At 35.2% G+C, this 65079-nt stretch overlaps 3 protein-coding genes and 1 long non-coding RNA gene across 13 annotated transcripts; all 4 read left to right on the top strand.

Moving 5' to 3' along the window:
* The first annotated feature begins 9913 nt into the window (after positions 1-9913).
* Positions 9914-10808, top strand: LOC128263738 (uncharacterized). Its single transcript, XR_008268507.1, has 3 exons — positions 9914-10182; positions 10390-10498; positions 10598-10808. It is a non-coding gene; the product is annotated as an uncharacterized LOC128263738 (long non-coding RNA).
* Positions 10809-12768: 1960 nt separating this feature from the next.
* Positions 12769-25540, top strand: LOC128263766 (forkhead box protein J1-B). Of its 7 annotated transcripts, none has more exons than XM_052998943.1 (5): positions 12769-12874; positions 23821-24230; positions 24306-24489; positions 24556-25125; positions 25189-25540. In XM_052998943.1, exons 2-5 carry the CDS (start codon positions 23833-23835, stop codon positions 25453-25455), a joined length of 1419 nt encoding a protein of 472 aa, XP_052854903.1. In that variant the 5' UTR covers positions 12769-12874; positions 23821-23832; the 3' UTR covers positions 25456-25540. The 7 variants fall into 7 exon arrangements, with proteins under 7 accessions (XP_052854903.1, XP_052854901.1, XP_052854898.1 ...); XM_052998941.1 differs by having other exon boundaries at positions 12829-12944; XM_052998938.1 differs by lacking the exon at positions 12769-12874 and adding an exon at positions 18821-18910.
* A 9257-nt stretch (positions 25541-34797) lies between these two features.
* On the top strand, positions 34798-51279 carry LOC128263767 (uncharacterized). 4 transcript variants are annotated; one of them, XM_052998946.1, is made up of 4 exons: positions 34798-34936; positions 35185-35370; positions 43093-43146; positions 43569-51279. In XM_052998946.1, the coding sequence occupies exons 2-4, from the start codon at positions 35196-35198 to the stop codon at positions 50297-50299; spliced, it is 6960 nt and encodes a 2319-aa protein (XP_052854906.1). In that variant the 5' UTR covers positions 34798-34936; positions 35185-35195; the 3' UTR covers positions 50300-51279. The 4 variants fall into 4 exon arrangements, with proteins under 4 accessions (XP_052854906.1, XP_052854907.1, XP_052854909.1 ...); XM_052998947.1 differs by having other exon boundaries at positions 34917-34958; positions 35187-35370; XM_052998949.1 differs by having other exon boundaries at positions 34924-34929.
* An 878-nt stretch (positions 51280-52157) lies between these two features.
* LOC128263768 (uncharacterized) lies at positions 52158-60295 on the top strand. Its single transcript, XM_052998950.1, has 10 exons — positions 52158-52237; positions 52384-52489; positions 52557-56412; positions 56469-56704; positions 56785-56914; positions 56975-57489; positions 57546-58033; positions 59773-59842; positions 59900-59977; positions 60050-60295. Exons 2-10 carry the CDS (start codon positions 52406-52408, stop codon positions 60083-60085), a joined length of 5493 nt encoding a protein of 1830 aa, XP_052854910.1. The 5' UTR covers positions 52158-52237; positions 52384-52405; the 3' UTR covers positions 60086-60295.
* Positions 60296-65079: the final 4784 nt, after the last annotated feature.

Raw genomic sequence — 65079 nt, 5'->3', positions numbered from 1 at the left:
CGAACAACAAGAGCTCCAGCTGGTGTTGTGGATATTTGTCGGTGAATAGAGCGCAAAGAATTCAAAATTTTGGAGAATAAAGGCAATAGGCAAGCTCAGCCTTTGTTGTTGCGAGCACAAACCCAGTAGATGAGGAAGAGGATTGCAGAAATGCCCCGCAACGGTGATGACGCCAGTGGCGCCTATTCCTCGGGTTTGCTGAATCTGCTGACTTTTACTGCTTCTGGCTAAAATTCATCGCAAAAAACACAGATTGATAGTATTGCTCAGGCACTCCCAGCTTAAAATTGATTAGCTTCAATGCTGATATATCTGCAACTTTTTTAATTAAAGGTTTGAAAATTATACGGTCAGTTTTTACGCACAACTTATTAGCAACAAATTCGCACAACGCCTCTGGTTTGGTGCTTACTGCAAATTTGCCAATATGCAGAAAATTGTTACTTGGTAGAACTTCGAATTGTTCACGACCTGTTCCTGTGATTATTTTTGTGATTCCGTTTGGGGGCAGCTGCTGGAGCGGTGGATACCAGAACAGCTTGCTTAGCATGATAGGATGCAGCCTGGTTCGCTTGATGGGAAGTAGATGGAGTTGGTGCTGCAGGTTTCACCAATTTTCTGCGCTGACTGACATTATTACTGCCACTAGCAGGAACGGGAAAAGCGTTATATAACTTTGAATTTAAATCCATTTATAGATTTCTTAGTTCCCGAATCTCATCCATTAGTTCTCCGATTTAAGAGTGAGAATCGTTACTCACAACACAACCGTCGCATTGCCAGGGAAGGTTCTGCATATTATTTAGTAATTTAATTGCTTCTTCGGGCAAATCAAAACAGGCTGTGTGAAATATGCGGCGACAGACCGACGAACAACGGACCGCCTCTAAGCTACGTAGCTGCGTAGCAGTAACCTCGGAATTGCATTCGGTGCAAAGAGACATAGTGAAAAAACAACCGATCACAATCACAAGAGCTGACTGATGACTAATCCCCGATAAAAAAATATTATCCTAACGCTACAAGTACAGACATATATTTTATTCAATAGTCATAATGGTTTCAAATATTTAGACAATTAAACTAAAAAAAAAAAAGAAGCAAACCCCGTCAAGTCGCTATATACCCGTGCAGCTATTGTAAAATTAAATATTCTTTTAACCAACTCTTTTTCGCTATGATGATTTTCCGATAAACTTTTCGGTCGTTCTTCTGGCAGCATTATAATATTACTGTCCAATTGTAATAAATTAAAGCCGTGAATCTGAAATAGTAAACCATTAGTATATATCGAACAATCTTGTTTCTATTGGAGCTGTATGATATAGTTGTCCGATTTTAATAAAACTAAAAGTTTCATTTATAATTTGATACAGAAGTTGGCAACGCAGTGAAAGAGACATTTCCGAACCTATAAAGTATAAATATATCATTGATTATCATTACTAGGAGAGTCGATCTAGCCATGTCCGTCTGTCCGTCCGTTTGTTTCTACGCAAACTAGCCTCTCAGTTTTAAAGCTACATTTGAACGTTGATGCACTAAAACAGTAAAAACATACATGCATACAAATATGCTTGAATTTTTCCCAAAAGTTGTATTTCTATTGCAGAAAGTATATAAATCAGAACGAGCCGGATCGGACGACAATATTATATATCTCCCATAGGAACAATCGAAAAAAAAATGAAAATAATTATATCTTTGCTCTTTTATTATTTATTTTGTTAGTTCTTCGATATATAATTAGAACTAGTATACTGTTTTAAAAATTCGGTTTGATTTTGATCAAAATCGGACGACTTTATCATATAGCTCCCGTTGGAATATTAAAAAAAAATATATATATTAAATTCTCAACTTTTTTTAATTTTTCTGGGCATTGAATTTACGTTTTTAATTTTACTAAAATCAGATATCGATATCATATGGCTGTCATAGGAACGATCGATGTTTAATGTTTTTAAATATGTACGCACGCATATAGTTTAAAATTTAGATGTTTAAAAAAATATTTAATTTTCTCAATGGCTACAAGGGTATATAAGCTTCCTGGACATGGCTGAATCGACTCTCTTAGTGATGCTGATCAAGAACACATACTGTATAACGACCCTGACACGCCGTGCCCAGGGTTTGAGACAGAAATTTATTTCCTCCTTAGATCGATTTACTTCCCTTTCCCCAAAGAATAACACAATTCGAACGCTACAGAGTATGGTTATATTTAGTAGTACGGCTAGTTAGGGCTACGTTTGTAATTACAATTATATCGGCGCAATGGGAGGGCCGAGTGTGGTACTGCTTGCTGGTTTGACGTCGACGCTGCTGAAGGGCCGAATGTAGGACTGCTTGCAGAGTGATACCGACGCTGAGTATTGCACTGCGGGATTGGCGCTACGGAAGGGCCAAATCTTGTACTGCTGAATAGCCGAATGTTGCACTGCTTGGGGCGTGGCACTGGTGCTGCGGAATGGCCGAGTGTTGAATTGCTTGATTCGTCGTGCTGCTACCCACTCCAGCTTTTTTTCTTCTGTGAGCGCAGTTAATCGCATGATTTACCGGAAATCTAGCGCATATTCCTTCGCCGGCTCGTTCTCGCCCTGGTGCCTATGTGTAATGCTTTCCACAGCTTTCTCCTAATGATCCGTTGGCCTGTAATACTCTAGGAATTCTTTTCGAAAGGTGCTCGATGACGTCATCGGTTTTGGGTGGGTCCACCAGTCCAAGGCACAGCCTCTGAGAAGTATTACCATTGCTTCTGCTGTATGATCGAGATCTATACCGTATGCCTCTGCCATTCCTCTGTTCTACTTATGAACTTTGCCGAGCTCCCAGTGCCGTCGTATTCTTCTCCTCAACTTCGTATTACTCCTATTGTGGCCACTTTATTTCCTTCTGTCCTTTTGGGCTTGGGTACTGGTATTTCTTCGACAATCTCCGTTGGGTTCGGCACTTACACGTATTTATGGTCTTTCTCGATGTGTTCCTCTGTGTCGGTTGCCAAACTAATGCCTCTCTTGCGTGTTTCTGAGATAGTTCTAAAAGGCGTTTTCTAAATCTGCCATTTGTCTTCGTATGTCCTCGCACAGTGTTTCTGGCTTGACCTCGAATTCTATTAGGTAGGCTTCCAGTTAGGTTTTAATATATATCGGCGCTATGGGAGGGCCGAGTGTGGTACTGTTTGCTGGGTTGACGTCGACGCCGCTGAAGGGCCGAGTGTAGGACTGCTTGTAGAGGCATACCGACGCTGCGGACGGGCCGAGTATATCACTGCTGGCTGAGTTTTGCACTGCTTCGTGTGCGGGATTGGCGCTACGGAAGGTCCGAATCTTGTTCTGATGGGTATCCGAATGCTTCACTGCTTCATGCGTGGCACTGACGCTGCGGAAGGGCCGAGTGTTTCACAGCTTGATTCCTCATGCTTACGCTACGGGAGGGCCGATTGCGCACTGCTTGGTGTCGGCGATGTGGATTGCGCACTGCTTGCTATAGGCCATCGTTAGTTTCGACCTGCCGTCTATTCCGTGTCGTTTTCGGGTCGGGAGCCGGAAACCTGACTTCTGGAAGGAACTCACTGAGATGGGCCGAAAATACGCAACCCGCACCGCGCGGTGCGCCTATGGCTACGGAAAGCCGAGCGGATAATCACTACTGTCAATCTTCCCGCCTCAACTCCAAGAAGGAAACTCCAGCGTTTATTTTCTTTATGCCTTTATGGCTTAGGGTCAGCAAGCAGTCGGAATTAAGAGAGAGAAAAGTGATCTGACACCCGGGCTATAAACTCTCGTAACTATCGCGTACTTTACAACGTTTGTCGGAATATCGAAAGCTCTCTTCCATTACAATCATTTATAGAGTCGGAAATCACTTGCTTGTAAATTTCAGACTTCTTCTAATACTCTCTGCAAGGGTATAAAAACCAGGTGGACTTCTGTACAGCAAGCTTTACAATATAAAGGCGGAGACGCGCATCCTCAGCAGCCTCACGGAGCGCTTGGTCGAAATCGACCAAGCAACGGGAACAGCTGTCTGAGCGGGTTAATAACTTACACCGGGAGAGTGCGGACATGCGCGCAACGAAGGAGAGAGTGGGTAGCGTAGAGGCAAAACTTGTCGCACAAAACGACAAATAATTTGTCTGACCTCCGTATGCATGGCGTGCCATACAGGGAGGGAGAAAAGCTTGGAACACTGTAAAAGCAGCTCTGATTTTCTTTGCATATCACTTTTTTAAAATTCGTTAATTTTAAGCTTTTTGACTCTGTTTTTAATGAGTTTTGTCCTGCTCTGTAAAGGTGAAAAACTTTGTCTACAAAGAGAGGATCATTGCGGATTAACGTCAGCTCCTCACCGTGCTTAGTGCGCTCTTCGGAGATGCGCTTTCATCATGTTCCGTCTCTCCTTCACATCAACAACATAATCAGCTTAAGCTGTGCGCTATGTGCTTGGCTTCAATATCGGCGCGCTCTCATCTTGTCTCGCCGGTCTCTTGATGCAGCAACAGCAGCATCGGCTTGAGATTTCGTTTTCACAGTTGGACATCCTACAATAGTTTTCTTGGCACATTCGCTTGATTTTGGGCTTTCTCACAATATTGGTATGGAAACGGCACCCTCTCTCAGGGTTGTGAAAGCCGTTTGGGACATCAACAGCTGTTGTCGCCAGTCTTATCACCAAATTGATCGGATTCAACTGCTTATAGTATTCTCTTAGAAGCAGCGCTCTCTTCTGACTTAACAGCTTTATTCATTGTGAGAACTCTTCATTTTCTTCAGATACTTTGAGCATTGATCAACAGCCTGTACGTATCCGCATAATAATATCTATGACCTGATGACGACACCAGCAAAGCATTTTTTCGCCTATTTATGCTGCCTGGCCGAACATGGATTTCACGCTCTTTGATGACCAAACTTGAGTAAACAATGCATTTATTTTCAAAATATTTTCATGGAAACATGATGTCACAAGGACCGGGATGCTGTTTAAACACAATGTTCTAGAGGTGGCGGCGCTCTCATAGCTGTGCGGCGTAGTCTGCGTTGCGCTTCTATTCGTCTCCTAAATGAGGACTCTCTCCTTGATCAAATTTGCGTAACTCTCTCTGGGCCTGCAGAGTCGATATTCCTGGTGGTATCCAAGCAGAAGTTTCAAGCTATACAAGGCTCATGTGAACAATATTGCCCATATCTATCAGGATCTAGATGATAATCAGTACATTTGCATTCTGGGCGACTTCAACCTTTCTTTGCTTTTGTGAGCTTATGATGCAGATGACTCGGCTATGGTTCCCAGTAATTTACTTTTGCCTCCTGAAATTATATTTATTGATGATCTTCTAAGCATTGGATGAGTCAAGGCTAATCATGTATTTAATAGTTTAAACAAACTTTAAGACCTTATTTTTATTAACCCCGACTTAAACGTTAATTTAATTGTTGTAACCTGTCATATTTTTTCACCATGTAACTTAATTTCAATTCGGAATGATATTTCTAATTTTAAATGAAATGAGATCCTTTCGCATGCTAGTGTGGATATTTCCTATGAACATTTTTTGACTTCTCTCTCTACTGTTATCAAAAGGTATGCTTAAAATATAGCTTCTTGTTTTTGTAGACTTCCCTAATACACGCACGGACTAAAGAAATACAAAAATCTTAGAAACAAGTTTTATAAGCGTTATGCTGAAAGCGGAGATTCTGAAGAGTTTGATCGGTTCAAGCGAAATAAGCGCGTATTCGAATTCTTGAATAAATTTTTATACAGTCAATGCATTGCAGATGTGGAAAGAAAACTGATTACTAACCCAAAATCATTTTGGCATTTTGTAAATTCTAAATGAACAATATCGCATATTCCTTCCTATAGTTTGCTTGAAAATAAATCAGCCTCCTCTGACTTGGGGGTGGCTAATTTATTCGGAAAGTGTTTTTCATCCAACTTTGAGCCATTATATTCTTGGAATGATGAATTAATACTGCAATTCATTGCCTCAGTGCTAAGTATAGGGAATTTTTGATTCTGACTGTCATACCGCTGCTATGATCTTTAATGACTCGGAGGAAAACGGATAGTACGAAAGATCATACGTCAATAACTCACGCTAAATGAATACATTTCAGGTTAAAATTCGACGAAGCTGTTCATACCAAGAAATCTTGGTCAGTCTTGAAAACCCTTGGAATATGGAGAAAACCCATCCCCCATCAATCACACATTGATGCTGACACTGTGATAATAGGTTTAGCTTTATGTGTGTTACTCAATGTGATGTCCTTGACGCAATATTAAAAGTTAATTCTAACGCCACAAGCTTTGACGATATCAATCCAAAATTTGTAAAAATTCTAATCCCTCAGATATTACCACTTATAACACATATATTTAACTCTGCAATTACATTTTCAACCTTCATTGAACTATGGAAAATTACGAAAGGGAATTACCTAAGGGAATGAATGAATATAGGCCTACAGCAATTCTTCCATATCTCTCTAAAGTCTTTGAGCAAATATTGACATCCCAGATAAAACAATTCATCCAGCAAAACAATTTAATGTACAATTTACAATTTGGTTTTCGCCCCTTCAGAAGCTACACAACAGCCCTACTCTCTTAGCATTTGTTGATTTAGCAAAGCGTTCGATACTGTTAACTCTGCAGTAAATTGACGAACTTATTTAATTTTTCCGAGACCTTTGATAAACTTATATCGTCCTACCTAAGTAATCGTCATTAATGTGTAGTGTTAGCGTCTATTTCGTCTTCGTTTTTACGGACTACGCGCAAGGATCTGTTTTGGACCAATCTTGTTTTTAATGTATATAAATGATCTTCCGACTGTAGTGTCCCATTGTACAGTCCACATGTATGCTAACGATGTGCAATTATACGTTAGTAGTTCTGTATGCCGTATTAATGACTGTGACGCTTGTTACTCTAACCATCAAAGCATTAGTCAGTGCGCAAGTGCTAATGGTCTAGCCTAAAATCTAAATGTATGTTAATAACAAGAGGAAAATTAAAACAGAGAATTTACAACCTGTTCGAATTGAACACACGACCTTCCGTATGTCGACAACGCAACTAACCTGGGCTTTACATTGAACAATACCCTAACCTGGAACGACCACATAAACAGAGCAGTAGGGAAAAGTACGGACTTTTAAGACAACTCAATGTTAGCCAGCAGTATCTTCCTGTTGAAATAAGAAAATTAGTCGCAAAGACCTATCTGACTCCATCTCTACTGCATGGCATAGAAGTTTTTGGTAGTTGTGATGCTACTAGCTTTAGACAAATGAATGTAACATCGCACGATATGTATTTAAGCTGAGAACCCGTAACCATGTTTCTGAATACGCAAATAAAATGTATAACTTGTATTTTAGATCTATAATAAAGCGCAGAACTCTGACAATGTTCCAGAAAATTATCCACACTAGGGAACCGTCTTACCTGTTTTCTGAGTTAAGCTTTAGTGCATCTTAAAGAACAAATTATCTTATTGGAAACCAAATCAAGTTGTCCAGTTCAGCAAATCACTTTTTTGTTAATTCTGCTCGTCTCTGGAATCCTAGCCTAACCGCACACTTTACCACAAATTCTATCTAACTTAACTCATTTTAACACAAGTTTAAATCTATGTTAATTTAATATTAAAAGAAATTGTAATTTAGAATAAGAATATTGTAACTCCGTATCATAACACCACGTTACTAGCACATTAAACTAAGAGTATAATTACTAGAAGTGCTAAGATGCAAAATAAATAAATAAATTGCGACGGCCTTTCTCCTTTCATTTTGACAAAGACGTTCTCTGCGGCCCACTTAAAGTCATTTTCAATAAATCTCTCTCCAGTGGGGCGTTTATTCAAAGATGGTTACTCCGATTTTCAAGTCTGGTGTACAAAAGTTAATTTCTAATTATAGGCCAAGAGCAAAGCTCAGCAACTTCCCCAAATGTTTGAAAGAATTGTGGCAACCAGCATGGACTTCCCAGTCGGAAGTTAGAGAACGCATTCCAATAAAAAAAGCTTCTTTCATGCATGCTTTGCAAGCGAAAAAGAATGTAAGAAGCTATAAAGTAGCATTTTTTATGCATTCTAAAGAGTTTTTGTGAAATCGTCCCTTCCACTACAATGCATAAAAAAGCCTTCTTTTGCAATGTAAAAAAAAAACTGAAACCCGAACGATGCCGATCGTCCAATATTTTTGAGATCGCGTTTTTCACCGAAAACCTCGCTTACGAAAGAACGCAAAAAGAAGACTTGTTTCGGAATGGACAAACAAATGGGAAACCAATTTAATCTATATTTCTTAATGAACAGCAGCGGCGTAAATATATTCACTTTTTATCTTTAAAAACAATATCTGAATGCTTTGTTATGTTTGGGGTATATGACTTGTTAAAGTTTTCCTAAAATTAATTCTGTAAAAAATATTAATATTTAATTTTATTAATAATAATATTTAATATATTTTATATTGTATTAGAAAATTATTAATTTGAATCAGTTTTTTATATATTTTAATTTTAGGTAATAATATATACACGATTACATGATTTTTTTTCAAAGCGTGATTTTGTTTTAAATTATTATATTACATTGCCGGCGCTATAGTTTCCTCCGCCACTGTATTCGCAAGGAGTAACCGAACAAAACGGTACTCTAAAAAGCAAACGACAAGGAAAATGCAAGAATGCGCGCGGTCTTTTTCGTTTCTTTTGCATTTCTCGCCACTTGCATTTTGATTTTCATTTAAACAAGAAAGGAAGCAAACTTCGGCTAGCCGAAGTTTATATACCCTTGCAGTCATAACAATTATTCGGTATATTTATATGGCACAAAATTATTATGACAGCCATAGTATTACAATTTTAATTTAAACCGATATTCTGAAATATTAAACCATTACTAAATGTCGAAGAACTAAAAAAAAAATTAAAAAACAGCAAAGTTATAAGTTTTTTTTATTTTTTCCGATTGTTCCTATGGGAGCTATATGATATAGTCGTCCGATTTTGATGAAATTTAAACCGATATTCTGAAATATTAAACCATTACTAAATGCCGAAGAACTAAACAAAAAATTAAAAAACAGCAAAGTTATAATTTTTTTCATTTATTTTTCCGATTGTTCCTATGGGAGCTATATACTATAGTCGTCCGATTTTGATAAAATTTAAACCATAATTCTGAAATATTAAACCATTACTAAATGTCGAAGAACTAAAAAAAAAATTAAAAAACAGCAAAGTTATAATTTTTTTTCATTTATTTTTCCGATTGTTCCTATGGGAGCTATATGCTATAGTCGTCCGATCCGGCTCGTTCCGACTTATATACTACCTGCAATAGAAAGACAACTTTTGGGAAAGTTTCATGCAGATAGCTTTAAAACTGAGAGACTAGTTTGCATATAAACGGACGGACAGACGGACAGACGGACAGACGGACAGACGGACAGACGGACATGGCTAGATCAACTCGCCTAGTGATGCTGATCAAGAATATATATACTTTATAGGGTCGGAGATGTCTCCTTCACTGCGTTGCAAACTTCTGACTGAAATTATAATACCCTCTGCAAGGGTATAAAAAGCTGGTGCCTCTGTGATTTGTGAAATTAATATATTCTTTGCGGTTTTAATTTTCAAGTAAGTACATATGTTGATATAAACAAACTAAATAGGAGTTCCAATACTGTTAATAAAATAACATGAACCAAACAATGGATTAATTAAAACAATAAGTGATGAGTACCTGTGCCAAAAAAAATATTAAATTTATAAACACCTATTAGTCTTAAAAACAGTGTACGGTCAAAACAAATGTAAACAAATTGTTCCTAAAACTGTGTGCTTCTGTTAATCAAACAAATAAAAAGAATTATTTTTTTGAGCGTACACTGCAATAAGACTTGAGTTTTAATTTAATTAATGCGTTTTAAATATTATTTTCGTTTAATTCCAGAAAAACTATTTCAAAACAAAAGGTAATTTATATATATTTCATAAATTTAAATTTTTTGTTTTGTGAACTCGTTTCGTTTATTTGTGTGCTCTCTTTTTTCTCTCTTCCTTTTACTTCTACCTAGTGTGGACTTACATCTACATACAAGTAGTGTTTTTTAGGGTGGACCTAAGAACACAAATTATGTGAACAAAAATGTAAGAAAAATAAACATAAATTTAAATAATTAGACATTACATAATTAAAAAATTTAATAATTTAATTGAAAAAAGATATTTTACAAAATAAACACATATGATACCTATGAATCTCCTTGAAAAATTATTAGAATGGTACCATAATAATAATGTTACTAGAGATCAACTTGATGTGTTTTTAAAAATTTTTGAATTCGGAAAATCTAGATCTTCAGTAGGATATTAAGTCCAAGTTTGATAATGGAGCTTAATTATGGCGGGACTAGGGACAGGGAAGGTTTTGCGTCCTACATTCATTTAAATGAAACATTATTCGGTAAGTGTTTTACAAACTTACAATCGTATTTTAATAAAATTACATATTTCCTTATCATTATTATATTTTATATTATATTTTCCATTATTATATTTTCAGAGTCACAAAGAAGAGACGGTTACCGCTTCACAGACCATTTTAAAGACCTTCGACTGACCTTCACTAGGGCCAAAAATTAAACTTATAAGGGTAAAAGTATGGCCAAAAAGATGAGAGAGGACGAAAACGGCCAGGAGTAATACAATAAGTTTTAAAGCATGTTTATATTAAAAAAAATTAAATAAATAAAAATTGGAATTGACAAAAGAAACGGTTCCCAATAGCTTTTTTGGGAACGATAATATTTGCATTCTTGGGTAAGACTATTAAAAGGCATGTTTTGGAATCATTCTAAATGTGTTCTTGTGGAAGGAATCAATATTAATTCTGTAGATGTGTTACACAATGCTTGCTTTGGAAGCTATCCAGGAAGGTTCCCGAGGAACGTTTCTTAGTTCATTCTAACAGTGCGCTGTAGAATGCTTCCTTCGTAAAGTACAAATGGAAGGGAAACCCGAGCGTTTCCGAAGTTGAAACTACCTTCCAATGGAACGCATTAAGACTCGTTCTTAGATCGGTTCTAAAAGAAGGCTTGCTTTTTGTCCCGTCTCGAACAAAAAGGAAAGGGAGCTTTCAGGGATCTGGAATGCGTTTTTCGCATGCAAAGGAAGCGTAAAAGAACGCATCCTGGAAGCGTGTTTTTTCCGACTGGGTTGTGACAGGACGGTCGACTTCCGCAAATCTAGCTATGTTTATTAGCTTTTGCATTAGTGCGTTTTTAAATCACAATCAATTTGATAGTGTATACACAGATTTGTGCCAAAGCGTTTGATAAAGTCTATTAAAAAGCTCTGTTGGCTAAACTTCAATCCTTAACTGGATCAGATCCTATTTAAAAGATAGGATGTATAGAGTGGAAAACATTTTTTTTTTGTCTAACTCGTATGTTGCAACGTCTGGCATCCCTCAAGGGAGTGCACTTGGCCCGTTGCTCTTCATTATATGTATTGACAATATAAGCCACTGCATTAAAAATTCCGAATTTTTGTTATTTGCTGATAATCTCACATTAAATATTCAATGGCCTCAAGAACTGAATCCCTTGATTTAGGAGTAAGATTTGATTCCAAATTTCTCTTTGTCGATCACAGACCCATATACTAAGCTTAGTTTATTTTCGTCTTTTGTTAGATTAAAATTTAAATATGCCTATATTCGCCTTATTGACCGTGCGAAATTATTCTCTTAATTTCCACGATCCTGCTCCTTCCTATTCAGCCAAATGCCGTCTTCTACATCTTTCTTCGCTTCATGATCGCAAAAAACTGTCCGCACTTAACTTTATCCTTTATCTGCTCGGGGGCAGAATAGACTGTCCAACATTGCTTAGTACAATTAATAGATCTGTCCCAGGTAGGTCTCTAAGGGCAACGGAGCCATTTCACATAACGCTATGTAGATCTAATTATGGTTTTAATGAGCCTATGCGTAGAGCATTAAGTTTATACAATAGCCTACCACCTCACATACGCCTGGATCCGAGCTCCCCTAGAGACTCCGTTAGGCTTTTTTCAATTTTTTAAGTAGCCAGTTAAAGATTCTTTTGTTGGCGAAATAAATAAATAAAAAAGATTACGGTCCTTAGGAGTATAGGGGCTTATCGGAGAGAGACCAAAAACCAAATAAATTTAAAATTTGTCGGCATTGATTCAGAAGCTCTTATCTATGTTAATGAACAGCTGATACGAGATAATTATCTCATCTCACGTGCGCTGCAATGGGTAAAATGGGAATGAAAGTATACACAGTATGAGAGTATGGAGGAGCTTTTAAACTTAAGCCCAAATTGATATGATCTCACTAGTGCTTATCACATTTTCCCCACCCCTGAAAAGACGGTTCTGCGGCACTTGAGAGTTTTCGCTCTTAAATGCAGCTCTTGGCTTTCTTTATTAGATATTAGTTCAGTTAAATTTATCTCATATTTTAGTTATTTTTTGTATTTTTGTTTTATAAATCCTTTTCTGTTACTAAGTTTGCGTACCTAAACTGTCATCTTTTCATCAATACAGAATGATAATTGAGGTTCCACCGCTTTTAGCGTTGTACAAATCTTAGAAAATTAAAAAAAAAAGCATGAAAGTAGCACATATAAATAACAGAGACCATTGAAGAAAATTGATGAATTTAGGTGTATGTTTAAACAGACTAAAGTTGACGTTAAATGTGTTTCTGAGGTCATTACTGATATGAATGACTTGCTGGCAGCTTGTGATGGTTATGTCTTACACCGTTGTGATCGCGTTTGTCATTCTGGTGAGGTAGCCATATACATATGTGAGTAGTTATCTTAAATGTAAAATCAAATGCAAACATCCTGAAGACAGTGCAATTAAATATTTATTGTGTAAGTGCAACAGTAATTGTGGAACTTTCCAAACTGTTCTTGACCCTAACAAAGTATTTGACTCGGTGAACCACTACATTCTTAGTAGTTACCTATAAAATCTGTATACCCTTATAGATACTGCTGTGCATTTTCTTACATCATATCTTGCTGGCAGACAAGAATCGGTGGTATCTGGGAGTTCTATGTCCAGCTTTTAAGAATTAACTAGGGGAGTTCCTCAGGGAACTAGTTCCTCGGTTCTCTATTGTTTTTATACCCTCGTAGAGGGTATTGACAGACGGACATGGCTAGATCGACTCTCCTAGTGATGCTGATCAAGAATATATATACTTTATAGGGTCGGAGATGTCTCTTTCACTGTGTTGCAAACTTCTGACTGAAATTAGAATATCCTCTACGATAATAATACCCTCTATAATAAAACAAAATATATTTAAAATCAAAAGTGTCTACAACAAAAATATGAAAATAGGTTAAATCAGAAAGATTAAAGCAACTTTTTAATACAAACAAGAAAGGAAGCAAACTTCGGCAAGCCGAAGTTTCTATACCCTTGCAGCTATTGCAATTAATATATTAATATTCTTAAAAACATTAAAATTATGATTAACTTGCGTATATGTTTAAAAGCATTGAAGTTATCATGATTTGCAGCTCAATTATTTGAGTTTCTATGGCAGCTATATGATATCGTTTTCCGATTTTAATAAAATTAAAAGCCTAATGCTGAACTGTCAATCAATTAAAAAATCAAAAAGAATTAAAAAAAAATTACAAATTAAAAGAGTTAAATTTTTTTAAATTTTTTTTTTAATATATTTATTGTTCCCATGGGAGCTTTATGTTATAGTCGTCCGATTTTGATGAAATTTAAACAGTAATTCTGAAATATTTAACCATTACTATGTGTCGAAGAACTAAAAAATAAATGTTCAAAGTTATAATTTTTTTCATTTATTTTTCCGATTGTTCCTATGGGAGCTATATGCTATAGTCGTCCGATCCGGCTCGTTCCGACTTATATACTACCTGCAATAGAAAGACAACTTTTATGAATGTTTCATGCAGATTAAAACTGAGGGACTAGTTTGCGTAAAAACGGAGGGACAGTCGAACGGACGGACGGACAGACATCTCTTTCACTGCGTTGCAAACTTCTGACTGAAATTATAATACCCTCTGCAAGGTTGCAAAAGTTGTTATCATTTTAGATAATTCCCTTAAGTTTTTTGTCTGCCTTAACTTAGCTAAGCAAATTAGGACACGTGAGTGATTTTCGTGTTTCATTGTTGACATCGTTGACTTCGTATTTTACCGTTCTTTTTCTTTCGAATTGCTTTAGTAAGTCAAAGGCTGGTTTTCTATTTTTGAAGGATATTGCTCTATGGAACTCAAAGGCAAATTCACCTTTAAAAACTAAACAGTTGTTGTTGCTGTTGTCGTCCGAAAAAAAAAACAAAATTAAGTCTTTTTCCTATTTTTAAGAAAGTTGTTTTCTTAAAAGTTTACAATCAGAAAGGATTTCCAATTTTAATTAAATTTTTTCTTGAATTAAGAAATTTTCGTCATTGATTCAAAGACTAGCCGATTTAAAGGCGAGATTTCTAAATTTTGGGAATTTATTTTCTATTAGTGTAGAAACACACTTTAGATATATTAGAAAAATATTACACCTCCCTCAACAAAGAGAGAGTCGGAGAAGCACACAATCACAAAGAATGATCGACTCTATCAGGAAAACGACATCGAATTCTATGTCAGAATTTGTCGTTTAATAACGAAGAACGAAGCAGAAGTTCGAAGAAGTGAGTCCAGAATGCTCTACAAACAACTGGATTACATTTTGGAAAAATCAAATTCTTTAAAGGAAGTCTACTCGATACAAAAAGTGAGCCTTTTTTCCGGTCGAGATTTGAAACGCTACGTCTTGGTTACCAACCCCACGTTCAAGATGATCAATGCTCATATTATTTGCATGAGCGCAATCCCCTCGAAAGTCAAAACAATTCATTTTGGTTCCAATCGCATTTCTCATGATCGGACAATATACCTTATAAACCGCTGCTCTAAAATAAAGAGCTTAACTAATGGAAGGGTACTTTCAAATGCTATTAATAAAGAAATGTAAACAATTGTTTATAAACTAATACTAAGTCTATAGCTAAGTGCAAAGCCAAATAATTTTTTTTTCAAAATTAAAAACTACTAATACTTTTTTAAAAAACATTTTTAATATATTTTTTGTTGACATTTTGAGAATATAAAAATAGAAAAAAATGAAAAAACAAAATTCGCCGAAATATAGGCCGATGGAGTGGGGTCTTCAAAAAAAGGCCGTGTTTAGATCTTCAAAATATAGTAATGTTTAAATATTTCAGAATTACGTTTTAAATTTCATCAAAACCGGACAACTATATCATGTATAAAAAAAAATATAAAAAAATAAACTTCTCTATATTTAATTTTTTATGATATTTGATATGTTAGAATTACGGAAAACAATATCGTATAGCTGCCATAGAAACGATCGAAGAATTGAGCCGGAAATCATCATAGCTACAAAATTTAAATGTTTTCAAGAATATTGCATTTTTGCAATAGCTGCAGAGGTATATGAATTTCGGCTTGCCGATTTGATTCCTTTCTTGTTTAGCCTAAAAAACGATTCAAACCGAGGCCATTTCGTTAATATTTGATACTTCTTAAAAATCGTAGGTCATTGCAGGGGAAGTATATTTAGCTTTAATAATCTTTTTGAATCATGCCAGCAGTTGGAGTACTATTTTTGGAGCATTGACAGACAGCCCATAGTCCCATTAATTCTATATGTTTTTGTAAAACAAAAACCTTAAATTAAAGTTGAAAATTAAAAAAATTTCAAAACAATCTATTAGGTACTTTCTTAAAAAAAATTCAAAAATTGCCTATTTTTTCGTGGGTTACCCTGGCTAAGCCCCTTAAGGAAACATTGCATTCTTAGTTTTGCCTCTACCATCCCGTATTACCATGATTTTTGACTTGTCGTGGTTGATTTCCAATCCCTATTGTGCGCAGAAGTCGGTAGACTGGTTTTTCATTTTCTGCAATTCCTCCATGTACCATGTCGTCGGCATACATTTTGATTTTGTAGTTAACGGCCACCAACTGTGCTCCTCCACTCAAATAATTTTGCATATCATATATATAATATATAAGGAAAATAGAAGTGGGCTCAAAATACATTCTTTTTTTACTCCCATGTTAGTTTTGAACCAATCCAAGTACTTGTTTTCGCACCAAGCAGTAGTCCTACTCTCCTTATACATAATTTTTTTTTTTCAATCATTTTAGATGACATATTATAGTTGCTGAGTTTATAGATCAACGCCCTTCTATTTATTGTATCAAAGGCTGCTCGGAAGTCGATAAAAAACAAAAGTGCTTCCTTTTACTTTCAAGACACGATCTGGCAATGCTTCTTAAAGGAAAAAAGCTATAGCCTTTGCGGAATCCTGCCTGAGCCTCGTATTGTGTATGGTTTTATTGACCGAAATAGTAAGTCGCTTCTTTGTCGCTTTGTACACCGTGGTAGAGCAAATGACAAATGGTACGTTTGATTTCCACATAGCAGTCTTAAGAAGTAGGCTGTCATTTCCACAGGATCCCCTGGACTGGTTTCCTCGACGAAAATGCGTTTATTCTCCCCGCAAGGCTCACAAATAGTAAATTGTAAATTTCTGAAGTATTGTGTATGCTTGTCCTTACATAGATTTTTATAATCCTTATTGGCTATCCGGTAAGCTGTTCTGGCGTCTGTGCTATTTTACGTTTTGGTCGCTTTAAGGGAATTTAAGGATGCTTTCCGAGCTTTCTCGCAACAAGCATAAAACCATGTTTGTTTGTGGCTCGACACATATCCTGCTCGACTTTTGCAGTTTTCTGCTCTAAATACACACCCAGCTAGATAATTTATTTCCCTCGGATTTGGGTTCGTTACATTTTCTCCTCCTTGGCAAGCTCAAAGTCTAGTTCTCTCCTATATTAATCCGCACGCCTTGGGTTGCATTTTAGTTGGGGTAATGTTTTATTGTTGAGTGCGATGGTTTTGGGTGTCGCGTATATGTTGCGTCTTATCACTAGAGGAAAGTGATCACGGAAATCTTGGAATTCTACCTATAAGTCTTGTATCATACAATAGTCAATCCCCCTTAAGAAACGTGTACTCTCCATTTTCACCGCTAATTGATTTTCCGTTTACAACTGTGAGGTTGTGACATTAACATTAAGTCTAAGAAAATTTTAAAGTTTTTTAACCATTCGCGTCCTGTCATAAGTCCCTCGGTGATTATCTGTTGGTCGCCAATTCTTCCGTTAAATCACCAATTACCATAACGTTCTCCTCTCCACTCTGCTGCAGAATGCTGTACAGATCCTCATAATCTTTTTGCTCTTTGTTACAGTTTAAGAAGCGCGGGACGAGAAAACAGTTCTTCTCATAAGTGGCGATTTTAATGACCATTCTGTTTTGCATTTTTTCAAATTTACAGCATTGATTGAGGCCGCTTTGTAATCACCCCGTGTAAATGATGATCTGGAAAATAGGCACTAGTTCTCCCGTATTTCAAAGATATCATGAACATTAACGTATTCTACAAAGTTCTTGAAAATAAGTTTCGTAGCTAAAAGGTCCTTCACTGTTTCATTTGGGCGTTTATTCCTCGGATGACGACATTTTTTCTCATCATTAAAATTCTTCCTTCTATATTAAAAATGTTTTTCATTATTTTGATCTAACTTGAAAAAATGCCCAAAATTCGGGCTTATAAGCCAGAACACCCCCTTAAACATTTTTTTTGTTTATCGATGTTTATAAAGCTCAATTACTCATCTCTTTCATATCTATTTTGAATGATAAAACATGAACACAAAGATATTCCTCACCAAAGCAAAACTCCAAACACCAAAACACGCCGTTATAGTGGGCGCGGTCACGTTTTGAAATAAAATTTGCACTGCGAAAGAATTACTACAATCTGCATGTCAAGTCCTTAATCTCTAGCTTATATAGTAGAGGAGCAGACAGACGGACATGGCTAGATCTTGATCCTGATCAAGAATTAATATACTTTGAAGGGTTGGATAAATAAATAATTAAATATGTATAATTTGAAGGGTCCTTCTACCTTTTTTTAAATATTACATACTTTTTTCTGAATTTAATATACCGTTTAAGTTTTCAAAAATAAATATACTTTATAGGTTTTTAGGGGATTAATAAATAGATAAACATAGTTTATAGGGTCCTTCCATTTGTTACCTAATTGACCATGATTTGAGAAACACATTTCCCATGCAAAAATTGAAAAAACCGACTGCTGCTGACTGTTGCCGAGTGCTGACATTTCATAATGTTCATTCATAATGTTCACTTTCAAAAAAGCCATTTCAAAAAAATGTTATCTAAAAATTAAAAAATATTTTTTAAAAATTAAGTTTATTTATACCAATGAAATATATTTAAGCAGTAATTGCTGAAGAAATCACCAAGATAGCTCCTACCAATCAGTGACCAAAGATGACTTTTTAATCCCCTATAACTTCCGTAAAATTTTAAAATTCTTAAAACCGGCCCAAAAGTAATCTTTTTTGTTGGTGTGAGCCCAAAAAGCCAAAAACTTCCAAGAATGTGGGTCCTTTTAGTTTTAGGTGGCCCACTTGGCAGATTTTCACTGGCTTTTATTGCTATTTCTCGTATTGTCATGGTATGCACATCATAACTATCACTCGTTTTTAATTCTGCGGGTCTATACAGTATACCAATACTCGACATAAAATATTATCTCAAATTCAATACATGATTTGCACTAACCAAAGACTGTAGTAACAGTTTTATTTCCAGGGTGTAATAAGGATAATAATGTAAATGGCTAAAATATTGGACAAGAAAGTGGTGGATATAGTACTCGTCTATATCCAGCTCAAAGGTAAATAAATGTTTGGTAAAATAGGGTTGTTGCTGTGACCTTTTCGGTAATCGGGGTATTTGTGGACGCTATTTCGTCGGTAATAGTCGGCTCGGGACCTGCAACCGACCAAATTAAAATCTAAAGCGAATTTGAGCACCGTCCACTTCGACCCTATAAGGCCGAGAGAACTAGCCTAACCTCGTATAATTATTTTGTGGTATTGTAGAAAAATGAGGGTTGCTCATAGACCAAAAGCACAGGTGCAACGGCAGAGAGTAGCCGTGCAGTATACCTCAAGCAGTTCGTCGGAAAGAGTTAAACAAAAAAGTTGTTTCAGCTAAAAAAAAGTATTATACCTGTTCCAATTGATTGTAATCGTATAGCAGATAAGTATAAGGAATAGTGTTTAACTTTAAAGTGTTAAATATGTTTAAACAAGAGTAATTGTAGTTATAATAATAATAAAGTAAGCCACATTAGTGAGTCACTAACAAAAGTGCTCCCGGTCCTTATAGTGAGTTGTTTCAATATGGCGTTCAATTGTCTTCGTCCCATGAACACACTAATTGCGTAACACTTTTCAAGAGCCAATAATAGTAATTTAAATCTTTTAGTAAGGTCCACTTCTTCATAATCTTTGGCTTGGCAGATACCGAAACTTAACATATTAAATGATGCAAGGTTCCTTAACAACTCTGTTCTAGTTCCTTTTGGGCAGGTAGTTCAAATGTGTGTCGTAGAGTTCACTTTCTCACAAAGGACTAGCTGTCTAGGCTTCAAATAGGGTAAATAAAATTATTTACCCTATTTTTTATCTTTTCTGATGGTTTCGAATTGGAAATGGCATGTTAAAACGTAAATAAAATTATTAAAAAATAAAATGTTGATGTTTGGTCGAGATTATTTTGCTTAATGCGAATCGAGTGCTTAAACTGTTACCTCCCAGATTTTATTTAAGAAATTTACTGTGATTACAATTGATTGGTACAAATTGTCGATATTGGTATTTTACTAGATTTGCTAAATCTTTGTCTTAAACTTTTAATATCTTTGCTTAGAAAACAGTTGTATTGCATATATGAGAGAATGTTGAAATAACCGCAACATATTTGGGCTCTTAATTTTAAAAATAATTTTTTTAATAATTTATTTTTGCATAGGGATTATCAATCAAGTATATTGCACTCAGCCTCTCTGCTTGACAATTTGTCAGTGATCAAAAGAGGTAAAACTACTTTCTTAAAAAAATCAAATTCAAGTTTTATGAAATAAATTCGAGGTAATTTTCAAAAATTGTAAACAGCTAGAAAAGCATTAAAAAATAAAAAGAAAACGATAAAAAAAAAACGAATCACACAACTCGATACTTTCAGGTCCGGACATCTCAAATCGCTGGTCCACGGATTATTAAACATTTATTTCTCATTATGAGAACATTTCTACTCAAACCAAAAATTATGCACACATGTTTTCAATTTACGTATGTTTTCTTAACATAAGTATCAATTAATTAATTGGGATGCAAACCTAATCCTATCATATTCAAGTAGACAACTTTATCCAATCGTAAAACAATGCTTGGTATCACTTTTATTCGCAAACTTATTCACGGGGAAGTGGAGAGTCCCGAGTTACTGGGTCGCCCACATTTCTCTGTGCCAAATAGAATTATTAGGAACTATATTCCTCTTATTTCAAACCGTTGTCGATCAAACTATGATATGCATGAACCTTCTAGTGTACTATGTAATGACTATAACAAACTCGATCACATCATCTCTTCTACCGAATCCTTACCAATTTTGAAAGCATTAGTCAGATCCTACTTAGCACGAATTTAGTATGTAGTATTTTGTTTCGTAAGTATTTTGTTTAATAAGTCCGTCCGTTCCTCCATTGTCCCTTTTCTTTAACCTCTCGCGATCTCGTTTTACACGCCCCCTGGGGTCCGCGCGTAGCAATCACGCTTGGTGTCATTCAACGTCCAAATAAAAAAAAATATCCTCCATGTGAGTACTTAGGTAAAATTTGAACTCAAATTCTCAATTTCTGAACGAAAATTCCGAAGTTGTGGTAAACAGCCTAAAAATCCAGGATTAAAACCATAAATAAATATTGACAATTTTTAGTTTCCTCTCGGCCAGGCTCCTGCTCCACCAAAAGTATAAATAAAAAATAAATGTTCACTTCTTATTTAACCTACATACTTGTATGATTTTGCAAAGTTGTGTTTTGTTTATAGAGGGTGTTACAGGGGTTGAGTCGACCACAACCGTATACTTGTACAGTGTTGTGGCTAGCCTTATTCGATGTATTGCAGGGGTGCCCAAGCCCATTGCTCTTGTTCTTTTTGCTCTTTTGTCGTTAGAATGCTCATTGATATCGGAATAGCAAAGTCATATACTTGTACATCGCAGCGCCGAACTTCTTTTTTACAGAAAAATTGCTTTGTACATGCAATAATTTTTCCCCTCATTGACAATGTCACTATAATTTTTTTTAAGTGAAATGAAAAAAACTCTCTTACCAATGTGTGTGTCCTTCACTGCATTGGTATTGGTGTTTGCTCTGCCATAAGCAATGTTTGGGCTCCCCCAATTCATTTTAAATGTTTGTTTGGGCAACAAATTTTGGGATATCAGATTTAATTTAATTTTACCACGTCAAGAGGTGTTTTATTTTGGTATCAGACAGCAAAGCTCCAAAACCTAGTTACAATACAAGAGTACCTCAAAATCACGACCATGAGTCGTCCTGTATTTCTTGGCTATTGAAAAAACCATAGCACACAATTTATATAAGCTTACCAGTTTTATCCAAAGTGTCGGCTATGACTTCCCAATCCTCTCTGACCGCGGTTTTGTCACTTTGTTTCGAATTAGTGAGGTCCCAAACTGCGCCATGACTTCTAACGCAAATGATTAATAGTACTTGTATGTGGTCATCAGTAACGAAAGAAATAGCGCGCTTTTGACTTTTCAAATTTTGTTTTGAACTTAAACCAAAGCAGAGACCCGCGGTTGACAATCGATAACAGTCGATAGCTCAATTAATTATTTATTGAGCAATGTTTTTAGTAATTGGCCTTTGGTAGCCTGCACCGCTGTCCAAAGACCAAAACCAAAATTTATATTCTTGACCAGCATCACTAGGCGAGTCGATCTAGCCATGTCCGTCCTTTTGTCCGTCCGTTTCTACGCAAACTAGTCTTTCAGTTTTAAAGCTATCTGAATGAAACTTTCCCAAAAGTTGTCTTTCTATTGCAGGTAGTATATAAGTCGGAACGAGTCGGATCGGACGAAATAATAAAAATATATAAAATAACTATGTAATAATTGGGCTGCAAATCATAATAGCTTCAATGTTTTTAAAAATATACGCAAGTAAATCATTATTTTAATGTTTTCAAAAATATTTAATTCTTGCAATAGCTGCAAGGGTATATGAACTTCGGCTTGACGAAGTTTGCTTCCTTTCTTGTTTTAAATGAAGTGTTTTGTTTCGGGAGCAATTTTAGTAGCCTGAATACTAAGCCTTAGAAACATAAAGACAACTTTTAAGGCAACTTTGGACCCGAACACTACTTATGAAAAGTTTGCAACACTGGTGCCAAGCAGCTGATTCACGCAAAAAATTTAAAATACAAAATATACGACCCGGTTGCCAAAAAACGAAGGATAACAGGTAATTCAGGGATGCCCTAAGTCGGGTCCAATTTTCTTAATAAGGAAAAGAAATAGATCTTTGTCAATTCGGTGAGATAGCAAAAATCTGCAAAACTTTCAGTTATGAAAGTAATTTCGAAATAATAGTTACTTACTGACGATCTGCCAAATAAAAAATGTTAGCATTGCTTCTTAAATTTTGGTTGTTGCGTTTAATGTCCAAATTGATTTTAGACATTAAATGGGTGCACCAAAAAAACTTAGGCAAATCATAGGCTTTTGTTAAGAGCAGTAGCGTCAGCATCCCTATGAGAGTCTATCTAGCCGCCTTGCCGTTTCTACACAAACTAAACTTTCAGTTTTAAATGTATTGCAGGTAAAATATAAGTCGGATCTAAGCTGTTCGAACGACTGTATCATATAGCTCCTATTGGAACAATCTTGAAAAAAAGGAAAAAAAAATATAACTTTCCTTTTTTTCAATTGTTTGGTTAGTTCTTTTTAAGTTTGATTAAAATTGAACGAATATATCATAAAGCTCCCATGGGAACATGTGTTATTAAAAAAAATGATACAAAAATTGACCTGAAAATCATTAAAGCTTCAATGTTTTTGAACATATATGAACTAATATCGATGTTTTTTTTTCAAAGCTGCTTGTTTTTAATTTGTACAGGCCCAGGACCCAAATGACTTGTATATTAAAAAACCGAAGAACACAATTCTGTCCTCTGACTACAAAATAATGATAAAATAATGCTTATATCAATAACAATATAATATCACTTTTAATTCCAATATGAGTTTTACATAATCGAATTAGACTATAATGGCGTTTTCAAAAAAATATATAAGTTAGAAGTTGTAAACGTGTGAAATCTAGCTAAGCTGGCGGGTTTTCCAAAACGTGGTAGAACAAAAGTTTTTTATTTCACCACCATTTCTGCAAAACCAAATGACTTTCAAAAACTCTTGGTATGCACAAACTCTTACAAAATTTTAAAATCGGACTATTCTTAGCTGGCTTCGAATACTGCGGCTATTTATAGTATTCTTCTTGCGCACGCCTACCGGTGCCTTCGTCACTAGATGACGGTCAAAAATTTCGTAGGAATCAACTGCTGCGCAAATTCAATATCCAGAATTCCGAAATAAAATGGGCCGAACAATACAAAAAATTATAAAAAGTACTCAGCTTTTATAGCTTCTCAATTTTCGTAATGTTATGTTAATATTCAATCTTCAAATTTTTTGTTTTTTCAGCAAAAATAGATAATGACCGACCGTCAGGGTTCATTAGTTAGGAGCAAGACTCTAATAAAGTCATGTGAAGCAGGGAGCCCTTCCCTTCAAGAAGCAGAGGACTCCGACGAAGAACGCGAGCTAACCAACCTCAACTGGCTTCTGCGAAATCAAAATTTAACTTGGCCAAAAACTATTGAGTCAAACGCAAGAGAAAATATTAATATAGTATCGGTTACGAACAAAAATTCAGAAACAGCCGTACCTCATATCGCAAATATCCGACGAAACCAAATCCAACTAATTTGTACAAGAGGGGAGAACACAGTTAGGAAATCTAAAATATTTCTGGAGTCTAAAACACAAAGAACAACACCAAAACGACCAACTCCATCGGAACGCTTTGAGATATTTGTTAACAAAGTTAAAAGGTAATTCAAAAATGAATTTTTCCACTAGTGTATAAAAGTAATACCAAAAAGTATGTATTTTAAAATGTTTTTTAGGGATTTAACTGAGTACGAAAAGTTTGCAAGCAAGTATGAGACAGACGTGACTGAGAAACCGCCCTTCAACTATTCACATATAATTGGGATGGCTATGCTGAAGAATGGTCGCGTAACTTTGCAACAAATATGTGCATGGATAGAGGCAAAGTTTGCATTCTTCAGAGTACGAAAGAAATGGAATGTAAGTACCTAAAACTTGGTTTTTAGTAAACATGCCCCCGTATAATGCATTTACATTTCTTTTAAGAACTCCATAAGGCATAATTTATCACTACACCACTGCTTTCGTAACCGAAAAAGAGAGGAAAAGGGCAAAGGTGGTTACTGGGAGTTGGGAGTTGACCCGAAAAAGTGTGACAAAAAGCGCATTCGTAATAGAAAACTAAGTCAGCCAAAACTAAATCCAACCGCTAAATACCACTATTCACTCACTCCACATCATAATATACAAAACATTTCAACAGAGGGTGAACCGCTATCGAACAAACAGCATGTGAAATTATCTCAGACATACTGCTCAAGAATTGCAAAGGTGGCTAAAGCAAATAGTCAGTCAGAAATATCAGTTACAAGCCACTTGCAAAAATTATCGTCACCGTTCACGGAAGTTAAATTTGACGAGTCCATAAAAAAAAATAATATCGCTGAGGTAAACGAAATGCAATTTGACAATTGTCCGCTACGAGCAATGCTTAACGAGGACATTTTTGAAATGAAATGTGAACTGGAAAAAATTAAAACAGGCGCTGGAGGTTTTATTAAGGAGCCTAAAGACTTAAACTGTTTTATATCCAACAAGTTGGACAGTACCAGCTCGGTAAGATTTTCAAAAGGTTTATATTATAAAAATTAAAGATAATATAAATGATATACGTTACAGCAGATTTCCGGAGAAGACGATTTTTGTACATTCAACAACATAAATATTTACTCTGATATGACACCAGTGCTCACACCGACATCAACGACCATAGCAGACCAAAATATAACATCTGATATATCTAGTCCTTGCCATCCATGCAATATAACCATTAATTATGATTACACTAACTTCCGACCCCTAGCGGAGAACATTGAAGAACAATATCAGTTTCGAAATGATGACTTATTAGATAACCTTCTTGATGTTTGTGTTACACACTATTAAAAATCCAAATACATTTCCACACAAAAGTCTCGGTTTTTTTTTTCAGAACGCGGACAGGAATCCTGTTGCGACTGCCGAATTTTAGATATACTGTGTTTATACCAGGTCTGTGAACCACTACGGAGTTGGATTACTGTGAACCGGAGTGGTTAGGATGTTTTTTAAAACGAACCGAACCATTAACCGGAACGACGATTTATTTCGTAAATGAACCGGAACCGAACCGGATTCATTTTTTTTATAACGGGTTCGGTTCGAAATGTAACTTTATGAATACTTTTGTTTCTATCTCAGTTGAAACTTTTGAAATAGAATTGAAGATATATTATGTCAAATCACATTTCCTGCTACCATTAAGAAAATTTCCAATAATTGGTGTTTGCGTTAAAAAATCGTCGACAAAAAAAATTATGTCCATCTAGTTTGAGTGTATATAGAGCGTTAAAAAGCTGGAAACTTATAGACCAGTTTGCGTAGAAACGGACGGACAGGCGGACATGTCTAAATCGACTCTCTTAGTGATGCTGATCAAGAATATATATACTTTATAGGGTCGGAAATGTATCCTTCATTGCAGTGCAAACTTTTGACTGAAATTATAATACCCTCTGCAAGGGTATCAAAATCTCAAGAAAAGACACTTTCGCAAAAGACTTCGTCGATTTAGTAATGTAAATGTTTTCTCATCATTAGATCAATAATGGTATGCGGCTTTCGTTATTTTTAAGAGGAGACTATCCATTGAATAAGAGAAGTATAAAGCGGTATAGCGGAAGAAATCTAGGAAGGTCAGAGCGCTTCTTCAACTATCGGTTGAGCCGTGCTGTTGAATGTATAGAAAATGCTTTTGGAATACTCAGCTGGAGATGGCTCTGCATGCATAGAACTCCCAATTGCCGCATGTTGCTTGCTTATAATTTTTTAATCAGAAATGGAAAAGTCGACTATACAAGGGGATTTAAATAACAGCAAAGTGAAACTAATATTATATCGTTGCAGCCATATATTGACAGACCATATGAATTCCAACGCAAGACCTGTGTCCTGGCAGAACCGAGCAACCTTTGTTCAAGAAACCTATGTAGCCAGTGAGGAGTTGTAAAATAAATACGCAATTTTGTTATTTTTTTTATTTAGACGTTGATGCACTTAGGTCAGTACAAAGAAAGAATAGAAGCAATAAAGGAACAGACGGACTAATACAAAATACATACGAAAAAAGTACTACATTTTAATTTTGTGCCAAGTAAGATCTGCCTAATGCTTTCAAAATCGGTAAAGAGTTGGTAGTAGAAATGATGTGTCATATATAGTTTGATCGACAATGGTTTAAAAAAGAGGAATGTTGTTCCTAGTGATACGAATAGGCACTGATACTCTCCATATCCGCCTGAATAAGTTTACAAACAATGGTAATACTAAGCATCGTTCTACGGTTGGATAAAGATGGTGCATTAATTAGGAAAAGGAGTCTATTAGAGTTAGATAGTAAAAAATGTTTGCATACCAGTTAAGGTCCCCTATAGCAAATATTAAAAACGTTTTTTGGACAGACTCTATTCGGTCTATATGCACACACACATATGGACTCCAAAGTGGTTAGCAGTATTCCAGGATTGGACGAACTAATGAAATAATAAAGTCTTTGTGACATACGGAAAATTCCCTTGACCACCTTTTTATAAATCCAAGCAGTCCCCTGGCCTTATTCACCATGGATGAAATGTGATCAAAAAATTAAAGTTTTGGGTCCAGAAGGACGCCAAGGTCATCAACTCACAACCACAAAAAGTTTACGTGGCATACTGTGGATTGGCCCTATAGAATGTCATTATTTTGCACTTAGCACTATTTAAGTTCAATAGATTTTCACAACACCATGTTTGATAGACGTCAAGATCCGTTTGTAAGTCTGAATTGCGGAAAATATCGCAATGTTTCAGGCATAACTTAACATCATCTGCGTACATAAGGAAGCTCGACTTTGTCAGACTTAAAAGAGATCGTTAAAAAATTATGTAAAAAGAAGTAGACCGAGCTTTAAACAAGAAAGGAACCAACTTCGGCTAGCCGAAGTTCATATACCCTTGCAGCTATTGCAAAAATTAAATATTCTTGAAGACATTAAAATAATGATTTACTTGCGTGTATGTTTAAAAGCGTTGAAGTTATGATGATTTGCAGCTCAATTATTTGATAGTTCCTATGGCAGCTATATGATATCGTTTTCCGATTTCAATAAAATTAAAAGCGTAGTTCTGAACTGTCACATAACTAAATAATCATAAAGAATTTCTAAAAAAAATTACGAAATAAAAAAGTTAAATTAAAAAAAAAATTTTATTGATATTTTTGTTGTTTTCATGGGAGTTTTATGTTATAGTCGTCCAATTTTGGTTAAATTTAAACCGTAATTCTGAAATATTTAACCATTAGTTTTATTAATGTCGAAGAACTAAAAAAAATATTTAAAAACAGCAAAGTTATAATTTTTTTTATTTATTTTTCCGATTGTTCCTATGGGAGCTATATGCTATAGTCGTCCGATTTTGATGAAATTTACACCGCAATTCTGCAATATTTAACCATTACTATATGTCGAAGAACTAAAAAGAAAATTTTAAAAACGGCAAAGTTTTAAATTTTTTTATTTATGCTATAGTCGTCCGATCCGGCTTGTTCCGACTTATATACTACCTGCAATAGAAAGACAACTTTTGGGAAAGTTTCATGCAGATAGCTTTAAAACTGAGGGACTATTTTGCGTAGAAACGGACGGACAGACGGACATGACTAGATCGACTCACCTAGTGATGCTGATAAAGAATATAGGGTCGGATTTTTGACGTCGTAGTCCTGCGAGTTATAAATCCAAGCTGACATGGAGATACAAAAATGTTACAAATGGGGGGTAATAACGTTTTCGAAACGCTTGTGGATAGCGGACAACTTGGAGATACCTTTATAATTGCTAGTATTTGATATATTGATAACAAATGATTCCTTCCAAATAGGTGGGAAGTCAGTAGTTTCCAAGAATAGGGCAATATTTTAAAAAATTGTTGGTTTGATTTTAGCAATGTTTTTGCAAATTTTGGCAAATAACGAGTTGAGAAGACAACTACTGTTTGTGGTAGTCGTTTATCAATTCTTTATTCTCACACGTCTTAATGCTACCACTGGCTCACATTCCAAGTTTTAGAATGACCTCTCGGAGAGATCCTCTTACAGTTCATGTTACTTAACATCGGTTTAACATAACTTTTAACATAAGTATCGTATGTCGGTGTTGTATAATTATTTGTATTGTGTAAGTATCGGTATAATAATATATGTGTGTGTTAGTGTGTGTATGAGCCTACTACAATTCGGCCATCCTGTAATACGAATCCCCTGATCCTGCTTTCTTTTGGAAACAATTTTGACAAATTACTCTTATATCTATCTTATACTAAGACAGTGTTTAGCTATCCAGGGTCTTATGTTTTGAGCACTCCATACACCCTTGTATGGATTTCGAGACACTTGAAAACCTTCAACATCCTTTAGTAGGAACCTGTCATTATGAAGCACTTTAGCAATTGGGCCTTTGTTTTTTGGGATCAACTTCCTAGCAACTCCCGCAGTGTTGTCAAAATTTTTTACCATTACGTAATCTCCTTTCGTGTAATCCTTTGGCGTTTTCTTTGTCTTATCATAATATGTTTCATTGTATTCTTGCGCTTGTTTTTGTTTCTCCATTGCCAGTTTTCGAATCTCGTCCAAATTCTCTACTTGAGCTGTGTTGTTAATTTCTTCTAACTTATCCTTAAGTTCATCAATAATCTGACCTCTCTTCTCTACACCAAACAGCATTTTGATACTTATACTTCTGTGTACAGTGTTATTAGGTGCATGTTCAACTTGCTCGATTACATTATCCCAATGTACATTATTTTCAGGCTCCGTTAATTTGGCTATCATAGACCTTATGCTCCACTTGTCCATTTGATTGTGGAGAACATGTCGCTATTTTTAAAGGTTTGATGTTTGTTTCTGTCAAAAATTCACCAAGTTCATAAGATGTAAAATGACTGCCTCTATCTGAAACCGGACAATATCGGACAAAGCTTTTATTACTTCTTTTGTGCTTGTTGTATAAAGTCTAACGAATTTCGTAAAACCATCTATGATTAGGCAAATGTGTTTGTTTGCTCTTCCTGCTGCCACTGGTCCGTAATGATCGATGTGCAACAATTCAAACGGTCTGTCTCCTTTGGGGATACTGTGTAGGAAGCCTTCTGATTTTCCAGTATTTGGAGAGAATGCTACGCATTTTAAACAATTCTCAATGTGATTCTTGCATTTTTCCTTAATATTTTTAAACCAATAACTCTTTGAAATTGCATCTATCATCTTGTCCCTTCCAACGTGACTAAGTTCATTAAGATATTTAGGCAAGACGTGACGTTCCATGTCCTCAGGGACAAAAAATAGTAAACGATCGTCATTCAATTTTCTGTAAACAACGTCGTTTCTCATTTCGAAATGTTTGAGTTGATTTCTTTCTAATTTTTCCTTAATTTTCCGTATATTGATATCCTTTGATTGACAGATTAAAGGATTGTCCTCAAAACTAGTGGTTTCTACTATTGAAATATAACATCTGCTCAGAGCATTTAAGTGTTGAAATTTTGTTCCGGATCTATGAATCAGTTCATAATCATAATTCTGCAGTTCAAGTGCCCATCGGGCCATTCTAGGATTTAGTTCGACTCTGTTTAATGTCAGAGTTAAGGAACTGCAGTCGGTTACTATCTTAAAATGTTTACCATTAAGATAGATTCGAAATCTACGCAGGGCATAGATGACAGCTTGGGTTTCCAGCTCGAAGCAGTGGTATCTTGCCTCAGTCTCTGTACTTCGCTTTGAAAAGTAGAATACGGGAAGGAGTTTTCCATCTCCCTTCCTTTGCATTAAAACCGCACCGAAACCCATAGCGCTTGCATCGCAATGTATTTCAACCTCATCTTTATGATTATATATGGCTAAAACAGTTGATTCTATTAGTTTTTTTTGTAGGTTCAAGAAACAGTCTAGTTCTCTTTCTTGGAAAGAAAATTCCTTGTCTTTCCTTAAAGTGTCATAATGTGGCTTAACTAATGTGCAGAAATCTTTAATAAACCTTCTAAAATAAAGAACATAGTCCTAAAAAGCTTTGTACGTTATGTACTTTTTCGGGAATTGGGATGTTTTTAATTGCATCAATCCCTCTCTCGTCTGCTCTGATTTCTTCTTTGGTAATAAAAAATCCTAGGTACTTTATGTTGGATTGCATAAACTCGCATTTGTCCGTACGAAGACCTAACTTATTGTTAACCATTCTTATTAAAACTTCTTTTAAAGTCCTTAAATGTTTTTCCATATCTTTGCTTGCTATCATAATATCATCCATGTATATGATTACTTTATTTTCCCGTATCAAATCCGATAACATTTTATTTACAAAGTGTTGGAATACTGATGATGCATTTTTTATGCCCATAGGCATCCTTAAAAATTCAAATTGTCCTAATGGAGTGACAAACGAACTATATTTTACTGACTCATCGCTAACGAATACGTGAAAATAACCATTTTTTAAGTCGAGCTTTGAAAATACACTTTTATTTACTAATTTGCTTAGAAGGTCATCTATTAAAGGCAACGGATAATTGTCCTTTATTAAAACATTGTTCAATTTTCGATAGTCCATACATAAGCGCAAGTCTCCTGTTTTTTTCTTTACCAGTACAATGGAAGAAGCATATTCTGAATCACTGTTTCTTATTATCCCTTTGTCTAAATATTCGTCTAATAATTTTTGAATCGGATCCTTTTCAGTAAAAGAAAGACGCCTTGGTGAACAACTAAAAGGTTTGGATTTGTCTAAACTAATTTTCATTTCGCATTTTGTCAAAGGAGTATCTGGTCTTTTAGCGTTGACATAATATTCTTCAAACGTTTTAACAAATTTACATTTCGTTTCATACTTTACATCGCACCCATAGTTGTAGTCTACAAACTGATCATCAGCCACGTTGATATCTAACATATCTCTTTCAAAACTGTCTTCAAAATTTTCTGTTTTCTCACCTCGAGGCATCTCTCTGTAAACTTGACTGTCTTTTAAATGCGATTCGCATGTTTTCATTTGCCTCGTAATTTTTTCCGGTACTACTTGTCTTTTCTAGCAAACTTCTCTCAATAGTTGCCTCGTCTAATAGTTTTTCCCTAAAAGTTGAATTTTCCAGTGAACGTTTGCATTAACAGCTGTATTTCCTAACAATTTTTCATTAACAGTTTCGTTTCCTGACAGTTTTTCATTAACAGTTGCCTTTCCTAACAGTTTTTCATTAACAGTTGCCTTTCCTAACAGTTTTTCATTATCGATTGCCTTTCCTAACAGTTTTTCATTTTTACAAAATTTTTCAGTCTCGCTAAAATTCTCGTTGGAATCGCAGTTGGCTTCTGCGGTAGTTGCTAGTTGTTGATCCTTTTTCCCAGGTGGTAGGTTTGAGCCATGGGCATCTGCTTTTCATTAATATTTCCATAAGTTCAAGGGTGTCGAAATTCATGTTCAAACCATAAAGATTCATAAAGTCCCTTCCCAGGACTGCGTCGTGCCTCTTAGATTCATTTGCTACAACAAGTGTATCAAACTTAATCTTTAATTTTTCTTTTAAAATGAAACATGAAGTTTTTCCAAAAATGTTAAGTTGGCTCTGGTTCAGACCATGATAAACTTGGTTAACGTTACTTAATGATAATGCAGCTGGAATTCTGGATTGCTTAATGAATGATATCGCGCTCAATGAGTCTCTGAGACATTCTGCAATAATATGTGAACTGAGATGGTGATCGAAAAAAATTACTACTTTACTAGTTTACTAGTTTTTGTCGCTGCTATTAATGTTGCTGTTGCTATTGTTGTAGGTGTTGCTCTTCCTCTGGCGGCATTCTCCCACAAAATGACCCATTTGTTCGCATGCGAAACAAGATCCAGGTGCCCTTGCTGGCTTGCGGCACTCCTTGGCGAAATGGCCGTTCGAGTTGCAGTTTCTGCAGCGCAAGTTGTTGATCTGCGTCGCTTCCAACGTCAACTTCTTCGGTGCGTATGTTCCGGGTTGTTGTGGCAAATGCTAGCAGCATCTGCTCCGAAATTGCGAACCTTTGGATACGGGCTTGATCACGCAAACTCGCAGATGGAATTCCTTCGATGAGTTGCTTGAGCAGTTCCTCAGTGTTCATTTTGATGGCTTGGGACATCATTGTCTTATCCTCGAAATACATTGTGAATCTCTCGTCCTTTTGCCATTTCCGTTGCTCGAATTTGCGGCGACGCTCTGATTTGGACGCCGTGTTTCCAAATGCTATGATTAGTTGTTCGCACAGTCGTTCGAAAGAATCTAGTATTCGGGATGGGTTGGCGTGCAGCCTTACCTTTTAATTTGGTAACGAGTAGCATTCTTAGGCAGTTACCATCTAAGTTGTAGATTTGGCCTATGTTCTTAAGGTGATCTACCCAGTTGCGTGCACAAATGTTTCCGTCGAAGTCGATGGCAGCTTCTTTGGCAAACAAAAGTGAAGCTGCTGATCCAGCCCTGGACGATGGAACTCCCTGCGTGTCATTCCGTGCACCTTCCGTGATAATTTCCAGAAGTTCGTCTTGGTCTGTAACATCGTCGGAGACGCCCTCCTGTAGTACCTGCGATGCGCTTTCAGGGTTTGTGTTGACCTCTTCACGTTCTGTTTCAGAGGCGCCAGCTTGATCTTCTCCAGCATTCTTGTCAACTTCTGCCTCTGTACTTGGCCACGTTGTTCAGGCGGTATCTGCCCTAACGGGCCATCAAATCGGTTTTAATACCTTGTGTTGATAAGCCCAATGCTGAAAGCCATCTTTTCAGCTGGACGACCGTAAATTGGTTTAAATTTTCCTCGTTCATGGCGTAGATTTGACCACTTCTGAATTTGTGGTAGGCGTTTATCAACTCTTTATTCTCACACGTCCTAATGCTACCACTCGCACACATTCCAAGTTTTAGAATGACCTCTCGGAGAGATCCTCTTACACTTCATGTTACTTAACATAGGTTTAACATAACTTTTAACATAAGTATCGTATATTGGTGTTGTATAATTATTTGTATTGTGTAGGTAATAATATATGTTTGTTAATGTGTGTATGAGCCTACTAACAGGTCTGGGAAATTCGAATCCGTGTGAATCTTTCGGAAGTGAAAACTAAAACAGGGCTGTTTAGAATATTTTAAAATATTTGTTTTACAAAAATTTTGAGAAGTTACGGGACTATGGGCTGTGTTCCGAGCCTCCAAAAAAAAAGTACTTAAACTGCTGACATGATTCGAAATCGAAAAACTCAAAATGATTATGAAAGCTTAATATATTTCCCCTACAACGACCTACGATCTTTAAAAAATTACATATATTTACAAAATGGTGTAGATTTGAAAAAATAGTAGTTTTTTTGGGGTGAAAAAATGATTTTTTAAACTCTGAGAAATGGACAGTTTTCAACCAATCCAAATGTTCGTAGGTCCCTGTTGGTAGGACCCACTCAAGAAGACTACGTGTTAACGATCGGTTAACTTGTAGTCGAGTTATGATGTCAGTAGTTTTCAAAAGTGTAGTTTCAAGATAAACGCGTTAAGTTGGCTTTTTAAAACTTATGTAAAACTCTTGTTTTTAAATATATTTTGAACGGAGTGTCGAATTGATATGGCCGAGGTGGCTACAAAAATCTGACTTTTTGATCCAACGGCTGCAATATAGGAAAACATGTTTTCGCTCTTTCAGCCTCTTTCTCCGGATTTAAAAGACCTTCTAAAACTCTAAGTATGCACAAACTCTTATAAAAGCGTTACCGTGATTGCTATATCATTTATTAGGATCGTATCTGACTTTGACTATAATTTTCAACTAAACTTTTTTGAGTGTCTTGCGAGTCACACTGAACCAAAAGTTCATAACCATAAAACAAAATCGGAACAAGGACAGTTTTAGTTTGTTTATTTTAGTGCGTTTGAACGGACGGTCTGATGGACACGACATGGAACGATTCGCCTGGTGATACTGATCAGAAATAAGTATATATTTTCATAAAATGGGACAACTGCAAGGGTACAAGTTTAACTGTTCACTTAATATAGTTGCCTTTCATACAAGTAAATGGGTTCTGCCGCATGCTATAGTAACTTGTAACGTGTAACTTGTAACAAAGATCAGTCTGCACGGATTCGGCATAAAAAGTGTCCCTAAAAGTTGCAAAGATTGCAAATTGTAAGGTTAGGTATCAGTTGTATTAGCTGTGGAACGGGAACTATTGAAGTTGGCCAAACCAGCCAAACAACCTTCGTGTAGCCCGACTACAGAGCAACAACCGGATGAGTCTGTTATTGTGCCAGGGAAATCAGTTTTCTGACTTTCGTTTGTACGGTTAGACGTGCGTGTTCCTCATAATTATAGTAAATTGCGGAACTAAGCTTAAATACATAAATAAATACATTAATTGAATACATTAATTAAATGCATATTTATTGTTGTTATCTATTGTCAAAGAATTTTTTAGAGATTCGTAACATGTACATGTATAATTTTTAAAATCAAAGATTAGTTAAACGAATATATTGACAACTATAATTTACGTTTCTAAGCACGCCTAAAAGTGAATTTCTTTTAAATATGTTTTAGAGGAGCTAAAAATGCTACAGCCACGCGAAAGCAACAGCAAATCGGATCGTCGTTTAAAAAATGACGGCGCACTTTATTTCAGTAATGGAATGATATACTTCAGCTTTTTCAATAAAAACATGAGCTTAGCTCTGTTAATTACCCTCATATTAACTGTATTCCCTATTAAAGCTTCCCAGACAATCGGTGAGTTTGACGAAAATACCTATAACTTTCGTAATGTAATACATACATACATACATACATACATACATACATACATACATACATACATACATACATACATACATACATACATACGTATGTTGCTTTCGGCAACCGGTAATGCTTTAGAGCCTGAATTTCTTTTGAAACCTTATAGCTTCAATAACTTATAATATAATATAAGATAAAGATCAAATAAATTGTAGGCGGTGACATTATTAAATGATCCAATGACCCAGTCTTTTCCTGTTCACAGGTGCTGTGAAATTTGTTTATCGCTTATACATATGTGTAAGATATTATGTGTATGCATTAAGAGCTTCAACGGGCTACCGCTTCTACCACGCACACGCGAAAACCAGTTTTAAACTGGTACTGTGGCTGAATTTGGTATTTGTGGGAATCTCAAATAAGAAACAAGAGAGGAAATTAGCTTCAGAAAGGCGATGTTAATATGCCCTCGTAGCTTTGCAAAGCAATATTAAAACAGGCTCACTCTTGCAGATGGTATTATAATTTCAGTCAGAAGTTTGCAATCCGACCTAATAAAGTATATACATATATACATACATATGTATATGTATATCTTGATCTGACTTTCTAGAAGAGTCAATCTAGCCATGACAGTCTGTCCGTCCGTTTCTATGCAAAAGTCTCTCAGTTTTTTATCTAACTGCATAAACCTTTCCCAAAAGGTGTCTTTCTATTGCAGGTAGTCAATACAAAGGAATTAGGAATTTTTAATTTTTGGAGCAGTTGCGAGGGTATATAAACTTCGGCTTGCCAAAGTTCGCCTGGTTTCTTGTTTATAATTTAAATATTATGTGGGTTTGTTAGGGCGCTGTTTAATTTTATAACTAAACTGTGATGTGCCACAATCGGTTTTTGAGAAACTTCGCTATGAGTTTCTCATTGCACTCACGATTTGCATAAACAACAAATTGTCTCTTCGAACTTGCAATTTTAATCTGATGCTTATTATGTTGTTTCTCCTTTGTTGTAAAGAAACCTAACCTAGGTTGCCTAGAATAGATAATAGATAACTAAAAGTTTAGTAATAAAGTTTATTGAATGTGCTCTCCGTAACATGGTCAGTCCTAGCTAATTCGAATATTTATTTAACTATACTGATCTTTGTCATTTTTATTCTATGCCGACTTGCTGCGTCACAGGTACCAAATATTCATATCCAACAGAAGCGGGTCTGAACAATTAAGGCATTAGCGAGATATAATCGGATTATATTGATTAAATTGTATGTAACTGTCGCAATAATGCATAAATTATACCTGTTACAGCAGTAACATGCTCATTCGATGAAAGTGTTTTGTTAAACAAACGCCTAGTCTTTTCGCTTTCTCTGCATATTCCAGCTTGTAATCTCGTATTTTAAGCTTATGAAAACCAGTTTTATTGAAATTTCTTTCGTAAACTATTTTTATATTTTTAAGACATAGGCACAATCTATTCGATAAACTAATATTACAAAAATTAATGCAATAATAACATAACTGGATCTCATTCGTTTTCATTTTTAGAAAAAATACTGATTTTTAACGATATTTCGTTGGTTCCACCACTACAACAGCTCGTTTTTATATGCAAGGATGTCAAAATTGTTGATTTCTTTTTTAAAAAGGACTGAAAACAAGCGCGTCACATACTGGTCGTAGTAACACAACGCATTACTGCTGAATCTCTGGCAGGAAAAACTCTCACATATACGGGGATCCTTGCCCTTTTTAGAAACTGTGGTGGTCTCCTTTGCAAACCCGTCAAACAAGATCGTCAGCTCCCCTTAATTGTCATCCAAGTTGGCAAATGCCTCTAAAAAGCTATCCTGCTGAGCATTAAAGACTTCCGTAAAATTGCTCATACTCATGATTTTTAATTCATATCATTTTGATTTGCGACAATTCATAAGTAAACAAACTCAGATCAGCTTTTCGTACCACTCACATGTCGAAGTAGCATTAGCTAAATGCTAATGCGCCATAGAATCAAATTAAAATGTCCACAAATGGGGCAATGGAATCAGGCTATTACTAAGGTCCAGTACTGTTTCCCTAAAAAAACTAAATAATATTAACAACAATAACAAAAACAAAAGCACAATAGAAAAATAACAATATTCATAAAAGCAGATATATACATAGGTATGTGACCGTTTTAATTGTGATGTAACTATTACTTACCCAAAAAATATATCTAGACAGAACAAGAAAGAACGCTATATTCCAGTTTTCCGTTACTCAGCTAACAAATTGAAAACTAAATATTCTTCCACAAAACAATCGAAGTTTAGGTGGCCCCCTCTGTCGCACTGCATAGCCAACACTAAAAGCAAAGAGCGTGCAGCACTCCTTCCCCCGTAACAGTTATTTCGTTCTGTCTCTCTACATCTGCAAGCACCGGCAGAGCAGCGGCTGATCAGCGGCAGAGCGGCGCCAGCGGGGTATCAGATTGGCGGCAGAGCTGTGGAAGAGCGGTGGCAGAGGACCTAATAACTTTTAAAATAATAGCTAAAGGTTGTATCTACTAATAGATATGACCGAAACACACATACAGAGTCCACAGACAGACTTTTGTCCATTGTAGGCGATAGAGTGGGAGTGGCACCGTTTTGAAATATATTTATACTGCTAAAAAATTATTAGAATCTTCATTTTAAATCCAAAATCTTTAGCTATTATAATTTCCGAGATCTCGGCGTTAATACGGAAGGCTATTGATCCTGATAAAGAATACCTATGTATATATACCTTACATAGTTGGAAAAGATTCCTTCTCACCTTTCACATACTTTTCAAAGAATACATTATACCCTTTTACTCTACGAGTAACAAGTATCAAAATCAGAGATTTTAGCTTGGCGGTTGAAACCGCGAATTTTTTTTTTCATTACCGCAATATAAAAAAAAAGTTTGAAACAAAAAAAACTAAAATGTCGCCTAACATCGAACTTTCGGCTCTATTCCACAGAGATCCATCCAGCATCCGTTGAAGAAATATGCCATAAGGTTTTGCCGTTCCAAAATTTTCAAAGTTAGTCCGCCGTTTAAATTTGACGGACTTTGACGGTGGATGTGCTATGTGGAAATCGGAGTTTCACATTTGTCAAAAATCTGTGTAATGTGTGAAAAGAGGGCATTTGCCATACCATAAATGCCGTAGAAGGGACCGATTAAAATAGCTAATTTTTTAGTTGCTATCTAGTTTTTGTTCTCGCTTCAAATTATTTTTGTTACACATTTTTTTAAAACGTTAAGTATTACTTTTATTGTCTACTTAGGTACTTTTCTTGCATTTCGGAAAAAAAACAAATTTGGACTTAAGATTGTGTTAAAAAGCTTCATTTTTGAGTCCAGATAACGGGAGCATTCTATTAAAATGTGATTTTGTAGCATTGCATTGCAGCATTGCGGTTTATTTTTAGAAGCTGACTTCATTCGTTTGGCTGCCCCGGGAGGCCTTACAGTAGGTCATCCGTTCGACCCAATCTTTCAGCACGTTATCGATGGTATGGTCCACAATGGCCTCAATGGCGACTTCAATATCGTGCTACAGAGCACTATCCACCATCTCATTAAAAAATGGTGCGTAAGGTTTTGGCGTGCCATAAATTTTCCTCGACGGTGGAATTCACGTTCCTAACCGCACGTTCCTAGCCGTTGTTTTTTTCGGTGCAACTCTAAAGTCTAGGCGCGAATTAATTATTATTATCGGTTCGATTCTAGCCATCAGCATTTTTTCAATTTCCATACTAATTTAAGAGGAGGCTGATAGGGTTGTAATGGTAAGAAAACAAACAGGTAAGAGGAGGCTGATAGGGTTGTAATGGTAAGAAAACAAACAGGTAAGATTGGTATTTAATCAAAGTCAAAAGTAATTTTGTTCTTATTACCGCTTAATTCGATGAACTATTTGTGCGAAACGTGTTTAGTCGGAACTTTTTCATCGCCTTACAAAGAGTTTACAACACTAACAACAGAAGTTTCAAGCACTGGCTAAATAGCGGCATACTTACATTTGCAAATTTGTATTTGTTGCCGCCAATGCAGGTTCCTTCGATTTTGTGCGTTATACTAGTATACCATTAATTCCATCAGTTGAACGAGCCCTGAGACAGAAAAACACTGAAAAATTAAAAGCCTTTCTTAATAGGGGACAGTTGCCAATCAACTGATTTTGTTTGGGAACAAAGGGAAATCCGAAAATTTTATCAATTTCACTTCCGAGTGAAAAATGGAAAAAATGGAACAGGCCTGACAATTCTATTCATATCCAAAGCTGATCCAGATTTCACTCGGAAGTGAATTTGTTAATATTTTCGGGTTTTCCTTTAACATAATCAAAAGGAATAATAATTGCTAGCAAATTTCCTAGGGAAATTACTATTTGGGGAGAAATAATACAGCTGACTACCACTACTGCTCTAAACAAAAGCCTATGATTTACCTAAGTTTTCCCAGCAAATCTCTGATCAACATTTGGCCCGCTGTTGTTCCTAATCTTTGTGCTTTATTAGTGCATACATATAATGTCTAAAATCAGTCAAAAAATCATTGTTAGCCATAAATAACGAATTCTACATATTTTAAAGGCAGTGATGGAAACTGACCAACAAAAGTGTTGAACAACTCGTGTGGAAATCAACTGTGCTGCCCCAAATAAGTCAAAGATTGTTGGTTTGATTTTAACAACTTCTGGCAAACAACGAGTTGAGAAGATAACAACTGTTGCAATGATAATATTTTTCATTTGCCAGATCTGTCACATTTCACAAACCCCTGGCGGTGTCCACGTTCTCCTCCATAAACTTCATAAATATGACGTCTTTTTTGTTGTTATAATGTTTTCTCCTAATAAAAAAATTTTAAATAGAGAAACTATTCATTTTTCTTACTTAAATTTTGTATTTTTAATTTTGTGCGTGAATGGGCTGCTTGGCACCAGTGTAACTAACTTTTCACAAGAAGTGTTCGGGTCCAAAGTTGCCAGGGACGATGAAAAAGGTCCCAACACAACACGCTTTGCACAATAAGTGCGTTAAATTAAGGGGTAAAAAGTACAAAAACACTTTTAAACTAAACTTAAATACTGTGCACTTCTCTAAACAAACGAAAAGCGCTTGCTAAAAATAAGTCCCAAGAAATTAATTATGTTTTTTCGTGACATGACAACCCTTGCTTTGTTTCTATGAAATTCGTTCGGAACCTAGAACAGGGGCGGTGGATTTGCAAAACTACAGTAGGTTAGAATCTGATGTTCTGAGGTTCCATCGCAAAATAATTTTTTAAAAGTCAAATATGTTACTAAAGGGTAGGATGCCTGAAGTAACTTGAATTGATTTGAGAGACAGACCTTTAAAGAGGAATCCGTTGTATCCTAACACTCAGATAACTCATAATCCATGTTAGAAGATCATTGGAAACCCTAATAAATCTAACTCCCAAGAAAGAGTTGTTTACGGATTCAAACGCTTTGTTAAAATGTGTGTAAACAACGTTACTTTATTTATAAAGAATGAAATTAATTCAAGAGGCTTGTCGTCGTAGCACTGAGATATAACCGACCTACAAAGATGCTGAAAGTGTCGGGTAATAACATTTTCAAAAAGCACCTTGAAGATACCTTCTGAGTGCTTGTAGTTGATTTATTTACCCATTTATCAAGGGGAATAACGAATGACTCCTTCAAAATAATTGGGAAGTCACAAGTTTGCAGATCAATGAAACCTTGTAAAAGTGGCAGGCTTATTCTTATAAATAAATGTTAGTAGAGACTTACCTAAACATGTGTTTATAGTTGGTTTTATTTTTTAACGCCTTGATGTTGTGAACAGGCTTCTGAAAACAACTTAATGGGCACATTTTAATATATTGCTTGCGTTATGAGGTTTGGTTTTGCTATTGATTAAATTACCTCACTATGTTTTTAATGTCAATATTATGACTCTTTTATTTTTTATACCCTTGCAGAGGGTATTATAATTTCAGTCAGAAGTTTGCAACGCAGTGAAAGAGACGTTTCCGACCCTATAAAGTATATATATTCTTGATCAGCATCACTAGGAGAGTCGTTCTAGCCATGTCCGTCTGTCCGTCTGTCCGTCCGTTTATATGCAAACTAGTCTCTCAGTTTTAAAGCTATCTGCAAAGCTATCAAAAGTTGTCTTTCTATTGCAGGTAGTATATAAGTCGGAACGAGCCGGATCGGACGACTATAGCATATAGCTCCCATAGGAACAATCGGAAAAATAAATGAAAAAAAATTATAACTTTGCTGTTTTTTTAATTTTTTGTTTAGTTCTTCGACATATAGTAATGGTAAAATATTTCCGATTTACGGTTTAAATTTCATCAAAATCGGACGACTATAGCATATAGCTCCCATAGGAACAATCGGAAAAATAAATGAAAAAAAATTATAACTTTGCTGTTTTTTAATTTTTTGTTTAGTTCTTCGAGATATAGTAATGGTTTAATATTTCAGAATTACGGTTTCAATTTCATCAAAATCGGACGACTATAGCATATAGCTCCCATAGGAACAATCGGAAAAATAAATGAAAAAAAATTATAACTTTTCTGTTTTTTAATTTTTTGTTTAGTTCTTCGACATATAGCAATGTTTAATTATTTCAGAATTATGGTATAAATTTTATCAAAATCGGACGTCTATAGCATATAGCTCCCATAGAAATAATAAAAATATATAAAATAACTATCTAATAATTGAGCTGCAAATAATCATAGTTTCAATGTTTTTTTTTAGCACATACTCAAGTAAATCATAATTTAAATGTTTTCAAAAGTATTTAATTAATGCAATAGCTGCAAGGGTATATGAACTTCGGCTTGCCGAAGTTTGCTTTCCTTCTTGTTTTTAATTGTTGTTTGTTTTTTAATTGTTGTGTTTAGTTGTTCGAGATATAGTAATGGTTAAATATTTAATAATTACGGTTTTAATTTTATACAAACCGGCCGACTAAAACATATAGCTCCCATGGGAATAATCGAATTATTGAAAATAAGAAAAAAGTACCTTTTCTATTTTTTAATTTTCTGAAAAAATTCTTTTGACCATAGTAATGGTTTATTAATATAAATTTACGCTTTAAATTTTATAAAAATTAGCAAACGTAATCATACAGCTGTCATAGGAACGATTGAATAATTGAGCTAAAAATCATAGCTTCAATATTTTTAGACATATACGAAAATAAATCCAAATTTAAATTTTTTCAAGAATATTTAATTTTTGCAATAGCTGCAAGGGTATATGAACTTTGGCTAACTAATAACATTAACAACAAACCATTTTTTAGAAGTCAAGCTCTTAATGGACAAAAAATGAACTATAAAATATCCTGGCGGTATGTCTTTACCCTACTTAATTTTATATTTACTTGGGTTGGGTCCGTTACATTGAATACTTCAAGAAATGGCAAAAGTAAAACTTTATAACACAATTTAAAACTAATGTATTCATGAACTTCCGTTTCAATTTTTTCCTTTGCTTTAAACAACACAAATATTTGGATGTGTTTTTCTTTTCCTATTGACTTTTTGAAAATCAAAACCGAATGGTGTTACAAAATTATTTATTCCCAAAAAAAAATACCGTATACCTATGTTCGTCGCATCATGAAATTCTTAAGATATTTTCATGTTATTAAGTAATTGACTCTTTTATTTACAGATCAGCCTAATCTAGTGAGTCCAACACCAACTTTAGCAGCGATCCCCGCTGATGGTAAGAATTTTAAAACAATACGAGCTGTTCTCAAACAATTTGCTTCGAAATAATAAGGTTGTGCTTTTTTAAATTTTTATAAATATTTCTTATTAAATTATAGTTTTGTATTATTAGTATTAATTGAAATAAAATAAATATCTGTTCATAGTATTTTTAAAACTTTATTAAAATTTAAATTTTAATATTTAAATTTTTACATTATTTCTTATTCATTTTCTTTATTTCTTTCTATGATTTCACCATCTTTTGGAATGTACATTCTGGAAATATTAACTATCTTTAACTTTTCAACTTATATCTGCACAAAATGATTACGTCCTGTTCTTATAATGTATATATCTGTCTTTCCCGCCTTTTCTGTTTTCTGTAACTTACATTATATTGTTATGAAATTGACAAATCTCTTCATTGATAAAAAGATATAACTACTGTACTCTTGGTAAATAATGAATCAGGACATGTCGGCGATAGTCATGGGCGGTTTTTGACGGTACGCCCAGAAATAGGTGTTTTGACTTCAACTGCTAGGACATTTATTCAGGACGGAATAACTACCGAATTTGCTACTAAGATTGTGGGAACTACTTTAAATAATGGTCGCCTTTACGCACAATATTTGCGAAAAAGTTCCAGAATTCTCTATAAAAACGAACATTTGGCACCGTCGGTGGTTACTAGTTGGGTAGGTGAAGAAGATTCTCAGCAAACACCTCTATATTTACAAAGCCATAATGATCTTTTTAACTCGGATGACACTGACTGGCAGGATATCGATGACAGCCTTGGTGTTCATCGGGGAGAGTTTGTGGGTAACACCGATTTTGTAAGCTATCAAAGCACAATTCTTAAAGACTTAAGAGATCCTGCTTATAAGGATGATAGACCTCTCATATCTCTAGAAACACAATCTAGCACCAAAAATATATTAAAATATGAATCGGAAACAAAAGACGAAATCAATCAAATGTTTAATGAGAGCGTGTCATCAATAGAAAATTTAGAAACATTCACTGTTAAAAGCAATATTGGTTCTGCGTTCAGTCAACCTTCAAGCGACCTATATTCTCCCAGGGAAGAAAGAAAACATGGACGGCTGATTCAACCACGTGCTGAAAAACACATCGAATCCCAAGAGCATCGAACTGCCCACCAACAAGCATTAGCTACTGTAACTTATTACGGATTTGCAGAGTTTACAACAATTGTGGGTGATAGTGTCATTGTTTTTTCGCCCAGTACTACACAAAGCAGCCTGCATTTAGGACACGTTACGTCGATAAAAGGCAGTCCCACTTTACAACCCGAATCAATTCATGACCTAATCTATCAAAATGTGGAAAATTCACAGAGTACTTTGTCAACAATTAAAAAAACTGAAAAAGTCGAGGTCTTTGGCACAATTTTAAGTCTTGGGTTAGATATTAGTGATAGTGTGAATGATAAAGAGAGTAATTTCAATAACCTATTAAATTCAAATTCAATCATTTCGTCAAACACAAGATTTAGCAATTTATTATCAGTTGAGGTTGATGCAAGTACAGTTTCCCCTCAGGAAGCCGTTTTATTGATTTCTACTAGAGTTGAGAACACTAAATCAACGTCTAGTGATACTAATGATGGTTTGGAATTACTAACGAATCAAATTGAACCAAGTATTCGAAAGCAGGAAGGGGCAACAACTATATTTATTGATGATGACCCTTTCACTAGTTTCGTTGAGCTTAAGGAACCAACAAGCTCTAAATTCAATTCGGCTGACCCAGAGAAACCTTTTCAAAATATTGAAATATCTAAAAGTGATGATAAAGATTTAGTTTTGACATACCAAACTAATGAGAATGCCATTAACAACAAGAACGACAGTTCGGGTAGTAAGTCAGTCATTGAAACAAGCAATACTATTGACAATAGTTTCAATGAATTATGCAATCATACAACGTCACAAGTTTTTCTTACTCAGATGCCTAAGTCACTTGAAAAAAAAAAAGAGGATGGAGTTGTTGATGAGGTCAATTTACTTCTCGCTTATGATATTGTAGAAACTACTAAATACTATTGCATACAAGCTTCACAGTCGGAACAAAAACCAGAATTAAATAGCGTTATTGCGTCCCACGAGACTGTAACAGAGGCACAAGAAGCATTAATGCCGACTGAGTTCATAGATGATGTTGAAGAAACTACAACTCGAGACTCAGAGGACTATGATGTGACGACAGAAAATGAATTTGATAGCGAAGATGATGACTACGATAGTGTTACTAATGACCTTGACTTAATATATAAAACTCTCTATACAACTTATACATATTTGACAACTTTCTTTGAAGGCTCTCGCACTACCATATCTAGCCATACTGAGATTTTAACAAATATCATCTCCTCAACAATTGGGGCTGGTGCTGAACTACAATTGAACACCTTGATTAATTTTGAAGAGAACAAGAATATTGAAAGTACAATTCGAGTAGGTGACAATAAATCTATAGCTTTAGTATCTAAGTATACTATACCGGTTGAGATTGTTAGTCTATTGACTCAGGAAAATAAAATTAATGATGATGAAAATAAAAGCATTACTGCTAAACAGATAACCACTACTTATACCGACGACTTCAAATATAGTAAAACTTTATACACCACATATACATATTATACATCGATTTTTACTAATAACGAAACTGAAGTACAATCACGCACTGAGGTAGTCACAAATTATGTGACTGACAAGATGCCGAGCTCCCAAATTAATACATCAATTGAAAGTGATTCCCAATCCATTAACCAGCATTTTTCAGCATCAGAGTTTCTCTTAGCAGAGCACGAAACCGAAAGGGAGGAACATAATTTTGAAAAAGAAGTAAATTCAAGCAGATTAAGTAATGCTAATCCAGAAATTTTTATTACGAAAAATTCTTTTGAAGACCAAGTGAGTTCGGAAAGTAACACGGAGGAGATTATACCATCAGCAACGTTTCTTCTCCAAACAAGTTTTACAACATTTACCTTTTATACAACAATGTATGTAGGCGATGACACAAATATTATCAGTCGTCTTGAGACAGTAACCAACGTAGCTACTGAAACTTTACAACCTACAAAAATAGTAAATTTAGAGGAGTCTTCATTGCCTATTACTTATTTTACAACGTTTACTTATTGGACTAAGCTAGCTAAAGATGGCGAGATAACGACACTAAGCAGAGAAGAAACGTTATCCAATGTGATTCAACCCACAAACGTGACTTTAATAACTGTTGATGATTTATCAAGGACAAAAGATACAAATTTAATGCAGTCGATTCCGAGTGACATCCAAACGCAGAACCAATCGAAATCCGAAAGCGGTATAGAATTAATTTCCACTGTGACTGATCCCAGCTTTCGTTCTGACATAACCACATATTTCACAACATATACCTATTACACAACTTCATACAATGTCAATATGACAATTATCGATTCGCGTTTCGAAACTCTAACTAATGTAGTGACATCCGGAGAAGTCTCACTTTCTACTGCGGTCACTTCGGCAGTCGATCTGATGATTAAACCTAGTCAACCTCTTACTGGAATCGAATACAAAAGTATACCTAGTACACCAAATGTTGTTTTGTACGATTATAAACAAATAATTGATGCGGAAGAAGTAAGCACTTTGTATTTTACGACAGAAATTGTATCTTCACTAAATAGTGATGGACATGATGTTGAAATAACAAGTAGCACCTCGAGGTTGCACATTGACGAATCTAAAAAGTCTGTATTAGCCACCGTCTTAGATAATATTTCGGACGCTAGCTTATCCAGCCTGAAATTGTATAGGACGGGCTTAGTAAGACTTATTGAAGGTAAACGAATTCAAAATAGTACAACTACCTTATACCAATCAAAAGTTATCGGAACAGTCATAGATAATCGATATGCGCAGATAATTGAAAGTACATCAAGTTTTTTCTTTGAAAAGTCGAAGTCTGAAGATATCTTGCTTCCGACAACCGTTAAAATCAATAATATAGCAACCGAAAACCTACATTCCACTGAGATATCAACGTCTTTAAAAAATAAAAATGACGATGAATCAATATCTTCAAAAGACCAAACAAACTCAAATGAAGATTTAGATGTTAACATTGACGAGTTGACGACGCCACATAATACGAAGCGGCCATTCGCTCCTGTAATAAGGCCTTTTGCCTCACGAAACCGGCCCACATTCGCACCAAAACCAAAAACAGTTGTCCCAAGCAGTGCGACAATTATAACGAGATCGGACATCACACCCACTATTACAGCAACACCTGCTTTAAAATCAGCTGGTAGATACACTTCTTCGCGAAGGGGTGTTATATCCAATGTACCAATTAATCCGAACGAGTCAAGTTTATCCTATGGTCAGTCATCAAGGCGCCTGTTTGGGCGGCCAACTAAGTCTTTGACTAGTTCAATAGATTCGAATGCGACTCAGAAAAACCGTTTTGCGTCATCATCACGGGCAGTTGTGGCTTCCAGACGACCCAACATAAATGTTTCTTATCGTTCATCCAGTGTTCCAGGTTTTCGTGCGTCTGGAATACAACCCATCTCGAGGCTACGCATAAAGCCAACCAACTCAGGGTTGGTACCAAGCGATAGGTTGGCACAGTCTACAAGTTTAGCCAAAGAGCTAAGTTCAGAAAGTAGTGGCGAAGAGGAGAATTCAACAGATGAAGTAAACGAAGAGGATGAAAATACCAGACGAACTAACAATCCACTACTGAGGTTTCGGCGGCCTATAAATGGGCCCATCGGATTTACTACGGGAATACGTCAGAGTACTGGCAGCTCTTCAGCAGTTTCTCTCAGACGAAACCCATTATCACCCCGATCAAAAATTTCGACTACAACAAGCAGCACAACAACAACGACGGCCAAGCCCCGTCCTCGAAGCTTTCAGAGACCTGTTGGTCTTCAGCCAAGATCGAGACCTCAAAACGCCCTTTTTCCACCACGAGGACTTTTCCAAAACGTGCAGAAGGAAGAAAGTCTTAAGGAAGTAAAGTCAAACGATAGTGAAAATGATTCTGAACATGAAGACGATGATGCCAATAACGCCGAAGATGATGACTTGCAGGAAAATTTTTTCCGTAGCAAGCGGTCTATCCACTCTTTAGCCCGCCCTAAAATTGGAATGAGAGTACGTCGGCAAGCCGATACAGTTAGTAGAAATAGATTCAGATTTCGTCGACAAAATCAAACAGCGCCGCTTACAAAACAAGAATCAAACCTCCCGGGCTCTGACGATCGTACTGAAACCACATCGATTCCCCGTGATAAATCAAGTTCCAGATTCGGATCAAGATTTCATTCTCCACAGGGACAGCAATTATACACACAGACAACTCTAACAGACTCAACGACAGCGACCAACCATAGATCGATTCGTCCCACTAGACCAACAGCGAAACGTTCGCAATTTACGCTGAGAGAAAAAGACGCCACTTTAAAAAGCTCTTCACGTTCAAGTTCAACTAACAACTTCCGACGTCAACCGACATCTGGAAACGCTTCAATTAGACGTCCTGTTGCTCCAAATGCAGGGAATTTAAGCAGCCGTCGGTTAAAGAGCTATGTTGGCTATAACAACCAAAACAATGGAGACCATGGGCGACTCCCAAGTACGCCGCGTTCCAGAAGTTCGAACTCTAATGCATTGAATAGGGGAAGAGGTCGTGGCCGAAGTCGAAACGAATACTCCTCTGACTTGCAATCCATTGAACATGAAGTTCAAACTATTACAGTTACACATTTTATACCATCTGAGGTCACGGTACCTGTAGTCAGCGGCCACGTAACTGAGTACAAAAATATTGTCACTGCTAAAACCAGCACCGAGCTTGTGGGACCAAAGGAATATATGCAAGTGTTAGGGACAAACGGATTGAGTTCTACTTACTTAAATCGAGAAGTATCGAGCATAAATATTGCTGGTGCCACAGAGCACACAAAATATTTGCTGCATGAATCCATCACTAGCTCGGTAATTTTTACACCCACCACAATCCGCGGGAGAAAGACATCTTTCTCCCATATTATTCCATCTACAGCATATTCTGTAGAGTATCTAGTAACTACAATACACCCTCAAATTTCTGACAATGCACCCCTTGCTAACATATTGCTTTCCCAGCTACTTTTGGGAAATTTAAATTTACCCGCCCAGCCAATAATAGGTGCTGTCGGGCAGCAGCCAAATGCCGCATCGGCCCTAATACCCACGTCTGTTGAGCCTGTCACTGAATATCGCACTCACACCTCCACTTATGTAACTACAATTTTTGATGGGAAATCAACCATTCTTCCGGTGACATTTCAAGGAAAAAAAATTCTAACTACTGTCTATGACACAACTGCACAAACAATTACAGCTACAGAATATAGTGTGGATACCATAGTGAATACCGTCCCCTTTGCTCAGAACATACAGTCTGTTGCACCGGCTGCACAGGTAAATAATTTATTGTTGCAACAGTTACTACAGCAACAACAGGAGTCTTTGTCATTGGTTCAAGCGATATCGAACACTCTACCACCACAAATATTTTTAAGTGAAAACCTGCAAGACTTGGACGATGTTCCACGATCGTCCATAAAACCTGATGGCATCGATTCAGATTTTGCCCCAATAAACAATGAGTCTCAGCTTACAAAAAGCCAACGAAAGAAATCCCGAAAGGCAGGCAGTGGGCACAAGCGCAGTAAGCAGAGTCATACAGTTGCGGAAAAACCAGACCCAAATGTAGTAACACTTTATGTTTCGGGCCGTAGACCAGGCGAATTTAGTACTGTTCTGTCAACTGTAGGAAGCGAGTATGATCACTCAGTATCTTTGCAAAAGAGGCAAGTATTTTTAAAAATTCAGCCTACCGTTGCTTCTATAGGTAACAAGGAATATTTTTATTACACCGAAGAGAGTGAAAATTTAGGAAAAGAAGAAGCTCATCTATCAAAAGATCAAATTGCCTTTTCGACTGTTGAAGTTGGATTTAACGAACTGAGCGATCGAACTGCATCTTTAGAAAGCATTGTAGGGGATGTGCATCTTTGGTATGCAAACTCGAGCAGGCAATCCGAACTGTTGTCGACAACAATCAATTCAATAGTGGTTTGATTTCCTCAATTTATTTCAATTTTATGAATTTTTGCCGTTTACAAAATTCGCTAGCCCAGCGTTAATTATTCATTAAATTTGATAAAAGCGAAAAAAGACCCTCGCCTTTGGAAGACAGCCGAATACTAGTCAACGATTAAAAAATTATCAACAGGAGTCTTCTTCAATGCCCAACTATGCCTGATTTTAAACAATACTAACATTATCTTTGCCTATTTTAATTCATTATGTTTACATGTCTTTACACCTTTAAATGAAATTAATTAAATCTAAACATTAAACTACATTAAAATAAACATTTTTGTTAGAGTTAAGCTTATAGCCCGGAAGCTTGCATTTAATAGCGTCATTATTCCCATTATTTTGACTGTCACCTTAAAGTTTACAGTTAAATCCACTCAAATTTGCAACCTCTTTATATTTTATAATAAAAAGTTAAGATTAAAATACAACAAATGTTAGCATTTTAAACATTTTTGAAGTGCATATTACAAGCATGTTACCGATCCGAGAAACATTGTATCTATAAATATACTAAACATATATTTAAAATAACGAATTAGGTACAAATAAAGTTATAAAAAGCCAATGAGTTTGTAAATCAACAACTACTTTCACCTTCCGCATTCTTGGGACCTTTTGGAATTTAAATTACTCGATTTTCTGAGCATCGTAAAAATAGTTCTTTGAGAATCTACAAATATAGTCTTACGAAGAAGACCATATGGCGGATAACGTAATTTAATTTATGTAGTATTACGTTCTGATTTATTTTTAGGCAACTGGTTTGCTAGTTTATATATGTAAGTGTTAATTTTTTTTGGTAATAAATATATAGTGGCCTAGTTTCGCAATATCAATATCGAAAGCTGAATTATATGTACATATGTAAAAATGAAAATTTATTCAATGTGTTCTACTAACTTCATAAAAATGTACATACATATGAACAATAAAAAGTAATTTACTATGTTTTTTAAGTGTCTGCGTTTATTTTTTTAAGGGAGTTGATTATTTGAAGCAATCATTTATGATACCTATTCTGCAATAATTTAACGGAATCAATATCTTTGTTCGGGACTGGTTCAATATATATATATATAAATAAAAGCAAGTACACACTTAAATTGATTTCCTACAGCGCCGTTAAGATTAAAGCTGTTAGTTCCAAAAAATAGGGTATTTTATTTTTAATTACTTTCTTATTTTAGAATCAGATCAGTTTTGCAAATATTCAGAACTGAACCTAATAAAAAAATTAAAACTTAAAACTTTTTTCGGAAAAGGTAATGGAAACTTTTAAAGGTATGTTTACGTTTTTTTATGATTTTTTAACCAATTACCAAGGACACGAAGGAAGTTCTTTACCTACATATTTAGAATATTTTTCAATAACTGTTCTCAAAATGTTGCATATGGCTTTTCATCTTTTAATTTTTTGTATACAACCACAAAAAACCCATAGAGCAGGTGTAAAACTCGATTGCCCTTAAATGTAAAGATATATATATTTGTTCGTTCCTTTCTCTCATCCCATTTGATTACACTCAATGCAGCCGACAACGCCTATAAAAATTAAAATTGTTTAAATTGTCTTTTGGAACCAATTTAGCTTACAATCGAAAAAACGTTTCTAGTATCCAAGCTCATAGCAGGAGCAGGACAATTCAATCTAGGTACTTACAGGATTATGAAAATGAAGTTTTGTATCGCTCTGATTCGGAAAAAGCATTGGATGAGGCCAGATACAAACTTGGCACTCACGTTATGTCAAATGGAGTAGAACTAATAATTGCTAGTGAAAAAGGAAAACATATTGAAAAGATATTGGTGAATTCGCAGCCTAATTCAACAACACAACATTTACACAAGCCCTTCACTCTGGCCCCAAGCACGCTTACAAATCAGATGATTTTAACATTGCCTTTAATTAAACAGGTAATACTTTAATACACGATATCAAGAGTATTCAAATGTCGATAATTCATTCCATAGGACACACTAATTGTTCCCGATCATTCATTTATTACAAAAATTTGTCTTACCACTTACACTTATCGCACAACCTATGTTGAAGACGGAAGCACTAAAGTGGCTAGCAAGGAAATGGTTATATCAAACAGTCTCACGGAAGAGCGGAAGTATCTTCACGCAAGTAATCCGATAGTTTCAGAAGTAACATTCTCAAGGGTAAGCAAAATGCATAGTATAATTGTATAAGCCATTTTATTGATAAATCATTTTTTAATACACTTAGACCCCAGAGCTAGTTGTTGGAATGTTCCCAACAACTTATCACTATTTTAACACGATAGACAGAGGCCAAGCGGAATTAACCCCAATAGTAGTCACATCAAAACATACTATTGTTAATACAATCACGAGACCTGGACATCTTTTGACTTTTCTACACACAACCAAAGAACTTTCGCCCACCATAAATACCTACTTCAGTAAAATATTGCTTACCAAAACCGTATACAATGGATTTCAATCACCGACATATGTTACAAGCAAAAATAATCTAACCCAAGTCGTTATCACAGAGTCAACTCCAGCAAAAATTGCAACCTATATTTATAGAAAAGGAACACATTGTGATTCAATTTTGGACAAAAATACTATATCAAAAGAAACCGAAGATCTGATTATATACTCAACTACAACCTTATTAGAAACATTAACTTATTGTTCAACTATGTTTAGAAGTAGTTTGACTGGAATACAAGTAGCTTCATATATTGATACTAAAAGGACAGTGTGTAAAAGTGATCCAAGAGTTCCTACCCAACACGAACAGCTTCTTACTCACGTTATGAAGAATATTGTTACTAATACTGTGAGCAGTTCTTTGTTTAACTCAGACCTATTGGTTTCTTTAAAATCCGAGCTTATGCTTAAAAGGGGAAAAAACCAACGCCCAACTATTGTTACAATGGCCACTTTGTTGGGAGGTGAAATCGTTCAAGTAACTGCCATGAATATCATTGAAACACCAGATACATTGAATAGTACTGAGAAAAAATTATACTTTAGCTCTAAGCAACCAAACTATTCTAAAAATATCAGCAAGATATCAGAAAAAACAGCCCTTTACATGAATCCCATTTCTGAGAAAAATAATACAGATTTATCATCATCGGAGTCTGAAAACAGTGAGATCTACATAAAGGATAGTACTAAGCCAAAGCCTGGACAGTATATTTCTTTTGCATCCTCGCAAGTCAGTGCAAGTGGAAACGTAAATTTAGAAAGATTTCGTCCAATGCTTAATGTCGTAGCCCACCTTTTAAAAAAACAGTTTAATTATACACAAAATCTGGAAAAAAACCACCAGACATTTACTAAAGAAACAAAAAATAATAAAGCTTATTCCAATAAAGGTTCTGCAAATGATACCCTAACCATATCAGCAACAATGGAAAATCCAGTTTACATTCCTTTACAACAAAATGAAAGTGGTACAAGTAAAATAAAATACTTGAACTCGAGAGTCATAGAACAGGAAAATGCAGATAGTCTGGGCAAACTAAGAATTAATAGCTTACATATATACCCACCAAAAATGGACGTAAAGAAGAACTTTTTAAGAGCTACTCTAGCCAAAATGTCGTATCCCCGAAATTCTGTAGATACAGCAAAGGTGTACAACAATGTGTTAGTTAATACCGGTATTCCTATTAGACCTGGTGAGGTTATAACGGCCAGCGCTAATGTTATTTTTGGAAGGCCAAGAACGGATATAAGTGTTTCTCGCACTAAGTCAAATGGCAATACAACAAGCTATCATCACTCAACTGAGTTAACATCATTGTACTCTGGTATTTCATTCCAATCTACTATGTTACATAATTCTCTTTCAAATAACAAGAGGATTGTGATAGAATATGCTAGTATATTGAAGCCTCCACCGCTGCCTGTAAATAAGCCAATACTACTACAATATCCATCCACATTTCAGTCTCAATTGGATAGAACAGTCGGCAGTAACAGGTTCTCACGCATTGATTTGGTACAAAAATATTCAAGCATTGATCGTCACTCTTCTCATCCAGCAATAAGCTTAAATTCAGCATTTTACAGCAATCAAATTTTAGACATTTTTCGAAATCCACAAATATTTGTTACAAACCTACCAGCACCAGCTAGTAAAAATTATGCTAGCATGTCAAACACTTTTGACTACTCTATTTTAAATGATTGTACCCTAGACAAAATAAAACCAACCATGACATACAGAACGCCCTTAATTGCTTCTACATTTACGGCGCTTCAACAAGTCAACATGAAAAATGACGTTCTTAGTCATACAGTTAATATGCATGCCCGCCCACTAACATTTAAGAGGGAATCTGAAAACATTCCGTACGCAACAGCCGTACGAGGACATATTAATAGCTTTCTATTAAATCGCATCAAAATACCTATAAGCGACGCTAAGATTGATATTCAATTAACACACAACCATAAGAGGCTCTTTCCCGTGGAGTATAAAGATGTAACTCCAAAGGGGGCTTTCACCAAAACTAAACTACAAAATGTTAATTTAATTAACTCAAAGAATGATCAGCATGGCTTTTCCTTTGAAAACATGAAAAAACAAATCGGAATAAACAAGTACACTTCTTTCTATAGAAATGAATTTCCCTCTCAATTTAGTTTTAACTTGATTAGTGCGAACGACTCGTTTGGTACATATAGTAAACCAACTATGGATATCCATGGAGTTCTTCATGAAAAAGTGAAACAAGGTACTGTGCCAGATCAAAAATCAGAACACTCAAATGAATCTTTGAACTTTGTAAAGTTTAACCTTACCAAGAAGTATGATCATACTGAAAAGACAGTTTCCAATAAATTGGTTTCATTGCCTAAGAGTAACGAAAAACGCACAAAACATTTTATGTCTTCATACAAACAGCTTGAAACCAGCAATTCAAATAAGGGGTTTCAAGCCACAGGTGAACAGTTTCATATAGGACCTTTTACGGAGTATACAATTAATCCTGAAACTTCTAAAATGGTTCCGAGGATCGACATTACGAGCGCTGTTCACTCAACGCCTTCGGGCTCTTTGCATGTTTTCGAAAGGCCTCAACTAAGATCAATTTCATCTAAGGAGTCGAAGTCCCTTAAGTTTACGTCGAACGACGACCTTGAGTTAAAAACATTTTCAGTGAAAACTATTAGTGGTCACCAATACAGGTCCATCATACCAGTCACCAATGGAAACACATTAACATTATTAACAATACGAGAGCCGCTTTCTGAATCTAATAAAATTATGAATGGTTCGACCTTAGGAACAAAATGTCAGTTCGAAGAGTGCAAAAATAATTTGCTTAAAGCGGTAAAGGACGATATCAAAATACTGGAACCATCTGAAATGTTACAGGATGAAAACAGTTCTGTTTCAAAAAAAACAATGGAATGGGATAAATTATCAATGCATGTGAGAAATTCGAAGACAATAAATCATTTGATTTCAACCTCTACTTATACACGGAACACAACAAATTATTTTAATATATTAAAGCCCACCAAATCGAAAAGTATTGGTACAAAAAACTTATCTGCAATCGTAAATAGTTTCGATGTAGACCTAAATAATATGTCTATTGGCCACGCGACAAGCCAAATAAAAGACTCAATTTCTATTAGGCTACAGAAAGTACTAACATCTTTAAGAACATACAAGCAGTCACAGATCAGTCAAATGTCTAAACATTTCAAGGAATCCGACTATCTAGTAAAGCCATCTAAAGACATAATTGGAAACAGTTCCTCAAGGGCTGTAGATATTATTCAAGAGCAAAATAGTCTTAGATATTCGAAGAACTTTGATTCAAGAAACGATTCGAGCAATCTATTTATTTCGGACTCCAACGCAGATGGGGTTAGCTATGCTTCTAGCGAATCCAACAGTGTACAACTTGTTGATTCCCTTGCGCAGACGAATTATTCAAAAATAGTTTCGGCGGGTGCTTGCCATCCCCCATGCAGGTCGAATAAAAATGAAATTTGCGTTACCTTTGCTAATTACACCGGAACTTCGAATGTTTGCGAGTGCCGACCAAGTTTTGGACGCATGTTTCCGGATCGCCCTTGCAAACGTATGTTTTTCGATTGATTGTTTTGTAACTTTGACATTCTTGAACACATATTACAGCTACTTACACGTACGAAATGAAGATTCAAGCATACTGGGCGGGAAACCATTCACTAAAACCATTCAACGGCGTAAAAAGTAGTTCAACAGTCGAGTATCGTCATATTAATAGAGTTCTATTAGAAGCCGCTGATCGCATGGTAATGCAGTCCGATTACAGAGACATATTTCATGGAGTGCAATTAAGAAGCTTTTTTTCTGAAAAGGATACGTTAACGGCCACATTCCTTCTTCAGGTGAGCGTTTAAAAGCAGAGCGAATTAGTTTTTAAATGTATAATATATAAATAATAATAAAAATATTTTTTTGTTAACAGTTGTCAGAGAATAGCGATGAGTATCAGCTCGCATCCATATTCAAAAGATATCTACGTCAAAGCAACTTTAGTATTGGAGGCACTGGATTTTACACTCCAAGAAATGGACAAAATGTATTGGCTTTCAAAGGTTATTATTTAGAACCCACCCGAAAACTTACGATTACTTTCAAAGCTCTTTCCGTTTAAGATTTTGATGAATGTGGCAATGAAAATTATAACGATTGCTCCATTGATGCTCACTGCTTTAACTTGATTGGCAGCTACACTTGCAGCTGCAAGGAAGGTTATGTGGATACAGCTGATAACGCTTTATACCCAGGGCGCCATTGCTCGGAAAATATAATCGGCTGTGATTGGTGTAACTTTAAAGGCAAATGTATAAACGAGTCCGTCGACAAAAGGCAGCAGGCAATAACTACTTGCAAGTGCTATTCTTGGTACGCTGGAACTAAGTGCCAAGTCAACCTAAAGATTATAATGATCTTTCTTTTTACGAGCGGCACAATTTTGTCTACCTTGTTTCTATTTTTTTATTTACTAATAAAATCAAAGCACGGCAACTTGAAAGCAAGCCAACTTTTTGCTGCTGGTTCCCATTTACATCCCAGCATAGTAACATCAACCGAAGGTTGTCGACCGACCAACCGAAGAAAGGGATCCAAAAGTGAATTTGGGCAGTGCATGACAGCCATGTCTAAAAAGGTAGTTTTAGATACTTAACAAATTGGATTGAGTAATTCATTTTTTTTCTTTCGTAGGAATCCAACGGTGTGATTAACACTAATTTGAAGCATGTTGTACTTCAAAAAGCCAGTACGACACGAAACTGCAAGGCCCTTTCAGTTTGTAATTTATGCAACGGTTCCAGAACAAGAAGAGAAATTGAAGAATTCGACTTTTCTCTTAGTAGTTCCGACCATGGCCCTGGTGATAAGGACCAAACCGACCGCTCTCTTACTCTTATGATTCCTCGTGCAAAGTTTCGAATCTTTCAAAACTCATTTTTGAACCATAATGCCTATAGATCAACTACTGATAATGAACAGCAAAGTGTAGTGCATAAAGATGATGTCAACCTGAGTGCCTGCCGACCTACTGCCATATCTTTTGCAAATCGTTCGAAATGTTCAACGTTGTCAGATAAACACTTATATAGAGACATCATTACGCAAAGAGCTGATCTGGTATCTGCGGGCTTTGAGGTATCTGCCGTTGTTACCGATAAAAGTGTATTAGAAATTCCAATGTAAGTCGCTTTCTCCTTCATTCCTTCCAATCAGGGTGAAAACGCTTTACATTACTTGTTTGGCTTTAACATTTTTATAAGCCCACGCGAAGCAACACATATATCAACACAACCATAAGCAATTTTTCTAATTTAGCCGCGAGAGCTTCAAAAGCAACAGCCTACACTCTTTAGAATTTGTAAAATGAAACTGTTTTTAAGGCGGCCAGGTTGGTGAGTATTAAATGTAGAAGAGGAAAGTATTCTCGTATGGCTACTGAAGGCTAAAATCAAAATACTTATTGAACAGAATTAGTTACCACTATATTTCTACAAAAAGAATCACTTTCAACATACAAAATTACTGATTTCAAATTTTTTGATAAACCGAAATCACAGCACACAGATGACTGTAGATTCCAAGAGAAATTAAAATTTGTTTGTGTCAAAATCAGAGATTTACTTGGATAATAATGGTTCAAGCAAGGGACTGTTTTTTTTAAAGCTATTGAGTGTTAAGAGTGTTCGTCAGCCAAAAAAAAATTAGGTAACTCCAAATATATGGGCTAAATTATTAAAAATCGCGTAGAAAATCGGATTTCTTCGTATTCTTCGCTATACAGCGGATGGAACATAGGTTGGAAAATATGTTCCTTTGAGCTCAAAGAAGTTGGGTCTACTAAAATCGAATTCCTGAAATTTGAAAAGCGGAATCGTTTGCCCTTTTTTTTTACCACTTTTGCCCATAAATTAGTTCGAAGATTTTCATAAAATTTTAAAAAGTAAAAATTTTAGAAAATATTACACTTTTAAGTTTTAATAATTTTATCCTCAAGAAAAAAACATTTGCCGACGGCATAGAAATAGTTTTTTTTTCGAAATTTCTTCTTTTCCATGCCCATGCTTGTTAACCTCTTTAAATTTAAGAACTATACAAAAATTGTTTGCCCACTTCTTAAACACATGTTTAAAAAAAAAAGCTTGCCCACCTCTTAAAAATTACGTTTCTGACAAAAATACTTTGCCCGCCTGTAAATGTAGTTAAAATTTTTTTTTTTAATTCTTAAATTTTAAGAGGTGCGCAAACATGGGCATTTCTTATTTTTTCGAAAAAACTATTTTTATGCCGTCGGCAAGAGATTTTTTCATGGTAAAAAATTATGAAAACTTAAAAGTTCCATAATTTCTAATGTTTTCACTTTTTCAAAATTCTCAGAGGTGGGCAAGCGTGGGCAAACGATTCTCTTGTAATAAAAAAAAATAAAAATGTCAACTTTTAAGTTTCGAAAATTTTAAAAAATTTTCCAACATCTCATATTTTTAACACTGGAGGTGGGCAAAAAAAAATTATTTGGTGGGCAAAAACTTAACCTAGCTTCTTTGAGCTGTTTCTTTGGGTCTTTTACCTAGAAGCAACCAATTTGAATGGAAAAGTACAAAGTTCGTGCAACTATCAAAGAGTTCAAATTTGTGTTCCTGTATTAAATAACAAACTTTGTTTAAAACCGTTTGACGCATAGAAGCGCAACTTAGAACGTCTTTTTTATAGTTTGTGTGGTGTTGTTCTTGTTCCAAAACTGTTGGAGCTTCAAAATCTGAAAAGTTGCCGCTCTTTTCACAGTCGGCCGTAAGTGCTGTTTTTTGTGCCAGCAAAGCATTACAATTATATCTATAAAACATTATTAGTATCGCAAAAAAGTAACTGAGTTAAGCAAATTCACAAATAACAACATGTCTTCTATATTCCATTTATTTACTAGATTACATGATGTAACTTCCCTTCATGAATCATTTGATGTTGGCGAAAATAGAACCAGCTCTTTAAACGAGGTAATTTTTAAACACAGATACTTAAATGTAGACTTCATTTATATATTTTTTAATCAGGATGCCAATACAATGACTGAAAGAGATTTGGGTTCAACCTTTTTGTTACCACATACACATCTATATAAGCCCGACAAGGTATGCTGCCTGTTAAAATGAATTGTCAGTCACCTTTGAAATTTAACATGTTGCGCATTTAAATAATTTCAGATACCGTGTGATTTGTCCGGATTTAGTTCTTTATAAACATCTAGTTTTTAGAGATCCATTAAATGTATCGTTAATTATAAGTACCTAAGTCCTAAAAAATAACTTCGTTAATTAGATGCGAAACAGGTAACTAAGTATAATGTTAATTAAGTTGAGATAATAAATCTGGTTGATAAATTTCCCCACAGTTTTTAAGTTTTCTAGTAAAGCCAGCATTTCGCTTGAAAGTTAATTGGAAAATAAAATCAGCATAGCATAAAATAATATTTATTTAATATGTATTTTTCAAATGTGTCAAATTTATAAGGTAAAACAACAGATTAAAATGCTTCTGAGGTGGTGGTCACCATATTATACATAAAAAATAATGCAATTTGACCGGTTAGTGTTCAAATTATCTGTTTCTTCGGCTGTGCTCGTCGGTTTATTGGTGCTTATTAGTTGTGCCCTTATAATTATAATAATAACAATAATAATAATAATAATAATAATAATAATTATAATAATAATAATAATAATAATAATAATAATAATAATAATAATAATAATAATAATAATAATAATAATAATAATAATAATAATAATAATAATAATAATAATAATAATAATAATAATAATAATAATAATAATAATAATAATAATAATAATAATAATAATAATAATAATAATAATAATAATAATAATAATAATAATAATAATAATAATAATAATAATAATAATAATAATAATAATAATAATAATACTAATAATAATACTAATAATAATAATAATAATAATATTAATAATAATAATAATAATAATATAATGCAAAACAACTCTCGTCTCTCGTCAATTATACAATCATCCCCGCCAACAAGCTAGAATTTGTTTCACCGGCTAGAAATGCCTATTGACCACAAATCCAAAAAACAGAGATTATTGATTTCGCTGTAACAAGAGAGTGCAGCGAGGACTAATACAAACTGAAACACTTGCAGATCTGTCCTCACCTGTTCTCCTGTTCGTTTTCGACCCACTGCCAACAACTCTGCGACACACCCTAATAATCACATTGAGCCGCTCCTACTAAAAAAGCGCTGACTCCGCAGAGAATACCAAGCTCAACGATCTCCAGCCACCAAAGAAGAACTTTAAAAATCTTTATTAAAAGTAAAAAACCAAGCTCAAAGTGCCCAAATGAAACAGTTTTCTCCCAACTGCAGCAAATGTCCATTCTGGAGAGAACACCCAGATATACAGTCACAGATAGATAAAAAACGGTTGTAACAATAATCCCCAAACCAGGCAAAGATAAATACACCTATCAGCCTACTGTTCGAAACTCTTCTCTTACCACACCTACGAACAAAAGTTCGATTCGCATGCAATAGTTTTGATATTCGGTACCCTGCTTTGGAATTGTAAAGTAACAAGGCTTATTTAATTGTGCAGCTATGTGCCGATTACAAAAAAAATTTATAAAAATAAAAAAATTGTCGTCAAAAATGGGATATCTGTAGTTTTTGGAGTTGAAGGTGCGATCGTCATGTTAACTTTCCCTCCTCAAGAGGTGTATTTGTTTGATATTAGAAGTTTTTGTTTGAAACAGCAGTCTTATTACTGCAAAGCTCCAAAACCTAGTTACAATTAAAGAGGACCTCAATACCAAGATCATGAGTCATCCCTGTATGACTCTTGATCTTAGCTAAACGCAAAGTACCGCTGTCCAAAAACCAAAAATGTGCCATTAAAATATACCCTTGTAAAGGGTTTTATATTTCAGTCAGAAGTTTCAACGCAATGAAGGAGCCATTTCTGACCCTTTAAAGTCAATCTAGCCATGTCCGTCTGTCCGTCTGTCAGTCGGTCTCAGTTTTAAAGCTATCTGCATTAACCTTTTCCAAAAGTTGTCTTTCTATTACAGGTAGTGCATAAGTCGGAATGAGCCGGATCGGACGACTATAGCATATGGCTCCCATAGAAACAATCGGAAAAAAAAATTTAAAAATGCGAACTTTGCTGTTTTTTAATTTTATTTTAGTTCTTCGACATATAGTAATGGTTGAATATTTCAGAATTACAGTTTAAATTCCATCAAAATCGGACGACTATATATAATTAAGAAAGCGGTAACCGGGAAAATCTCCGCGTCGGCGACATGGTCGTCATCAATGACGATTTGCTTTCTTTTTCTCGCCTTGCCAATCCTCTCTGAACGCGGTTTTGTCAATTTTTTCCGAATAAGGGAGGTCCCTAACTGCGACATGACTTTGAACGCAAAAGGTTAATCCATTTTTGTCATCTGTTGCAAAAGATAAAGTGCGCATTCGACTTTTTAAATTAACTTTGGAGTTTTGGTATTTTTTCTTTGGTAGCCGTAGTACCGCTGCTTAAAGGCCAAAACAAAAATTTGCAACCAAGTGTGCGGCAATGCAATCAGGCTATTAGTCCTTGCGTGCTCATTATTAAAATTGTGATAAATTTTTTCAAATATGTCTAAGCCTTCTACATTGTTATTGCATTATCTTGCATGCTTAGCCAGTGCTTCTAGTGTTGTTATTGAAATAGCCTGATTCTATTGCCGCATTATAGCCCCTTTCCGGTTGGCAAAAAACAATTACTATATTTTGAAGAATTAAAAAAAAAGTAAAAAGTAGCAAAATTATAAATTTCTTTGTGTATTTTTCCGGTTCTTCGGCAAGCCGTAATTTATATACTCTCGCAGCTATTTCAAAATTTAAATATTCTTAAAAACACTTAAGTTTCGATTTATATGCGAATATGTTGAATATTGAATATTGAAGCTATGATGATTTTCAGCCCAATTATTCGAAATTTCGGTTTCGGTTACTGTCACTGTTACAACCAATAAAACTATTTCGATTACGGCTTCGGTTTCGGTTCAAAAGTTTTGTTTCGGTTGCGGTTACGGTACCACAACCAATAAATGTTTTGGTTACCGGTATTGTACCGGTTTAAATAAAAAAAAACATGTTATATTTATTTCTTTTAATGCCAAAAAGTAATGATTAGAGCGAATAAGGTTTTTGCATGTAGATTGTGTAATGTTTCTCGAAGCTTGGAGTTTATGTACATAAATTTAAATTTCATAAATTTAATCCGTAATTCTAAGATAATTAATACTTAATATTTTGAAGAACTAAAAAAAAAAAAAAAACACCAAAGCTTTAATTTTTTTCACGTATTTTTCCGATTCTTCCTATGGGAGCTTTATTCTATAGTCGTCAATTTTTGAGAAATGCAGATAACTTTAAAAATGAGAGACTAGTTTGCGTTGAAACGGACGGACAAACAGACGGCTTGGCTAGATCGACTCTCCTTCACTGCGTTGCAAACTTCTGGTTGAAATTATAATACCCTCTGCAAGGGTATAAAAACAAGAAAAACGGCAAGCTGAAGTCTATATACCCTTGCAGCTATTGCACAAATTCAATATCCTTTTAAAAATCCAAATTTCTATTTATGTATATACGTATATGCTTAAAAACATTGAAGCTATAATGCTTTTTTTAACTCAATTATTCGATCGTTTTTATGTCTGCTATAAGATATCGTTTTCCGATTCTAATAATATTAAAAGCAAAAATCTGAATTATTATACCATTACTGTATTCAATTTTTTTTTTTTGAATTTTCCGTTTGTTTTTATGGGAGCTATACGATATAGTCGGCCGATTTAATTGAAGCTCAAACCGTTATTCTGAAATATTAAACTTTGACTATATCTCGAAGAACTAACAAAACACTATCAAAAATGTTTCACTTACCACGTTGAAAACTTCTGACTGAAATTGTAAGACCCTATACTACCAAGTGGTATAAAAGTCGGAACGAGCCGTTAAACGGATGGTGGTAGGTGGATGGATCTCTGAGGAAAGGAGCTATAATGCGGCAATGGAACTAGGCTATTACAATATCGGCTAATTATCGGGTAAGCATGCAATGTAGAGGGTTTAGATACATATTTGAAAAAATTGTTCAAAATTTTAATAATGAGTACACAAGGACTAATAGCCATTCCCGCATTATTATTTAGCTAATGCTACACCGATAAGTGAGTGGCACGAACAGTTGATCTGGGTTTGCTTACTTTTGAATTGTCGCGAATAAAAACGAAATGAATTAAAAATCCTGAATATAAGCGAGTTTTACGGATATCTTTAATGCACAGCAGGACATCCATAATGCGACCGAGGCATTTGCCAACTTGGACGACAAGGAAGGGACGCTTATCGTGTTGTTTGACGAGTTTGCATAGGAGACCACCACAATTTCTAGAAAGGGCAAGGATCCCCGTATATGTTGTGATACTGCGACCAGAATTTGCAGAGTATACTCTTGTTTTCAGTCATTTTTATACAAAATAGATTTTATATTCGAAAGAAATCAAAAATTGCGCCATACTTGCATAGAAAAAAGATATTGTAGTTATGGCACGAACAAAATATCGTTAAACATCGGTATTTTCCGGTACTTTTTCTAAAATCGATTCGGGGCGAATGATTTTTTATCGCAATTATTTATCGCATATATTTTTAATGCGGCATTTAGCCTTATGGGATGCCCTGTGTAAGTAAATGCACTTTTGGCCAAATGCGTTTTAATTTGCCAATGGAATCCGGCTATAACTCCAAACACAGCCAAAGAAAAATACCTGAACTTCAAAAAATAAACTTAAACATTTTACAAAATCCGCGACGTTCAAAAATAACAAAAGTAAAGCTGAAAACGGGCATTAAATACGTTATTATTTCAGTTATTTACATGTTTATCTAAAAGTTTTTGGCTAAAATTTAGAAACGTATTCCACAGAAGCCATAACAACTAAACGCAAATTTAACAACATGTTGCTGAGAAAAATAGTTACAGTTGCTTCTGTTTCAAAGTCGTATGTTTTAGTGGAACAGTGAGAAACGGACTCTGATGTAATCGTTTGTCAAAATTTGAATTTTTTCTTAATAAAAATAAAATAAATAAAATAAAATATAAATAAAAAAAATTTACCAACGTTTAGTTTTTGGGGCTTGACT

The sequence above is a fragment of the Drosophila gunungcola genome, unplaced genomic scaffold (genome assembly GCF_025200985.1).
Source record: "Drosophila gunungcola strain Sukarami unplaced genomic scaffold, Dgunungcola_SK_2 000018F, whole genome shotgun sequence".
Classification (NCBI taxonomy): domain Eukaryota; kingdom Metazoa; phylum Arthropoda; class Insecta; order Diptera; family Drosophilidae; genus Drosophila; species Drosophila gunungcola.
This window is presented reverse-complemented; position numbering and strand designations above follow the sequence as displayed.

What these genes read in the sequence shown, in the direction of transcription:
- LOC128263767 (XM_052998946.1), top strand. Translation starts at nt 35,196, where the DNA reads ATGCTACAGCCACGCGAAAGCAACAGCAAATCGGATCGTCGTTTAAAA. An exon ending in TAAAGCTTCCCAGACAATCG is followed by an intron (nt 35,371 to 43,092) that starts GTGAGTTTGACG and finishes TTTTATTTACAG; the next exon opens with ATCAGCCTAATCTAGTGAGT. An exon ending in AGCAGCGATCCCCGCTGATG is followed by an intron (nt 43,147 to 43,568) that starts GTAAGAATTTTA and finishes ATTGATAAAAAG; the next exon opens with ATATAACTACTGTACTCTTG.
- LOC128263768 (XM_052998950.1), top strand. Translation starts at nt 52,406, where the DNA reads ATGGTTATATCAAACAGTCTCACGGAAGAGCGGAAGTATCTTCACGCA. An exon ending in TCCGGATCGCCCTTGCAAAC is followed by an intron (nt 56,413 to 56,468) that starts GTATGTTTTTCG and finishes CACATATTACAG; the next exon opens with CTACTTACACGTACGAAATG. An exon ending in AAATGTATTGGCTTTCAAAG is followed by an intron (nt 56,915 to 56,974) that starts GTTATTATTTAG and finishes TTTCCGTTTAAG; the next exon opens with ATTTTGATGAATGTGGCAAT.
- LOC128263766 (XM_052998943.1), top strand. Translation starts at nt 23,833, where the DNA reads ATGACCGACCGTCAGGGTTCATTAGTTAGGAGCAAGACTCTAATAAAG. An exon ending in TTTGTTAACAAAGTTAAAAG is followed by an intron (nt 24,231 to 24,305) that starts GTAATTCAAAAA and finishes AATGTTTTTTAG; the next exon opens with GGATTTAACTGAGTACGAAA. An exon ending in AGTTGGACAGTACCAGCTCG is followed by an intron (nt 25,126 to 25,188) that starts GTAAGATTTTCA and finishes TATACGTTACAG; the next exon opens with CAGATTTCCGGAGAAGACGA.